The following is a 60199-nucleotide window of genomic DNA, read 5'->3' on the forward strand; positions in this document are numbered from 1 at the left end:
AAAAACTTTTGGTTGCCTTTGTTACGCAACTGTTGTTTCACCTAAGCAAAAATTTGATCCGCGTGCCCGACAATGCATCTTCATTGGTTATCCTCACAGTCAAAAAGCATATAAATTATTTGATATAGATGCAGACACTTTTTTTACAAGTCGGGATGTCATCTTCCATGAAAGTGTTTTCCCATTCTGCCAACCGTCACAGACACAATCCTCACCTCCATTACAAGGTATTTTGCCCACTATTGACATTGACTTACCCACTCCTGTCCAACATTCACTCGATCAACCTTCTTCTCTTACTCATCACAATGCACCTGAACCTCCATCAAACCAACCTTTTTCTCCTACTCGTCACAATACACCTGAACCTCCATCAAACCAACCCTCTTCTCCTACTCGTCACAATGCACCTAAACCTCCATCAAACCAACCTTCTTCTCCTACTCGTCATAATACACCTGAACCTCCAGTAGACCAACCTTCTTCTCCCATGCCAAGAAGTTTAGCACCCATTACCAAACCTTCTCCAACCGACCTTCATGTTCGACGATCCAGTCGCACATCAACCCAACCTTCCTGGCTTCAAGACTACGTAACGGGATCCCAAGCCAATCATTCGACCACTGCCCAAGACCGACCGAATGGAACCAGGTATCCTATGCATCATTTTCTTTCTAATTCACGATTTTCTTCTACACATAGTGCATATCTTGCTAACATCACAGCCACCAAAGAACCTCACACTTATGCTCAAGCTATCCTTGATCCAAATTGGCAAAAAGCAATGGACGAAGAGCTTTCCGCCTTGCAGCTAAATCAAACGTGGACCTTGACATCGTTACCCGCTGGACAGAAACCCATCGGATGCAAATGGGTCTATAAAATAAAGTACAACTCAGATGGTAGCGTTGACAGATATAAGGCGCGCCTTGTCACAAAGGGGTACACTCAGATTGAAGGTGTTGACTATTCGGAAACTTTTTCACCAACAGCAAAATTAACAACTTTGAGGTGTCTCCTCACCATTGTAGCAGCCAGAAATTGGTTTACTCACCAGCTAGATGTGCAAAATGCCTTCTTACATGGCACATTGCATGAAATTATTTACATGGACTTGCCACCCGGACATCATCGACAGGGGGAGAACATTGTATGTCGACTCAACAAATCCCTTTATGGTCTCAAACAAGCATCTCGAACATGGTTTTCAACATTTTCTCATGTGATTAAATCTGTAGGATTTCAACAGTCCAAGACAGATTACTCTCTATTCACAAGACAGAATAACTCATCATTTACTGCCCTTTTGATTTATGTGGATGATATTCTTCTGACAGGAAATGATTTGACAGAAATTCAGCGTGTTAAAGATTGTTTATTACAACAATTTCGCATTAAAGATCTTGGAGACCTAAAATATTTTCTAGGGATTGAATTTTCCCGTTCCAAAGCTGGTATTTACATGTCCCAAAGAAAATATGCGCTTGATATTTTGCAGGATACGGGACTCACAGGTGCTCGTCCAGACAAATTTCCAATGGAACAATACCTAAAACTCACACCTGGAGAGTTATTAAAGGATCCAGTCAAATACAGTGGGACGACTGATATACCTCACGGTTACTCGGCCTGACATAGCATTTTCGGTTCGGACCCTAAGTCAATATATACAGGATCCACGGAAACCTCATTGGATGCCGCAATTCGAGTCCTAAAGTACATCAAAGGATCACCAGGACAAGGATTGTTATTGCCATCCGAAAACAATCTGACATTGACAGCTTATTGCGACTCAGACTGGGGAGGTTGTCAGACAACTCGGAGATCAGTATCTGGATATTGCATTTTTCTTGGTTCATCTATTATCTCATGGAAGTCAAAAAAACAGACAAACGTATCAAGATCATCAGCGGAAGCAGAATACCGCGCAATGGCCAATACTTGTTTGGAGATAGTTTGGTTACGATATATGTTGCAGGATTTAAAGGTGCCATGTAACTTGTCAGCTCAACTTTTCTGTGACAATCAAGCGGCATTACATATAGCAGCAAACCCAGTATTTCATGAACGCACAAAACACATTGAGATAGACTGCCACATTGTGCGAGAAAAGTTACAAGCTGGGATAATCAGTCCTTCGTATGTACCGACAGAGTATCAGCTCGCAGATATTTTTACGAAGGCATTGGGCAAGGAACGATTTTTGACGCTACGACACAAGTTGGGGGTTCTTGATCTTCACCTACCAACTTGAGGGGAGTATTAAGGAAATAATAATTATAAAATTATATGCAATTATTGTATGCAATATTTAACGATATTGTACCCAATTATATGCAATTAATTTAATAATTATAGAATCTCATGATTAGTATCCTACCTAATTAGATTGTAATTTGGGAGAGAGAAATTCCCTATATATTTCCTATACATGACTGATGTAATATACACATAAGAGGATAAGAAACATCTTTTCTTCTTACCATTTTTTTATCGTTTTCTTATAGGTAGTTATTTTGTAATCTAAAATTGTTTATCGGATTTAAATAAATTAAAAGTAATTTTTCAAAAAAAAAATATTTCAGATTGTATAAACTATAAACTTATTCTGGATCCGATATTGATTTCAGTTTATGAAATTTAAAATATATTTTATTAAAAAATTAATTCCAAACCTAATATTAGTTTTGGATCATGTAATCTAAAATATACCTTATTTTACTGATTGACTATTTCAAAACATTTTTTCAAATAATCTAATGATGAGTTAGGATTGTTCAATCCAAAAGTTATCTCACTCTTTTAGTTAATTTCTGATTGTGTGATTGAGAGATTCACCGGATTATATAATCCACAACACATAAAAATTGAAATCTTCAAACATTTATATTATTTACAAAAAAAGTACTTTTGGAATTATAAAAATTATGTTGTACTGCAAGAACATGTGGAGTTGCAGGAGGAAGAAGAAGCAGCCTCGTCACCATCATTGCTAGTTTCCACCACTGCCGCTACTCATTTTCAAAACATTTATAATTCAAGATTTAAAACAAAAACAATGTATGATATGTGTTATAGACTCTGAGTCACGTAGCAAAAAGTCTTATTATTATATTTGAACTAAGAACACTGTTAATTTCAACATAAAAAAAACCTAACCTACCCATTGTTTTGGAAGTATGTTAAAAAAAAGTTTTTGTTAGTATTCCTGCTATCTTAACCAGTCATTTGAAGTGTTCTCTAGCATTTTCCAGGAATTCAAGAAGAGAGCATCCACTAGGAGGAACAGATTCTTTACCCACTTGGTTAATACCAACCTATTTTTTTCACTCTAAAACTAAAGTATGGTACAATTTTTTAGTTCAGACAAGAATTTGATTCTCTGGAAACAAATTAAACAACTATATATTTTTATACCATATTGTTTAAGTGAAATATTTCTTTATTTTATCTACAATTTTTTTTGTCCAAAAACTTAGTTACTTATTATTGGTGGAATATATTTTAATTATAATTTTTCTATTTACAAAACTTAAATCCCAGACTTTACTTTTAAAAAATCCTATATAATATTACATGATCAATCATTTTTTGCTATTAATAACATGATATATGATAAATGACGTTAGATAAACTAGATTATAATTACATTCATTTTCTAAGAGAAAAATAAAAATCAATGACAACTTATTATGATGGTGTAGTTTACTTATTATAAAGAATGGTGCAGTGACTTTTTATAATAATAATGAAGTTTATTATCACGATTAACACTAAAACTAATCTAGTAACTATATATTATGTCGGATCAGAATAGAACCGTCATAATAAATTTTTACTATGTCATTTTTTATTTAGTAAGTATTTAACCTATTTCATTTTCTCTTCAATTTTTTTTCTTTAACCATGCGGCTTTCTCACATAGCTTCTCCTTCAACACTATGACGCAAAAGCTTCTCCCGACGCTAATCCTACAACTTCCACGAGCAACTTCTCCTTCAACACTGTGACATTGAAGTTTCTCCCGACATTGAACCCTACGATTTTCGTGTGCAGTTTATCCCTCCACACTATGACGTTGAAGTTCTCCTTCCATACTACGATGTTGATCTTTTTCCACATTGAAGTTCTCATTCCATATTATATTATATATTATTGTTTTATTTTAAAATTTTGTTTATATTATTTTTTATTAAGAAAATATAATATTTAAATATTAAAAAGAATTGTAAAATGAAAGTGTGAACAAAAGTTTAATATCAAATAATTTTTTTTCATGTTTCCTGTCTAATAGTAATTGCTTTCCTCCACACGTTTTTGTAGTTAGTCCACCCCGTTCCTTGGACAACGAAGGCACAATCAAAAGCATCAAAAGTCAAAATGATACTGCATGGAAAATAATTTCACGTTATTGTTTCCTGTCAATTATACTAGTTATGCAGTAATTTTTACGGACACAAATGTAAACAATAACAAAACTAGTTTGCACACTGGTTAACATAATTTAGTTAACAAAATCTCTTTTAATTATAATTATTTTCTCAAATTGTTTTTAATTAGAACTTGACACGAAAATAAAATTATCGCTGGAATAAATTCAACGAGTATTATTTGACGATTATAAACCATTAAATAAAGTTAAAATAATTAATATTAGTGGACACGCGTTCATCTATTATTCGTGCGTTTTTTTTTTTTAATATGAGTATGGAAAGGAGTATTTATTATAGTGATCGATCTCTAAGAAATGTAATTTTATTAATGTCAAAATAGATATAAATTTTTTTAAGAGTATCAAATATAAAAAATGTACTAAAATTAGAAAAAAAAATATTTATATGTTAATTTATATATATGAAATGAAAATTTGGAAGAATCCAATACAGCTCTTTATTATTTATACATATTTCTTCTTATTTTCCTAAATATACTTTTATTATTTGATAAATATTATTATAACATGACTCTAACTCAATTTTAGAAAATTCATTAAAAAAAAATTTGAAGTATTTTATATTTATATTTTAATTTGACCTTATTATTGCTTTGACATTTTTAATACAAATCACATGAATTATTGTATTGGTAGACTCAATTCACTCTTTCATGAATGAATATTTTTTTTTTATCATAATTAGTTGTTATAATAACTAAATTAGAGACTATTTTAGAAACTAAAAAAAATATTGGTTTTTAAATTAGTTTTTATTATTATTAAATAGTTTCTAAATTGATATCTAATTAGCTATCAATGTTTTAACTATCAATTATTTAGATTCTAAATTTGGTAGCGTTGTTAATTAGATACCAATTTAGAAATCATTTAACAATAATATAACTAATTTAGAAACTTTTTTTTTTAATCTCTAAAATTGTCTCTAATTTATTCAGTATAACACCTAATTATTTTTGTATGTAAAATTGATTTTTATTTCATGATTTTCTTGTATTGCTACTTCTACCTAATAAAACATCATAAATAAATAATTCCTCAAACACACTCTACAAATATAATATTTCATAAAAAAATTCATGACATTTAAAACCTTTTGTATACCAAATAAAAAGTTAAAAAAAACAAAAAAAAAATCATAAAAAAAGTGAAATCACAAATAGATCTCAAACCTAAATGAATGTGTATCAGCATCATGTTAGAAGCTTCTCCAATGAATTTTTTTTTTCTCTTTTTTTTTGTCATTACGTTCACATACAATTTTCAACCATGCAAACGAGTCGTGATATTAATTTCATACGTTCCAGCTCCCTCTTTTCTTCATGTTTAGCTTTCATGAAAACTTCCTATGTCATTCAAAACAAGATTGGAATTTTTTTGGGTATGACATATTAACCAATTCAACATTTCGTTTCATATTAGTTTCTCTCTCACACACACATTCCAATTTAAGTGATTTACTATATAACATAATTACAAGTCTCATGCTTATGATGAGTTTACATGCTAATTTGATAATAAATGTTTAAATGCTAATTTAATAATAAATTATTTGATATTATATTAAAATATTAGTAGTTAATTAAATATCAATTTAGAAACTAGTTCATAAATATTTATTAATAAAAAAATTATTTTAAATATTAATAATTTTTAATCTATAAAATAGTATCTAATTTAGTTAGTATGGAAAAAAATTTAATTTTCACTTATTCTTACTTATGCTAAATTTTTTAGAGTTATAAACGGATTCTTAAGTAGATAAATTTAACAGCTCGATTTTGTATTTGATTTTTTCATTATATATCATAAGAGTCGTCTATTTTGCAAATGAAGGATTAAAAATAGGTCCAAAGCGTTGAAGTTGGATATTTTGTAAAATTGGTCTAATTAATAGGGGTTTAAAAAATTTCATTAAAAGGTTTAAAATTGTTAAAATATATAAATAAAATATATACAAAATATTTTAAAATTATTTGTTGTTTTCTTCTTCTGCAAAATCAGAAAAATATAAACCAATCAATCTAACCGAACACGGTAATTGATTTTTAAAAAATGTAATTATATATATCAAGAACCTGATTAGTATTCGAATTTTTTTATTAAATGAGCGGAGTAAATTCTCAAAAATTATTTCCACAGCAAAAACTAGAAAACATTATTTCATAAATGATTAATAATATAAGCTTTTTATACACACATATATGCTAGTAAAAAATTAATGTTGTGCAATTGAATGGTTATAGGTTCAATAGTTATTATTTTTTGTGTCTTTATTCTCATTATTTACCTCTCATCTCCTTCCTCATTGCAAGATTTATGAGAAGTTTGTCATTGAACAAAAAAAATACGAAAAGAACGGACAAATTGAATAAAGAATATTAAGAAGAAAAAAAATGGAAAAGTCAGTGTTAAAGTTAATTAGAAGGTGACAAAGCTTATGGGTCCCACTGAAAATAGCATTGTTTCCCATTTTGACCTAGAAAGACAAGAGTGGGTTTTTCCTTGACTAAAAATATTCCAATTTCAATTAGTTTCAAATTGACGAAATGCACGCATGTGCAAATAAATCACCTGTTTGGGTAATTTCCTGTCAAAAATGATGAATCAGTTTTCCGTATGTATCTAAAGTAACACTAGAATATTCCACGTTAATTTCTATTTTTCAGACATTTACAAACATATTATTAAAAATTAATTAAGTTGTTTATACCGTCGTAAGTATGCAGTGGTGTTGAATACTAAGTTATTGAATACTAATTTTATAATTAATTATATTAATCTTTAAATTAGTTGTTATTGAGTAATTTTTGTGTGGAATTTGAGAGAAATAATAATCCCTAAACCCTAAAAATCAAAACATACTAAGAACAATATAGAACCTATTCAATAAACCTTGCAGTGAAGTTGAAACATATTCTTACCCCTAAAATGCCCTTTAGATGAGATAATCCATAATATTTAGGTATCTCCATAATATAGTACCTAATACTCATCAACATTGAATGAGACATAAAAACCAATCTAAAAATAAATAATTACTTAAAAAATTTACTTTAAATCCAAATTAATAATTTTTATGATTTTTTTTTTTACATTGGTCGAAAACTAATGTACAGAGTCCATGTAAAAATTTATGATAATTATAAAAATATTACCGTGTTTTTAAGATGAAATAATCGATGTAAAATAATGCTATAATATAATTGTTTCATATGCGCACGTTTTATACACTGCCATGGATAAAATAATATGTATAATAGACCATAAAACTTATGGGTCAAGCAATGTCACATTCAACTTGAATTCGAATTCGACCAAGTTGAAAAATCTTTACAGCAGTTAATTGAAGCGTTTGATGGTTTTTATATGAACCATGAATCTTGAAATTACATTTCCAATGCATTGGAAGTTACAATATAAAGCATAAAATTTCAAAGAAAGCAAAAGTAAAACTTGAATTCCATTGGCAATTTCGTAGCGAACCCAACACGGTAACGAAGTCTTGATGATATATGATGATCAAACGCGTGGATTTTGACCATAGCTACGATTCCACTATTCCACTATATTCTAGAAATTCTTTGTAGTCTTATTCACTCCAATAGTCCAAAGGAATCAGAATGTGCATCCCCCATTTTATAAACAACGTACCCTCATTCTACTCTTCTTTCAATCTGCTCCAACTTTTTTCACTCCTTTCGTGTCTATTAATCGTGCCTTCTGCTGTTTTTTTCTCTTTTCTGCTCTTTATAGCGTGTGGTCACTCACTTCAGAAATAAAAAATGCTCACCCATAATTGGTTTATGCTCTTCTTTGCTTGCCTCCTAATAATTGCTCCCAACTTATCTCTCAACCCTAATACCGTGGAAGCTACTCGGGTTCTCACCATCAATAGAAACACCAACCACTTTAAAGGTGATTCTATCTCTATATATGTGCACGTGTTTGTTTTCTACTCTTTTCTTATTTCCTTTGGTTTTTTATGTTTCACTTCAGAATATATAGAAAGCATACGTACATATACATGTATATAAACCCTAAAATGCATGTTGATTATTTATACGTGTAGGGTACACAAAACGTGAAGTTTATTCGAGTCTGGGGTTGGTTTGCAAATGCTGTGATGGTAAAGGTGGCGAATGTACAACCACATGGGATGATGCTTGCTCCAATCTCCAGTGCCATCCATGGAAATATTAGGAATTAAGCTATATATACATATTAAGTTCATAAATAAAAATAACCAAATTCAATATGGCTTATAGTTCAAGTATCTGAAAATGTTAATTATATCAAAATTTAATCAATAATTGTTAATTGTTAATTGTTATTGATATTGTCTTTTTATAAAGTGACTGTTGGAATGGCTTTAATTCTTTAACAACTTATAAATTTTAAAGTCGTAGTTATGATTGAAATATAGCATAGTTACGATGTTTTCAGCATTAATTTATCCTGTATAATCATTAATTATATAGTTTTTTTTTAATTTTTAACTAATTTTTCTATTGGTTTGTTGTTAATTAACTTCGATGTAATATTTTATTATTAAAATGACGTTATTGAATGGTTTCTTCTAAAATGTTGATTCTCAAAACATAATTTTCCTGTATCATAAATGTTAGTTATGCTTTTAATGTCAGTCAAAGTTCTGAAGCTTCTATATAGTTTTTTCTTTCAGTAAAAAACAATTATATTTTTATATAATTAATAAGATAGATATGAAGGGTACCTAAAGACATATAAAAACAGATGATCTGTGAAGTTAACATGAGATCAAAGGACCTGTGGAGTAATATTAGAAAAAAAAAACATATATTTAATAATCAATTCCCTGAACTTAATAAATTGAAATAAATTAAATATGTTTTTCGTTATTATACTATAATATAAAATTACTTTTTGTTTTTAATCAGAATTTTATATTGTCTAAGTATTTGTAGTATAAAAATATTAAAATTGTAAAATTGATTAGTTTGAGATTCCACTTATCAACCCATTCAAAATAATTACAATCAATATCAACATGCAATAAAAAAAAATTAAAAAGAAAACGAATAATTATTGAAAAAAAAAATTAACAATTATTTTACATAACTATAGTGGATATCAAAATAAATAAATAAAATAATTTTTTAAAAAAGAAAACTAATAATCATTAAGAAAGAATTAACAATCATTTTACATTCAGAATAACATATTCTAATTAATTTCATACTACAATAATAATTAAAGCATATTTAACTCAAACTAAATATATCTATCTTCCTTTAAAATTAACATTGTTGATGTACATCAACTAAACCAAATTAAAGTAAACTGAATAAACTAATATGATTGTCTGACAGTCTGTTGACAGTAGTTAGTGTGATTTGTACCAAAAATTGTGGTATGTGGCTTCGTCAAAATGCATAAGTTTAATGGTTTTCGCCCATCGGAAAAATGCAATAGTAGAAAAAGATGGAACAAAAGTGAAAAAAAATGGAAATCATAACCGTGATTTTCGCCAAAACCTTGAATTCATTTTCCTTTTTTATGTTATTATCTCCTCTCAGACTAAGACGTGCAGCTTCATCGAACTATAATTCGTTCTTTCGGTTTAGCTTGCCAGCTCTCTTTCATGAGAAAATCTTAGTGTGAATGAAAGTAGATGAAAAATGATTTAGACATATATCTAAATTCGAAGTATATAATGATTCTCTTCCACAAGAAAAAAATGCTAAAAATACGAATTAAAATAGGTAAAATGTACGAAAGGCCTATAAATTTAATATTAAAGCTGCATTACCAGCCGTTTTCTTGATATATCCTTGAATTTCTTTTGATTTAAATTTAAGTATTTCACAACTCAGCATAAGACTTGTGTGTGTGTGTTTTTTATGAATCTAGAAGGTCTCGTGTCATTTATCATGCTACTATTTTTTCATTCATTTTGGGATGTAACGTTTTCTTATGGACATCTCAGATTCGGATAATAGGATGTATGGGTAAAAGGTTTTACGACGTTTAAATCAATTCTTTTTGGTAATTGATAGTAATGAATAATATTAAAAACGTATCATTTACTTGTCTTATGTTAATCTAATTATAAATTTGGGCATACGAAAGCATGGGTCTAGATAAATATAAATGAAGTAACTAATCTTGTATTAACTTAATAATAAGACAATTTAACGTGTTCTGTTAGTCATGTTCTTGTTTTTTTTTAACAATGAAAAAAAAAAAAGAGTTTGACATTGTGATGATTCTGAAACTTTGAAATGGGAGGTCTTGATTTTCTTATGATCATGAAGTGGGTGCAATGAGAAGGCAATTAAAAGTAGGTTTTAGTGATTAAAAATTGGCAAAAGAATATTTCTTATATTCTGTTATTTGAAGTGTTACAAAGTCGACTTTAAGCTCCAATCCCATAAAACTAGTTCATGAGATTGAGGTTTGCACCCAATTATATATAATGAAAAACTCTAATTTCTAGTTATGGATTTCGTAATAAAGTTTGTGTTTAAAATAAGTTTAAGTTTAAAATATTGGTTGAAGAGGTAGCTAAATATTTAAAATTGAGTGATAGATTATAATAGGAATAAGGCAGAAGAGAAGAGAAGGGTTTCATGTTAGTTTGTTTGAGGAGAACCTTCGAGGGCTTGGTGGCATATTCCAAAACTAACCCTTCCGACAATATTTGATGTGAAAAAGTACTTTAACTTTGTTCCAGAATATATTACCCTCCATGAAATTCTCTCATGCACTTCTTTATCCTTAGTTATCCAAAACGAACCTAAGAGAATGAAGGGAATTCTTTTAAGTACACCAATGTATATATATACTCTTCTTTAAATTCTCTTCACTTTACACCCTCTTTAAGACCAACCTTTATTTAACCCTATTAATTAACTTACTATACACTAATTAATACACTAATATCTTATCGTTAACTAAGGATAACCATGCCTATTTTGCTTTTTCTATACCTTTACAAGCTAACAATAATCTTCTAAACCAATAATGCATATCAACTTGATACATTTAAATAATTCCTTTACACTCAAGATTCTACCCTACAATTTCTATTCTCAACATTATTCACAAACTAGTGGTGTGTACTACATCCCATCATATTTCATCCATCATATTTTTTTATTGATAAAAAGCATATATATATTAAGAAGTGAATTTTAAGTTTAACTCAACTTCATAAAATCAAATCAGTTTATAAAGTGATGTCCTATTCTCTAATGGATTAGGATCTCTAACCATAACCAAAATTTGTGGGCCTAAGATCTGACTATTTTCACATAGAGAATGAAAAAAAAAATTGTTTTTCCATGTTGAGTGTATCTACTAATTTTGTTATAATATCTGGCCAAACCTTTTGTGAAGAATCTATCTTCATACCATGTTGAAGAATGCCAATTTGTGTTTAGGGTATAATAAAAATATACCAGTAACATTATGATGCATATATATGATTCTCGTGTCACTCAGGCCAACATTTAATAGACAATAGAAAATCTGTAACTGCATCCAACCAGAGAAATGGTATCTCTGGCCCAAAAATCACAAAGATTCTTTCAAAGATTTGATAGAACATAACTTAACCATGGGTTGGGGCTTCTTATTCAAAAGTAGGAGAATACACTTTATACAGAACAAATTAACAAGCGTTAATAATTTGGGTTAAAACATGTCGTTGACCAATAACAGTATCTCATAATTGTGATGTGTTAAGAATTTCATCTTTAGGTTTACCTATATGCCAAAATATCTATGTTACGAACTTAAAATTTAGTAAATTAAAGTTAAAATATTTTTTATTTGTTCTCTTTTATAATATCGTGTATTCTTAGTAGTCATTTACACTAATTAAAATTTATTTATACTTTATTTTTAATCAATATTACCGTTTTAGAGAATGTTTTTTTTAGGTTCAATTAATTATAATGAATCTGATAGAAAAGAGACTAAATGTAACTTTTCATTAAAATCTTATAAAATGAAGAGGATAAGATAATTTATAATTATTGATAAAAAAAAATAGTGGCAATATAAAGAAATAAAGAAATATGAATTTGATAATTAGGTCAACTGTGGTGGTATGTAAAAAGCCATGGAAACTGCCACGTGAAGACCTTATCCATTTATATCTCGTTGTGAGTGATTATCACTTCACCTTTTGCTTTCATGCAGAGCTGCAAAGTTATCAAATCCATAAATGTCAGACCTCAGAACCTCGATGTGTCTGCTTCGAAGTTAGCATTTTCAACCACATAAATATTTAAACATGTTATTTCATAATTCATGCTTATAAAAGGAATTTTTAAAAAATATAACATTTGACATATATCAATTTTGAAGTGTCAATTTCTAGAAAAGATAATATATTTCTTCTACATGAGTTAGATGTAATTAATATAGAAGGAAATGAGTTGAAATAAGCATAAAGAAGTTGTTTATTCTTGTGGTGGCATTGATATAAATGAAGGTGAACGTGCATGTGCATTGCAGACACACCAGATGGATGCAAACATCATCTGTTGAAACAGTAAAGATGCAGTTGCGTACTTCATTTTGAAGTTGCGTGGGCTATATGATTTCAGAGATATTAATGGAATTTCATTGACAGAACAGAAAGATGGATATATATCCTGTGCATGTGCATGTTACTGTATTAGACAATACAAACTGTATTGCAGCTACTGTAGGGCAACTAAGCTTTGTGAGTGACAACCAAGAGAATCATTCTCTATTTTTCATCGAGCCATTTCTTCTTTAGTAATTCTTTTTATTGTTCTTATCCGAAGTTCATTATTTTATTAGACTTGAATTTGGAACATTCACATTGTTTCTCATATAAACTCTTTAGTTTATCTTAATTATTGATTGAGATAACTTGTTTTGGTATTCTTAGTAGTGGGATATTATTTAAAAGTTGAAGTTAATGATATTTTAAATATTTTTTTTATCTTGATTTATTTTAATGATAAAATTGTGATGAAACTTCAAATTTCAAAATAAACAATACTAATGTTATCTCAATAAACTAAAGGTGAAATCATTCTTAATTACTTGATTTTTCAATTATTTATTTTTTAGGGAGTTTTTATATTTTTTTTAAGGTTTTTAGCATAATTTATCAATGAGACTCGTCATCTAACTATCCTTTCTATAAAAATGACTTTTCATATTATGGTAACTACTGTTGTTCATCCAGATACAATATTTGTAGTGAAATTCTTTTTTCTTCATAGACTTTCTTTTCCTAGATTAGATTCAATATTAGTTAACCAAGGAAAGTTTGTTAGGGAAGTAGTGGTTTGGCAAGCGTTAGGATAGGAGTGGAATTTGTAGTGCAGAAGGAATAGGTTGTGGTGCGAAAAAAACTCAAGAAGAAGTTTTGGTAGGATCTCTAAATATTGTGGTACTACATAAACTTATAAGTAAATTTGGAAGGGTGACGTAGAAGAAACCTATACAGTTTGGTCACCCTATTATTTACTTATGAATGGAACTAGAGATGTAGGCAACATATTTTTATGAAAAATATATATGGTCGATTAAAGTTGCACCAAACACCCATTTATTTGCTTGGAGGGTTATTTTAGACAGAATCCCAAGGTTAATTTAATTGGAAAGGGTTGTTTTACAAATTCATTTGTGCCCATAATGTTCACAATATAAGGAATCTACAAATCATTTGTTTCTAGGATGTGACGTGGTACTGGTTGTTTGGCACTCTTGTCTCAAATGGATTCGAATTAAGTTTGCTCAACATAATAATTTGTATAGTCACTTTGAACAGTTTTGTATTCCTCATTTAAACCATAGGTAAAACTTGTCTTGGAAGGTCATGTGGATTGTAGTTATTTGACATATATATGGATCCTTAGGAATGAGGTAACCTTTAGACAAGGGATAGTTGATGTAGAGGAAATATTATAAATGACTCAACTAAAGACCTGGTTATGGTTGAAGAGTAAATATGCAGTTTTCACCTTCTCTTGCTCATATTGGATACTTAACCCAATCATATGTCTAAAATATTTCTGATAAAGTGAAATGTGGTTTAGTTTTTATGGATTTTTCATACTCATATAACTGTTTGTGTGTGAGTTTATATGTTGGGAAAGGTATTTTGTTATTGTAGATTTTAAATAAGAGCGGTAAAGTTTGGACTTTAAAGTCATCTTAATGATCAAGAAACATGTGTTATGTGTTTTAGCAGTTTTATGTGACTAGTTATGTAGTTCGGAAGAATCATCTTAAAGAAAAGAAATAGTGAATCAACTTTATCTGTATTGAGAAATTATTTATATTTAACTACCAACTTTAGAATCTAACTAATTGATACTAAAGTTTTGGTAGTTAATTAGATATCAATTTAGAAACCATTTATTAATAATAGAAACTACTTTAGAAACCAATAATTTTTCTAGTCTCTAAAATAATATATAATTTAGTCAATATAGTAACTAATTATTTTTTATCTGTAAAATTTGTTTCTATTTATTGGTTTTCTAATAGTGTAAGCTAGGTTTTGAATATTTGTGTATAGATTTTAAATTAACGAAATTTGTTATAGGTATTGATATGATATGTATTTTGAGGACTCTTGTATAACTTTTGTTATTGACTTTTTAATGATGAGTTATGTACGTTAATATTTTTGTAAAGGGTTGAGATATCTTTAAATATTCTATTTATTATTTGATCATTAAAAATACTTAAAATGAGAAAAAAAAAGTGATAAAACTTTAGTTCTAAAAAGCACCTTCTAAAGAGTTATATTCTCGTCTAAAAAATGAGAGCATAAAGAGGGAAACGAAAGCTATTGGAAGAAGAAACGCAGATGAAGAATGATCGACAAAAACGATGGGTGAAGAAGAATAAGAAAATGTCTATAGATTTTATTCTCATCCATAAAACTTGAAAGAATAAAGAAGGAAGACGGACGGTGATACCGAAATAATGCAGACGAAGAATGATAAAAGATTAGAGAAGAAGAATAAGAAAATACAGCCAAAGAAAAGGAACAAATATGTCATGATTGTGCAAAAAATGAAAATAAGATTGAAAAACCCACTTTTATATTATAAATTAGAAAATGTTGAACTTACAAAACTTCTCACTTTCTCAATTAGATATTAATTATTTACATTATATTTTTTGCTCGCGTTGTTTTAAGGAAATTTCAGATACTCATGTAATTTAAAAATATCTTAAGCATTTTAAGTTTTTCTATTTTTTATATTTATGATTGTCTATTTCTTTCAATTGACTTTCATATATTTTTAATAAGAAATTATCCATATTTAAAAGTAATTCTATGTATTACAATTAGATGATTGTCTATATAACTTATATATATTATTATGAAACTTACTTATAAAAGAATTCATATATTAAAATATTTATTTATTATATCAACGTCAATTATATAAAACTAAAATATTTTTTCTGCGTAATACACAAGCTAAATGTTAATTAATATTAAATTACAAAAATAGTTTCAAATATATGAGCAGGAAATAATATACTCAAACTTTACTTAGGGTTTTTATATAAAGACGTTAAGATGGTAAATAGGTAAGTTGATATCTTAAAGATAAAGTCTATAATTGATAAAGACTGAATGCATGTTAAAAATCCAACAATTTTAATTGATCCTCGAAAAATATGTGAAGACTCTCCCACAATAACAAACAATTAACCTTGTAGTTACGAAAATACGAAATTAATATTTTTAATATATTATATGTGTTTTGAAAATAATACTTTTTTCTTCAAATAACTAAAAATAAATTTAATTTATATACACTACCAAATAACCTAAAAGTGAATAAATCCTTAGTGTTTTTCACCTTTTTCTAATGAATGGTTATTATATGAGACGTCTGTTATCCTAATTCCTAATTAAAAGATAAGAGGGTGCTTTTTGTATTGATGTTAAGGATCTGTTTATGCTACATCCTTCCACACGATAATAATATAAATATTGTATTTAAATAAATATATTAAATTTATATAAATATTAATTTGAAACTTACTAAAATAAGATATGATAATAAAAGATCGGACAGAGAATCATATGACATATATTTCTGGTAGTATTTATAATAAACGACTAATTTAGAAAGTGAGTAAATAGCATTCATTCAATCCAATCCGAAAACTATACAAATATAATAAAAGCAATAGATTAAAAATGTAAAGCAATTTCATTTCATCATTTCTATAAGTGATATCATGCATTTCTAAACAACTACTTAAATGGGTAATGTTGGTTCAACTCAAACCAGTAATTATTTGTTCGAATGGGAAAAAACACTATGGATAGTGCATATGAAAACACTACCTTCTACCTAAAATAACATAAAATCATATTAATTATTTTCTCCAAATCTCGCAATGGTTTTTAATTAAGCACCTGTATATTATCAAATAGATCAGGAACAACTACTACAAAGTATTGATTCGCAAAAGTTTGACTAAGAATCTCAAGTTTAAAAATATCAATTTTAAAACTTAAGAAAAAATGTTAACCTAGCAAAATTAAGTCAAATAAAAAAAAGCAAGATTTTATAATATTTTTTCAAATTTTATATTAATAGTATATTTGCATTGAAATTGATGAAAGTTATACGAGTGAATGGTTAGAAATCTCACATCAATTAAAAATTATGATATCTTTTTATGAGATTAAATTAGATTTAAAGTTCACTTCTTATTATGTATTAAAGCCATTACAAGTTTACTTTAATAATTATTTGTTAGATTTATGAGATCATCTGCTATCAAACCATTATCAAACTATCCATAATATATAGTGTCACTCGTAAATTAGTAGTTTCACTTTATTTATGAGATTAAATTATAGAAGAGAATTATCAATGAAATTCATAAAATGAATCCTTAATACCGATTGAAATTTAGATAGAATGAAATGAATTGTGAGAAAGATGAAGAAAATGAGAAGGGAAAGTCAAAGATGGAGGAGGCAGACATATGGCAAGAGGGGTTTGGATTTGGGTATGAAGTTGAGGTGGGGCCCAGGGGAAGACCCATGTGTCAAAGAAAGGGAAAGGGATGGAAATTGAATGAGGGGCACATGGGCGCAGCATACTTTTTGGGCTTATAAATACCCTTCTATACGTATCATCTTCTACACATCATCTGCTACCATCACGTGCTCTCCTATCTCTCTTTTCTCTCTTCTCTTCTTCAATCTTCTCTCTCTGCACCCTTTTTCCCATCCATCGTTATCCCTTTTTTCGCCTTCTTCCACACCTGCAAATCCTGTCCAATCTTTTGGTCGTTAAAGGATACATATATACTTATCAAACTAGCTACTAGTTTTGTCCGTTGGTTGACAAAGAAACAAACCTTTATATTATACCTCTCCAACACACATAAAGCTAGCTACCTTCCTTCCCTTCGTTAATCACTATTACTCACACTCTCTCACACACCAGACATGGAGAACAACAAAAAGAAAGTGGCAGGAGGTTCTTCCTCATCGCCACTCACCAACTTTGATCATCTTTTTGGTCCCAAGGACCCCTCCACCACTTCATCTTCATCCACCAGCATCTTTGGCTCCATTTTCCCACCTCCTTCCACTGTATGCATGTCCTACTCTCTTTTTTTACTTTTTATCTATATGCTCAATCTTACTTCCATACCATGACCCTGCATGTTTCTCTTTTCCTTTTCCCAAATTTTCTGTTTTGCCAATATGGCATAGTTATTGTTTCTGACTATACTTAACCAACACCTCTTTTCGGGAATATCATAGCTCTAATGTGTTCCTATAATAACTTCAATGGTTTATGGCTTTAAGCTTTCAGCACCTTGATTCGTTTGAGTCAGTGTGTATAAATAGCACACCTTTTTACAAGGTAGTTATTGAAAGCATTATGGTCAAACTCTCCTATCTAGGTAACTAACTATAACTACACGTCTACAAAAAAAAAAGAAAAAAAAAACTTTTCATTTTTGCTGATATAGTTTTTACCCTGATATATTCTTGCAGAAAATGGAGTATAGTAGTATTTGAGTTTAGCTAGCTGGCAAGCAAATTATTGAGTATGAACATGTAAATTCTTTTGGTCTAGCTTGACATAAAGTTTAGCTTATATGAGAACTTTAAGCGTGAATGAATATGTTCTTGTATGAGTAGTCTTGGACTAAAGTTAATATGAGCTTTGATCTCTGAGTGATATATATAGCATATACTGGTTTGTGAAAAATAATTGACATAACATAACCCTGTTACTATAGGTTGGAGGGAGAGATTCAAGAAAAGAAGAGATGGGATGCAAAAATTATGGAGCACCAGGTTCGTTACGAGACATATACCACTTTGACCTGAAGTACTAAATATGCCCTGTTTCAGTTCATCTCAAATCTTGTCTATAGACAGGGAACATGTGGCTTTTTCAATCCAATTTTAATGTCTGGGCTTATTTAGTAAAGCTTCAGTTGGATTCGTTTCAGGCAATTACGGTTACAAAGGTGAAAGCAGCGGTGTCTCCAACAAGAATACCAGTACCAATTATCAGAATGAGCCAGTGGAGCCCAGCAGTTACTACAGTTCATCAATCTTTTATGGTGCTCAAGAAAATTATTCCCCAAGAACCAGGACCACTGAATCCCACCACATTGTGAGTGCCTTAATTCCCATCCTTTATCATCATGGTCCATGGTGTTCATTCCCAAAGGGATCATTATTTAATATATATAATAATATTTCTAAGTACAACCTCCACTGTTTTTACATTTACTTACACCTATGCTTTTGCAGCACATATGCTTTATCTTTTATACATTTCCCTTAACCTTGCTTTCATATGAGATAACAGAAATTAAATCACACTTTCTCTTTCATAGCTTTCCCTTTAACCCCTGAAAGATAAGTGTAAACACCAAAGCCAAATTCTACTTAAATTGCTGACCATGATTGAATACATCATTTTTTTTTTGTATGGTAAATTTTGACAACAAATGGAGAGATTTAAAAAATAATATTTAGAAGTTTAATGAGAAACCATGTATGCATGGTTTATTTTTCATTCATGCTGCAAGGATCATTGGCTACATATAAATAAAACAGTAACCCTATAATGCAATGAAGCTGAACTGCTATATACTTTATAGTTGTAAAGATTTACATGCATATTTGGCATTTTTGCAGTTTAAGAAAGATAAGGATGATGATGACCCAAATGGTAATGATTCAAATAGTGCTTCAAGAGGGAACTGGTGGCAAGGTAGGACAATCTTGGTTCCACGTAGCAGAAGAAAAAGTAATAAACAAAAATTCTAAGTGAAGCAAAATTTTCTGACTTTATTATAATACCTACATTATTTTCTGTTTCTGCAGGTTCTCTTTATTATTAACATCTGCGAATGTATGCAAAGCTTCTCATCCTGTAGTAGACCAGGTGTTTGAAATTCAAATCTAACTCTGATAATTTTTTCCTTCTGTTTTTAACTGTGTATAGAGCTAAAATTCACGAGGTTGAACATCATATTTTCTCCTATGTAATATACACTTCTGTTTCTTTTTTCCTAAGAGGTTCATAGCACACACTGCTGGAAAATTCTATATACTTTTATTGATTCACATTCAGTATTTAAGAGATGAGGTTGAAACATGGAGAATTTGTTGATTTAGCAGGAGGATATATACGTTGGCAGTGCTCTAATTAAGTAGGGAAATAAGAGACGGTTGCGGACACTAGAACTCTTCGACATGTGTGGAGTCCTTTTTGTCACAGCTCGCACATATAAGTTTGTAGCACATGATAAGTCAACCCTTAGTAGTTAGTACGTAGTAGCTTCAACCCATAATTACTTGCTGTTGTGTTCTTGTTTCATGCAAAAAGTTTCCCACTGGTAACTCACTTTTAGTAGTGTTCTAGAATCATGTGACCTTGTTGCATGTACTTTAAGGTTTCCCTTTCTATCCGCTGCTGTTGCATGTAGCATTCTGTGACTTATAAATAAGAGTTGCATTTATAAGCTTGCCTTTTCTCTATCGTTTTTTTAATAAGGATAAACTCAAATCAACAAAGCCACCACCAAAGCTCAATACTAATTAAACAGATGTATAATATGAAAAATGAAATAAATAAATAAATAAAACTCCCAGTAACATTAGTGATAAGTCCACTTAAGAGTCAACAAATTGAAATGATCAAACTCAATTCTAAAAGCAATTTGACTGAATTAAATCAATGATGTAATATAAGTTTGAATTTTAGTTAAAAAGTTAAGTTAAATTTAAGTGGAGTTGAAAAAAACACCTCTAGAGAATTACAAGTTATGCTAAAGGATACATGCTTCTTTTGTTTTAAAATAAATACTTTTTTATAGTTTTAATATTTAATTTTAATAAATAGTTATCTATCTTATTTTATTTCAAATGTTTTTTTCATAAACAAAAAAATAATAATTCAATTGTTTCATATTAAAAATATCATAAGAACTTTATTGTTACTAAATTATAAAAAATATTTTAAAACAATATATTATTTTATTATGAAATAATAAATAGCTCTAAAATATATTTTTTTATTTAAATTTTGATAAATAATTTTTAAAATAAAATAAGGGGTATGAGTTCCCCTTTATTAAAAATATAAGTAAGGTAAATTAGAAACACACAAAAATATGTATACCCATTTAAAAAAACTAATTGAGGATCTAAGTATCATTTTATTAAAAGCATAATAAATATGTGTGTCCAGAGAAAATGAAATTTTTCTAAAAATGTAAGTTTTATACATTATGAAAAAAATTTGTTAATTATTTTTAATAAAATCTCTCTTTATAATTATTTTTAACCCTTAACATTAAACTTGACTTAAATATATACTAATTTCTAACTCTAATAAAACTAACGAGTGGTTGGTAAGGAAAGGCAACAATGCATCATGTTCACATTTATTCAACAATGTATTCCCACACAATCCTTGAAATGTACCATTACTGGGTTGTTGGACAACTTAAGGTAAACAAGAGAGTTATTATAATCATTTTCCATCCAAAACTTTATAAAAAATAATTAATATTTTTTTCTTATATATTGTTTTTCTTTAAAAAATTATTCAATACAAAATCCCAACTCACACTTAACTTTCATAACACTTACATATTTACATGGATTGAAATTTTTCGGTCAACTAATAAAAATTCCCAACAAGAAAATTATTTAATAAAAATCAATTTTAAAAATAAAAAAATAATTAGTTACTATAATAATTAAATTAGATATTATTTTAGAAACTAAAAAAATTATTAGTTTCTAAATTAGTATTTAATGAGTTACCAAGATTTTTGTTACCAAATTTAAAATCTAAATAATTGGTAGTTAAAATCTTGATAACTAATTAAATATCAATCTAATTTAATTACTATATTAACTAATTACTTTTAAATTTTAAAATTAATTTCTATTTAATAATTTTGTAGTATTTTATTAAAAAGATAAATCAACATAAAACTAGCATTTCTAGAATCAGAAGTTCGTCAAGATGTGATTCTCACTCCAAGAAATCTCACACAAACAGTTTCAAAGGAACTCAAGTTTGAAAAGAGAGTTTGGAATCTAATCAAGCTTGAAGATTGTTATCTCCGAGATCCATGTAAGCCAAATTAATCAGATTCATCACTCAATAAGATGGAATTTTTCCAGTTAAATTGCTATAATGTAAGGATAATATGGATAGTTAGGTAAGATTTGAAAAACAAAGCGGAATCTTGTCGGCAATATGATTGAAGTCTAGTTCCAAACCAATTATTCTTTATAACTCACAAATTCATGAGATGGAGTGCCATAAGTGAAATCATAGAACCAACTTTAAGGTTGTGCAAATTGGTTAGATTTACCAAGAATAAAGAAGATGACCCTTTAATATCTTGCATCCTGAGTTGCGAGTTTCCAAATGAAAAGGGATATACCATAAAAATTAAGGTTCTTTGAGTGGATATTCACTGTTTTTCCTGCACTTCCATATGTTCTTCTCTTATCTCCATAAATTTTTGTATTTTCAAAAATATCTCTCTGTAATATTTTGGATTACATAATTCAATTTTTTTTTAAATTCGTAATTAGCTTTCACATTACATAATCCATAAACCTTCTTTAAGATGCATGATTAGTTTTCGGATTACATAATCTGAAAGTCTTTTTTAGCTTCTGAATTATGTAATCTGGAAGTTTTTTTTCAAATGCGTGTCCGGATTAAATAATTTAGAAACTACTCTACGAGGATGACACAAGAAGGATAAAAATGTATTTTTACGTTTTGTATGGGGTGCCAGAAGAACATGCGAAGGTGCAGGAAGAAACAATCATGGATATTTTGAAGAAAGAATTTGCCAGGACTGATGGCAATTTCTTCCTGCACCCAATCCATTGTGATCGGCACTCGACGAACATTCTAAAATTCAATTGTACCCTTGTCATGTTTATTTTGAAAAGGCTTGTAGGGTGCGTTGATGCCCTCATACCTTCGCGCAACAATGGAGGACCTTCGCGCTCCTGACTTCATCTTTGTTCCTTCCAGTCAACACTACGCTGCTGCCGAAAAAATGTCAACCAAGATGCGGGGATGCGAACGCTCGTGCGAGAGATGGTGTTGGGTGCGAGAAGGGCAGAAACGAACTTGAGTGTGTGATTGAGTGCAGAAATCACTAATCTCTAATTTTATTTTTATTAAGAATAATTTGGTACTTTCACAAATGTAATTGGGTGCAGATCCAATTTGATTGAGTGTTGGAAGAATTAGTAAATGGCTGATGGAAAAGCCCATATGGTAAAGTAGGTCTTATTTACGGGGCAATCCAATGCCGCAAAACAAAATAAAAGTCGGTAAAGTCGTTTGCATGTAATAAAACAATCCTTTTGAGTCAATCCAACAGTTCAACTTTTTTCGCTAGTATTTATAAGCTAAAGAGAAAAATACATTTTAAATGCTTTTTTAATCAAGAAAATACTCTAGTCCTAATCAAGAATCAATAATGCGTGTAAAAGAACATTTAAAACTTTTATTCAAAGTTAATATTAACTATTTTTAGCTTGAATTCATTTTAATTCGAACTCGTTGTAATTCAAAATTTGTAGTGTTACATTTTTTTAAAATTTATTTCATACAAAATAAAATAAATATAAGTAAATTTTATAGAGATATATAATTTAATAATAAACTAAATTTTTACTAAAATTTAATTTAAATTTCAAATGAATTTGGAGTTGATTTTATTAATTACACACTCTGGCCAGTAGTCAGAAAGAAAAAAAAGGTAGTGGACCTTACAATTCACTGGCACTACTAAACCCTAAATTAACACTTAGATCATGACGAAGATGAAGAATGATTCTACTAATGAATCTTGGAACCAAAGGCTCCGCTCAAATTCCAATGAAACTGTACATTGTGTTTGAAAAATCGATTGAAACCCCTAATATCAGTATTGTTTGGTTGAACTAGAAGTATTCTCCGCTGGAGAGTAAAAAGCTAATTCCAGAAATAGCCAAAACTCGTTTATAATGCTAAATTTTTCATCAAAAGTTCTTTCATACACTCTAACATTGAGATCTACCTTATCATCAAGCATCTGCTTGTATTGACAGGGATGAATATCTCAAAGCTTGATTCAGAAGGACACTACCAAAGTAACACTTCCATTTCAGAGCATATCCGTATTAATTTACACTCACTCGGGGTCAAATCTCTGAAAATATCGCGAATCGGAGTTTAGAACTTCTCGTAAGGTCCAAAATTCACTAGAAATCTAAACCTCTGCAACTGCGACGAAGAAGCATAAAGTAGCCGCATCAAACATTTCATTCACAGAAAACCTAGCGAGTGAAAGCGTAGAGAACGAGCGAGGCGTAGATGAGGAGCGCAATGGGGACGAGGATGAGAAGCGGGACGACGGCGGCGTAGGTGTGCGAGCTTCCGCAGGCAAGCGTTCCAAGCTTGATCTGAGCGACATTGACGAGCGCGAGCATGAGGAAGGAGCAGCCGAAGACGGATCCAACGGCGGAGACGAGCATTCCGATGCGGAGGGCGGTGCGGTTGACGTGCACGACGAGGTGTTCGACGACGGCGGGGTAGTGGAAGGAGGTGGTGCGGGAGAGGCGGATGGCCTGCTTGAGCGCGAGGGCGACGAGACTGGAGAAGAGGAAGGAGCTGAAGGAGTAGACGTGGAAGGCGACGAGGTTCTCGGCGATGGCGGAGGTGGGAGCGCACGCCGGATCGGAGTTGAGACTGTTCTGCGGATCGTTAGGGTTCCATGTTAGGCCTATGAAGACAGCGAGAGTGAAAAGCGAGTTGACGTTCACTATCGCGTCTAACGCGGTGATGTGAAGACTCGTGAAGGAAGAAGACATCGCTATTGTTTTCCTCAGACAGAGAAAAGAGAAGAAAAAGAGAGAAGAAAACGAATATTGATGAAATGGACTCTCACGGGAAACGGTTCACTGGTCAGATATATGCCTGCAACCAAACACTTTTGCCGACCCGTTTCTTTAAATACAATAATTTATTAGTAGTCACTGTGGGTCTTCTTTGCGTTTTTAACAGTTTTTTTCTTTTTTTAACCATGATAATAAATAAATGTTTGTGGCGTTTATCTTGACCAAAATTTGTAGAAAACAGCGTGTGCAAATTCCAAACAACTGAAGTAGTAAGATAGGAAAAACTTTGAAATAATTGGACAAAGCTTTTTGAAATATTAAAATTGTGATGACCAATAAAGTCTCATAAAGTTGACATTTCATTATGTGATTGCAAATCTATTTTCAAAGAAAGTTGCAGAAGCAACCTGACAAAGAGGAAAAGCGTACACGTTTGGTACTGTAATGTTTAAATATGGAAATCATCTACAAATTTTAGGCTAAATTATTTTGAACTTTTATTTGCACAATACAATCAATCAGGGCATTTGGTCTAGTGGTATGATTCTCGCTTAGGGTGCGAGAGGTCCCGAGTTCAATTCTCGGAATGCCCCTTTATAAAACTTTTTTTCCCTTCACTTTTATCAGCTCTCCTTTGTCAGCGACCACGAGAATACATCCCCTTCAAGGAAGAGGTGGTTTCAATAAATTGACAAAATATCATTAAATGTCAACGTGATTCAGCATTTCTAAATTCAAAAACCAACTGCTTCTGATCTCACTGTGAATTTGAATTCTCAATACCAATAAATATATATTCCTCGTGAATGATACAAATGTAAAAGTTAAAAAATATATAATAAATGCTTCTTTATAAGTTTATGCTCCACTAAACTAAGTAAACTTTGTGCCACCGAATCTCAACAACCATAATTGGTGGCTCTAATGGATAAACTTTGGTAGTCATTTGGTTTTGTTTCTCTCACGTTGTTGTTCAGTTTTCTTGCTACTTGGGTTCGAACATTTCACCTCAGTTGAGTTGCTGCATATCTTAGTGGTCTTTGTCTCTACTCCAAGATAATTTGACAGCACTCTCCTCACCCCAAAGCCACGACGTTGAGGTTTGATGATGTTGTTGTTATGGAGGAAAGGAGTTCTCTCCCCTCTTGCAGGACTAATGAGTGGCACAGAAGCTGGTGAAAAGCTTGGCGTGCCAACTGCTGCTTTGTGCGGAGTAACAGTGCCTGAGACAGACACCGAGTGTGGACGTGTAACCTTCTTCTGCTGAGAAACCACGTTAGCTGTAGCAGTAGTAGGAACCAATGCAAACCTCTCTGAATGTTTGGTCAAGTCATCCACATATAGCAAATCATCTATACGAGCTACAATGTTAAATGCCATGCTCTCCAAAACTCTTGAGTAGCTCTCTAGCACGGATTTTCCAACATCCTGAAATGTTGGTGTAAAAATGTGTCAATCATATACAATTATGAAAGTTTCTAAAATGGAAAAATTAAAAACAAAGGGATAACTATTTTTATTAAAAAGGGATAGTTTTTCAAAAAGGAAGCAACCTTGTTGCACTGGATCTTGCTGGTATCAAGGGTGGTTTGAGTTAAGCCTGGGAACCGTTGCCTCAGGGAAACTAGAATGTTTTCAGCTCTATCTGCTAGCAATTCTCTCTTGTCTCCATCAAGCATGAAGTCCTTGACCATTTCCCATGATGATTTTGTGGTAGAACGGTTGGGCCTTGGTGATGGTGAGAACCGAGAGTGAACTCTTCGGCGCCACACATAAATTGCTGCTTCCACACGGTTTGCAATCTCTAATGCAACATGTTCAGACGATATGTCTAAGCAATCAAGAAGGTACTCTTGGGAGAACTGATCTGATGTTATGTAACGGTAAACAAAATCCCCCAAGCAAGTTCTTCCATTCTGCACAAACCCATATTCAAGACAACGTCATAATCTCATTGCAGGTATTTAAGTTTAAGGAGTTAATCTCTCTTCATAGATTATTTTGCACACAGAAACCTATGATCAAACCATTGACCACATTGCTTCAGTAACGTACATCCAAAAGAAAGATGTGTGATAGTCCCTTAACTTTTTATTAGTAGATAACCAAGGTGCGTGTAAATTTTGAAATAATCGATATTGTTTGTTTGGTCATTTTCTTAATCATGGAATGTCACAAGGGGCAAAAGTCTATCAATGATAGAATTTAGATTAGACCTTGGGAAGAACTTCCAAATATGACTCGGGAACTTCCATTTCAGCCAAAGCAATGTTGTTGATAGCCATGGCTGCTTTCAGTATTTGGTTTGCACATTCTCGAGAGTAATTCAAGTGTTTCCTTGAGTCTTCACTGAGTCCTGCAGGGGGGACACGAGGTACGGGAAGCCACCACTTCTCTTCTTGCCGCTGAATTGTTTTGCGAAAAGAGGCTGAACCATCTGCTTCTGCGGCTACAATTCCTTGGTCTACATACCAGAACTCTGTAGCAGTGAAACTGTCCAAAATTTCCTGTCATAAAAGAAAATGTACATTAAGGCCTCAAACATTCAATGATGTCACAGAAATTACCAGTGAGCCATGAAAGAACGAGATTAATCCTCACGAGAAGCATGTTGTCAAGTTTGCGAAGAGCTGGAAGGTTCATAAAAATATCTGTCCTAGGCCTGCAAGTCATTACCTGCACAATGCACCATATTAGAAATATCATAATTATTAATTCCCTTTTGAATGAAAATCAAACTTCAGCATTGACATCAAGAATCAATCCAATTTTTACCTCGAGTTTACTCCCATCGGGAAATGTTTGCCAAGAAGGCATCAATTCAACAATGTAATCGCTAACACTAACAAGCCACTCCACCTCTCTCTTCCACATTTCTTTCTTCTCAGAAGGTAGAGGTTCTAGTCTCCATAATTGCCCAAATACAGTTGCTACACGTTGCAAATAATCCAAATTTGAATAAGTTACATAGTTCAAATTTACACCAAAAGACAAAATTCAAAAATTTTGAACCGTTTGGCCAACAAAGACAAACCAAACAGTTTCTCAATTAACCGAGAGCCCATGTCTGTGTGCAAGAAAGAAAGCATACCACACAGATTAGTAATGGCATTAGAGATTGCCAAAGCAGTGCAAACCCCTTTTCCAGAACCTGACATATCTTCACCAAGCAACAATTTTGCAAACCTTTCCTTCATCATGTCAACTTCTGTTTTAAACAAATTAAAATAAATCTAATAATTAGCACTAATTACAGTTATTACACAAAATAACAAAAGGGAGATTAATTAATGACTAAAGAAGGGGTATAACTACTAACTCCAATCAATTCAACTGAAAAAAAAAAAGTCTCTATACAGTAAAATTCCCGTCCACAATCCTTTTCCAGTTTCCAAACACAGCCACGTCCATCTATCATGGTATTCTACAAAAGAAACAGAAAAGAAAAAAACTAACCCGACAGGTTCAAACCAATCCGAGTAAGCTTAGTGTCTTCCGAGCGTGATTTAAGCTTGTTTTCCTTTTCATGAGAGTTAGAGCGCTTGGAGACTGTAGCCTTGAGAATGGGCCAACCAAGAGGAGGGGGTGAAGAAGAGCCTTTTGCCTTTGCTTCTTCAACGGAAACTGAAGAAGTGGATCCACAGAAACTGGTTTCCCTGGAGTCTGCAGTGGAATCCGTGAGACAAGAGGAAACCCCATCTGTTTTGTTTTGAGAAGTTTGGTTCTTGTTGGAAAAAGCATCCATCTGGGAGAGAAAGAAAGCGGTTTGAGTCGAAAAAGGCAAATGGGGCAGTTAGCAGGGAGGCAGATAAGAAGATACTGAGAACGTGGGTTGAAACATAACGGTAAGACAAGTGTGAGGTGGGTTTGAGGATATATGAAGGGACCGCTAAGGATGTTTCATGGAAGAAAAGACGATGTAATGATGAAGACGTGTGGCTTTTTCCGAAAAGGATTCTTCCCTGCACTGCATACTGCACACAACACACAACACACACACACTCTCACACCAACAAATTTGATTTCAAGTTTGAAGGTGTTACTTACCAAAATGCCAACGTCTCTCTTCTGGCTTTCGCTCTCAGAGTTTGAAGCTACGTTCAAAAAATATCAATAAAAAATTTGAACCTGGTAGCTCTGGAAGTAAGTAAGCAGAGCTACACTACACTACAACAACAACACGCTCACCAATCATAATTACTTTTTTGGCCTTTTCATTTGCTCCATAACCAGTAAGTTTTTTGAATGCCATTTGCCTTATCAGTCTTCAGTCTAAAAGAGTTTTCAAATAAATAAAAAAATTCAAAAATTTTACGTACAAATCAATATATACTTAATAATTTTCTTCGTCCCAATAAAATAACTGACATCTCGTATTTTATCATTTTCTTCGGTTTAACTCACAAAAATGCAAATTAGTTAAGAAGTTAACTAAAATAAGTGAGTGCTGATTGGTAAACGATACTTTAATTTTGAAAAATGTAAATGAGTATAAATAACAAATTTTCAAAAGCTTTAAAATAAAATATGGGAGTATACTATTTCAAAATAAAATAAGAGCGTTATGAAAAATATTTGTTAACACGACTTTTTTAGCCAATATTGTTTTTCAATGGAAGTTTAATGAAAGTTGCAAAATCCCCTAAATATTATGATTTCGAATAAATATTAACTAATAAAAAGGTATTCTAAAGAATATGTGTCATGTTTCTGGTATTTGTGTCAAGGAAAAAAATACAGCTTATTTGTATGTAAATAAATTATTAAATTTAGAGAAACAGTCGAAAATCTACTTTCACGGAAATGGTAACAATTTCATGTGTCTTTGAACGTTTAGTACCCTCCTATGATTTCTTACTTATTAGGACAAAAAATAGATAGTATTTTAATTCAAATATAATGCCATTTTTGAAAAGATTTTTCATGGTTGAGTTAGGGTTTGATAGTGTGGGGCTTGGTGAAGTTTGTAGCACTAATTAAAGGAAAAATGGATGTATAATAACATAATCATTTATGTGTATGGATAGAGTGTTGGTATTTTGAAATTTGAATAGCTTGATGGCATGAAATATTTAGGAGCTTCTATTGCAAATGACACCATAATAAGAACACAATTGGTCCCTCTTCTCTTTATCTTCCAACTCCTACTACCAAAGTTCTTGATGGCATTTATTAATATTCAAGTTGTTTGATTCCGTAACAGACAAAAAAAAAAATCCTTAATATCTCATTGCAAATTTAAAAGGTATAATTCATCAACTACTCCACTGAGAAATTTTGCCATGCATTTTTCTTTTTACAGCTACTCCACTTGATTTGGATTATTTTTGTTTTTTATAATGTATTTTTGGATTACCTATAAAAAGTAGGTATAGATTGGTAGATTAGGGTCTCGATATACAACGATGTTTTCCACACCTAAATTCTTGAAAGGAACAAGAAAAACTATCTATTTAACATTTTATTAATATTTTTTTCCAACCAAAATCGTCCTTTTAGAACAAAGTATTAATTTCCATAATATCTGAAAGTCAAATATATTAAATTTTAATTAAAGAAACCAATATCAAATCACATATACTGTGTAAGCAACTCCTTCTCGTATTCAGTTTCTTAAATTGGAAACTGGTCTTAAAAATGTAACATCCAATCACTTTAATTCCCAAAAATAAAATAATTAAAAAATGTCTACAAAAATACTGTCACATTCATCTATAAACTTAATTTCTTTTTATAGTCCTATAATTCAAAAAGCGGGTTAAATTATTGCTAAAACTATAGAAGTTTTTTTTTAATTGTGACTAAAATAGGTAAACAAACTGCAATTTTATTAAACTTATTTTCAGTTTGTTTACCTTCAGAAATTAAACGGCAACATATTACTTTTTTATAAGGACTATTTTTGGTATTTATTCTTTTTAAATATGTTAAATATTCGGTCAGCTGGAGCCAGATGGCAACGTTACATACAGTCTTAGATTTTTTTTTAACTTATCTAAAATTAAAGTTATCATATAATTATTTTGGTGATTCCTTTTCCTGTTTTAACATATATTTGCAAGGAACTATTAAGTTATTATAAAATAATTTTAACTGAGTTATGTTCTCACTTGTTAATTTTTTATAACTATAAAAAATTATAAATATGAAAAAAAAATTGTATGTCGTTTTTCTGATGATAAATATTTTTCGGTATCGGTAATTAAGAGGTTCTAATTCTCGTTATATGATGGGATGAGGATATAGGTAAAAGGTCATCTAATATTTAAATTAGTATATGTTATTTGGTAATTAAAAATAATAAATGTTATAAATTGCATATATTTTTTCAAGTGAGATCAACCAATTCATAGATCAAGCTGGTTTTACGAATTATTGAATTAAATAAATAAAATTTTTACTATTAATTAATCGTGTTAGTTTGACATGATGAAATTCTCATATTTAGTATAAGAAGAACGTAAATATATTGTTAACATTTAGTGTAAGAAAAACTTAAATATATACTGAACCGAAAGATATTTAATAACATGAATAATATATCAAACACAACACTAATAATAATCCAACTATTAAATTATAATTATATATTATCTTGATTGATTGAGCTATACTCTAAAAAAAGAAACAGTGAAATAATGATTAAATAATGTTATTAATATATAATTTAAAAATACTAAATCAAATTTGATGCATTTAAAGGTATCAAATAATTATTTATTAATATAAATGTTTTTATTAATTTTGACGAAAATTATACTTAAAACATATTAAACTTAATTTATAAATAATTAAAATTTTAAAAAAATCACTAGTAATATATATTGATTAAACTCTTAAAATCATTCCAAGCATACACTGTTTAATTACAAAAATTGTACTTTAACAAAAACAAAACGTGATAGTATTAAAGTGCTAATAACAACACCAAGCTTTTTTGACTCGTGACCATTTTTCACGACTTCCGAATTACTATTAGTCAAGGGTTATCCAGTCATTTTGGTGGCAAATTCATGGGCAAAACCGTATTTTACATCAGTTGATAAAGGGCTATCTGGTAATTTGCGTTCGATAAGTCTGTTTTTAAATTTTTAATTAAACCTGGAACCAAGATATGGCCGTTAAGTAGCAGCTAGGCCTTCGTAGAAAGAAAGTTCTCTCACAGCATTAAGATAATCTTCTTTCTTTCATTATCCAATCTAACAGTCTTTTCCAAAATTCATCAATTACTATTAATTGATTAAATTAAGATACGAGTTATTATCAAACTAAATTGGATTCTCTATAACCTATGATATTGTCGATGAGAAAATACCTAAATATGACTTATTCATTTTACAATTATCAAACTAATTCCATACTGCGTATACCAAGGAAATCACTTTCTCGTAAATAAATGCATATAGTCAACTATCATATATTAATTAAAGTTTCGATACTTGGGAAAAATTACCACTAAATTTAAAATAAAGTAGTCTAAATTTAATTATATTTACATAAATGGGATTTTTATTTTAAATGAGAATGATTGTATTGCTTTTTATAAAAAAAAAATTCAAAAGTGATTTTATAATAACTATTATGTGTTTAAAAATAATACATACCTCCAAATGAGTTTACAATAATTAATTTTACTTAAATGATATTTGGAATACAGAAAAGTCCATATTTTTTCATTTTTTTTATGAACCTCGTACCCAGCAAAATTACTTTTAAGAACACGTTCATGATATGTGACAAAAATCCACAACTACTTTTGAATGCATAACCATAAAATTTGCCTAACAATAAGGAAGTGTAGTAAAATTGGATTAAAAGCATGTGTTTTTAATGTGTAAAAAAGTTCCAGTAGGGCATAGGACTGCCGAAAGTGAAAAATTGCAAACTCGAAGAGGAAAGTTGGGAGAAAAATTTGTATGAAACTGCATTTGTTGTGTTCCTGCATTATTGTTTCCCAAACTAGATACAATTCACTTTACATTGCTCTAATTTTAAATAAAAGGCACACCATTACTAATTTTGTATGTGAATCTATATTTTAAAGGTAAAGATAGAAATTATTTAAAATATTTTCAATTTAAAATGTAAATAATTCACATTTAATTTGATCTGACTTCAACCTTATACATGTTTCATTTTGAAAATCATGTACCTGTTTCTGTTCCAAGTTCCAACCCACAAAACAATGATGAAAAACTAAAGGCCAAAAATGGCTGTTGCACGTTGTTTTTGAAAATGGATTGGTTGAAAGTAAAGTGAAAAAAAGGTAAGTAACTGTTATTATATCCGTTTACTAAAGCACATGAACCGTTTAGCTTTCACCTTTTCAGTTCATTGCGGCTTACTTTTTCAAAACTCTTTTTTCTGCCAACCTTTTTAAATTTACTTTCGGCTTTTTCCTCCAGAGTCCTCAAAATAATTGTATTATTTGTTAATTTAATCAAACCCAGTTTGAATTAAAGTCAAGTTATGGATTTAATGAATTTTTTATTAAGTATAAATAACCGAGTAGATTCGATTCATTTATAATATAAATTTTAGTTTTTTCTTTGTAAAATTGTCTTCCAATTATGCATTTACTCTTCCAGTTCCAAATTAATTGCAGGTTTGAAAAGGTTGTGATTGTTCTTCGAATATGAACACTAAGTTAGAGTCCGCATCTATACGTTATGTCTCTTTCACGTGCAGTGTCCACACAATATACTAACTAAACAAAAACTATTGGAAACTTCATTTCACGGTTTTTTCACTAGCAATTTTTTTTTCATATTTACGTAAATAATAAAAAAAATATATATAGAAATTGATCATTCTGTAAACAACATCAATTAAATTTTTTAATTAAAATTTTTAATTAAATTGATAATTTTTGTTTAAATAAAATTAATACTGGATTGTCGATTTTATTTTATTGAAATTGTTAATTCGGTTGACGAGTTTAGTTGATTTTTTTCTAAAAGAAATGATAATTAATATATTTGGAAATAAAAATATATAGTTTTAATTTTTATTTTAATTATAATGTCAAATTATAATATATTGATGAACTTTATAACATATTACCTATATATTTTCAGTTAATATTGGATTTCGACACGTACTGATACCAGAGATATTTATCACCTTCTTTCTATTACTCCTTTTACTTTATCTCTTAAAAAAATAAAAAAGAATCATAAAATTTTATTTTATTAAGCCTTGGAAATACAATTCATTCCAAATACCCTCCTTCATTTTGTTGTTGTTGACATTTTCTTTTATAAGCATTGTTGTTGGCACGTTCTTGAAACTAACAACATCATTAATCTTGGATTCTGTTGGAGAAGGAGTGTTTCTTGCGGTTCTTTAAACAATGCATGTTGACTTTGTATATCAAGAAAAACATTTTTGACAATTTACAATTGAGTTTAAGAAAGAAATAAGTGCAAAAGTTAGATAAATAAATGATGGATTAGGTTAATATGGTGTGAAGAAAATGTCTTTAACTTTGTGACAAAATAATAATACACATTTTAGTACTGATATTTCTAATTCCTACATAAACAAGACTGTAAAGAAAAAATGCTACTATATATTTAAATAAATTTAATACAAACTACTTAATATTCGTGACTATTTTAAATAATTTTACTGTAAAGGTAAGTTATACTAGCTGTCATAATCCCCCCTAACATACTGTTAACAGTCAATCATAACTAAGATATTATTCTATTAAATGGTACACATGATGTTACATTTGTATATTAAATTATTATTTTTCTATCTTCTACAAAAATCCACCGTGATGTTTGCTGATATATCTTTTATTACCCATGTTTGTCTGGATAAAATTTGATATAAATATTTATAAGAAACAAAATTAAAATAAGATTTTTTATAAATCAAAACTACTTTATACATTGTTTAGAAAAATAATAAAGAATACTATATATATGATTAAAAAATACTATATATAAAAAAATACTTTATACATTGATTAAAAAAATAATATAATTTTCCAAATTCTTGAAATAGTATGATTACAATCAATAATCACATTCAAAATATTTGCGAGTGTTTTATTATAATTTTATCTTTAAAACATCTTGATAAAATAATAAAAAAATTATTCTTAAATTCAATTTTTAAATTATATGAAATTATTAAATATATTAATAAAAAGGCAACTATTTTCAATTTTATGAAATTGTTTTTGATTTGGATATTTTTTTTGGTAGCGTTTGATTTAGTTTATTTTCTTAAATTCTTCTCTTTAAGAGGCTCGGTCAAACACTTATATATATATATATATATATTAATTTCTTATTGCCTTGATTTTCTTAAAGTTAAGAAAATATCAACAATGTTTAATATTTTTTTACTTGTACTAACTGTTTTCGATGAAAATTTCTTATGAATAAAAATATCATTTTAATATGCATTATTTAAATAGAAAATAATTTTTATATAAACCATTTTCTCTAATTTTAAAAAATTATATTACGTGATTCATATTAAAATAACATTTTTATTAATGAATTTTTTAATAAGAAATTATCTTAGATACTGATTTTTTTTTTCACGTGTTTTTTCCGAGCAATTATTTGTTATCTTTTTGTACCAAGATATCCTTGAAAGAAAGTACTGGATAAAGCTTAACAAATGCTTCATGAATTTTGACACAGAATTACGAATTTCCAAATCAAAATAAATAAAATTAAAAAAAAACTTTTATGTCTTCTCAATTAAAAACTTAATAAATTATTTAACGTTTTTCCAGCAAAATCTTCTTTATTTTACATAATTAAAAAGCTGGAGTATGAACACGATAATTTAAAAAAATAATACAGACCTTCACACAATATTTTTTTTATAATTATATTATTAATATAAAATATTTACTAGTTTTATTAATAGACGCAATAAAAAAAAGGTTTGAGAAATTGGACAGTAATTTAGTGTGGCTTATTTTGTTTGATCGAGAATTAAAAGTTGGCAATGTTGTTGTGTGAAGATTTGAAGCTAAATAAAATGCTTGAGAACACGAAACGATTAAGAGGAAGAGGAAGAGGAAGAGGAAGAAGAAGAAGAAGAAGGAGAAGAAAAAGCGCATGGGGGAAACACACGACAAGAACTGAAAAGGAGGAAATCAAGAACAAAGGCACCCACCTGACCTAACCTAACTTCTCAATCCAATTCGCGCTTTCTCTTCTCTCCTCTCTGTACCTTCCTTTTCCTTCCAATTCCATTCTCTTTCTATCACTCTCCCTCCATTTTACATTTCATTTCATGCTCTCTTCATCTTTCTTTTCATCAATGTCCTTCATTATTCATTCCTTTATTTGCTTTTAACTTTGCCTATCCAATAATAATTTACTTCTTCAATTATACGTTATCGTTGGTTGGAGTGAAGCTACCTACCTACCGTTCATTTTTTATTGCCTCTGCTCTTCTTTTTTTATCAACAAAATTTCATTGAAGGCGTTTTTTATGTTTGAATTTTCAGGATTTCCATCTGAGTTCACCTTCTCCAAATCGGCTTTCGCCTTCTTCATTTACCCGCGAAATTCGTTGTAGCGGATCTGACTTGGTTTTTGGGCGGCTTGCAGACACTGCATGCGTATGGGGTACGTTTCCTGAATGCGACCGAAGATATTTATCTTCCTTTTAAACTTCTCTTCCATTTTTGTCCCTTTTATCACTGTCTGGGTATTCAGAGTGAATTATATGACTCGGCCGATTGTTTACTCTGTGGTGAAATCTGACAATATTCTCTTCATTTTTTTCTGAGTCATTATTGATATGGTTGTCTTGAAAGTTTGTGTAAGGGACTACGCTTAGCTATGGAATTAAATAATTAGTGAATCTGTTGATATGTCCTTTTTCTCTCCTTTGACGTGGAAACAGAAGTGAAATAAAACCATGCTTATTTACCACTAGTCTTAATTTTCTGAATATAAGTGGTTGGAATGGTCGCATTAAGTGGTGGAGCAAAGACAGGGTATTTCTCTGTTTGCTGAAAAAACCAGAGTGCACGTAGTGTTTGGAAGTTTGTCAAAATTCTTTACTTCTCAACGTTTTAAAAGACCATTCTGTTCAGATAATAATTCACTGATGTGTCTCTAATGATTTGAAGTCATGGTTAAGGACCAAATTATGCAGTATATACTTGAAGAAGAATGCTGCGGTGCTGTATATAATTTTCATTTAGCCTTTGTCAGTGCCTTTCAGAAGAAACTTTACCATTGATTTGAATGTTGTTTGTCATTTCTTTTCACTATATGTCTCTTTCAATCTTCTGGTATGCACATATTGTTAAGTACTGGCATGATTCGCTTTTCAATATGATGGCATATATGAATATGCGTTAATTCACACATAATGTAGTCATCGTGTTCACAACATTCCTGAAAATAAATTTCTGGCAAAGCTGCTAATGTCATTGCATTATGTGGTTGCATCCAATTATATTATTCCACACTACAGGGTGCTGTTGTCGATCATGCATACAACCTGTATAATATATATTACATGTATATAATAATACATAGTGAATATTGTACACGCATACAGAAAATACACTTGTGGTATATATGTGTTAGGCCACAATAAAATACCAAAAATATTTTCTAGGGCATATTCTCTCTATAGCTAGCTATGTTGTTACGTTCTGCATATATGAAAAGAATTTATCAAGTGAGAATAATTATTATTTTAAAAGTACTAAAGTTTTAAATTTAATATTTATAATTAACGTTTTCACAATAAAAAATGTCCTCATCTGAGACTCTCTTTTATGTGTATATATACACAAATCTTATCCAGCTAGATATAAGTTCTGCCAGCAAAGCAAAGGAGACATGGAACTAAACCAATAAACTCTAATTTGATGTTTTGTAAGACAAGCCATGTATACATGTAAAAGTAACTCAGATGAGAATACCAGCAGAGAACTGTACCTTGGAATAGAGAAACTGGGCATTTCGAAGTTTGAACAAAGGAGAGATCATGCCCTAACTATAAAAGAATTGAAAACTTGACTTCTAATATTTTTTCTTGTTAAACCTGTTGCAGGAAGCAATTCTACCCACTTGGTTGAGACTCCACATACATGACTGGGACACCCTATTTCCTGCCCTGGATCTCTGTTTGAAATTAAACTTATCACACTCACTTTGGTCATTGATGTGGCCCATATACTTGCTATTCAACAAGATTCTCAAGACAGGAGATGAAAGAGAGCTAGGAGGGGATAATTTGAATGCGATAGATCCATACCTCTTTCAGCAACCATCAAGTAACATAGATTCTCATCCTCCCCCCGTGCTCTGTTCACACTTCCCTGAAGTAAGAGCATGTGATTTGTCGCTTAAAACTTATTCTTTATTTTAATACTAGAAAAACATTCTTTACTTAAAGTTTATCTAATTATGCCACAGGTACCGCATGTAAACCAAATATACACATGGGATTGTGGCCTTGCTTGTGTCTTGATGGTTTTGAAAACTATTGGTGTAAACAACTACGATATTCAAGCACTGGCAGAACTATGCTGCACGAATAGGTATTTTCCTTTATAAAAGCTTAAATCGTAGTTACTCTGTCATATGAAATTCTTGAAGTTCCTAGACTATATATGCATAGCTATTTAGAACTCAACTAAGAAGGAAGCATAGTTTGCAGTGAGTTAGACTTAGATGTGGATTTTAAAGTCCTATGATGACAGGTATGGACAAATTAAGGGCTTTATAATTTGAGAGATCCATAGGTCTAATGTTTAATGGTCTATGTGGTGTTTGGTCCATTGTGTGATTCCTTGCTTAGTTCATTGAATGTGGAGTTCCCTAGTGTTTTGGGCTTGCAGAACCAAGAGGTTTTATGAAACATGGGAAGTACATATTTTCTCCTAATGTGATAGTGTGTTTAGATTAAAATCTTTTAGTTTCTAGTGAACATACTAAACCAGATTCATTAGAACAAAATCATTGAAGTCTTGGTAAACAACTTATATCAATAAATTGTTTACTCCATGTGCTATTTGGAATTCAAAAGTCAGATCTAAAGTTTGCTTCAGAATTCATGCTATCATAAATAAATCATGAAATGGCAAATATTCCTTACCATATCAGGTAGAATTTCTGAAAGCAACTTGAAAGATGGTCATCGAGTATTGATAGATTTTCAACAAAATATGAATATGGTAGTTCAATATGAAAATTTATGAACTTCTGATTAGTCTCATTGTTTACTTCTGTTTTGCAGCATTTGGACTGTTGATTTGGCATATTTATTACAGAGATTTTCTGTTGCTTTTTCGTACTTCACAGTGACCTTTGGTGCAAACCCAAACTATTGCGTTGAATCATTTTACAAGGTTATTATCATACTAAAATAGTTGCAATCACTTTATTTTTCTTTAGTATTAGTAAAACACTAAATGCAGTAATCAGGAGAATTTTGAAACATCAATTTGCTCATGAAATCATGATTTTTGGTTGTCAAATCAGTAACTTCGGTTTTTGATGCTGCAAAACTATCATTTGAAGTCTGAAGAGTAGGTAGATGTAATAATTTTAAGAAGAGAAAATTCAGATTTAAAAAATGTTGAGGACTAAAATGGGGATTTATTTTTACTCCTATGTCTCTGCTCACCTGTCTAATTGAAGAAATGAAAGATATATTCTTTTTGTTTGATGTTTGATAAGCAAGTTGGGGATATATAACTTCTATGAGACTGGTCAAGATATGGGTTTCAGATATATTGCTATCAGAATATTATTCAAGAAGACATTTTAAATAGCATGGGGTTAGGTGATTCACGTTCACCAGTGTTAACAGGAAAGTTTTGGCCAAAATTTACCAAAGCTGGCTCCATGCTTTATTGATAATTATGAATTCATGATAGGTGGGATGGGTGCCATTTTATAGGTTATGGCTTGTCTTATGATTGTCGATTTTGATGCTGGTTTATTGGAGATTTTGAAGGAACCATGTTATATTGATCATTTTTTCTGTCCGCAATCAATACTTTGTCTGCCAATTACATAAAGTTGATAGGATTTTGTTGTAAACATTCTGAAGGAGGAACTGACTAATGATCTAGTGAGAGTGGATTTACTATTTCAAAAAGCAATGGAAGCTGGGATTGATATACAGGTATATGCCTGCACCTTTTTTATTGGATCCCCCAAGTATCAATCTGATAGAAGTTACGAGATTGTCTCCTATTGGAGAGAAAAAGGAAAATGTCACAGCATTTCTTTCCATTAGTTTTATTATTGTTATGTTTATCTTGGTATGAAATAATTGAAGGTGTAAACTCAGTTCACTCGGTTGTAATTTTACTGTATACATTGAGCACTGATTATTAGGAAATCAGCTTTTTATTAGGCTTTGTAAAATGATCTTTGTGGTCGATATGTTGGAATTGGAGGAAAATGACATGTATAACTTTTTGGTTATTATCTTAATAGTTTTTACCTCTATGTGGAGATTTTATTTGCTTATGGTTTGGTTTCTTTACAAGTAGTCAACAAACCTTTTGTTAGGAATCACACAAGAATAGAAACAGGGAAACAAAAGAAATTTTTTATTGAGTTAAGTGGAAAGAACAGAAAATAGGAGAGAGAGATGCTTCTCTTCCAAGGGTTCACAAAGGATTTCTCATTTCACAGAGCAAAAGCTCAATCTCCAAATGATTTAAGATAGGTTGCCTCCCTTTACATTCTCCTGCTACTTATTTACCTTTGAAACCCCCTCTAACTGACTAACTTAATAACAAACTACAATAACTTTCCCAACTTCTGAAAAATTTCCCATCTTCTTACAGTGCAGGTCAATTACTGCAGAAGAGATTTCCATTCTCCTATTGTCTGGGAAATATATTGCTATTGCATTAGTTGACCACAACAAATTGAGGTACTTTTTTTTTTTACAAATATATTTATATAATAAGCCAATTACTCACATCAACTTTAGACAGCACCTGAGGTAAACCAAGTTCACTCATGGAAAAACTCTTATTTAGAAAACTAGCTACCCAAGGTGTAATGTAAATTCTTTACTATTTTCATTTTCTTTTCCCCAATAATGTCGTTTTCCTTGGTGATGGGCAATTCTGGCTGCTTCTGAAAAGGTTCTGTTTCAGTCATGTTTGGCAAGAAGGTGTTCCTATGCCTGGGGTCTTCGCCAGCAACCCTGGCTATACAGGTGAACATCTATATTTTAGCTTTAGCTTAATTTGCATCTGTTTTGGATGTTTCTTTCCAAGTGGAAATTGGTATCTACTATGGCAGTATACATGTGAGCAACATTCCTCTTTGATTTACACCAGTTGTGTGATGTTCAAGATAACTTCATATATAAGTTTAGTCAAATAAACATATTTTAATTTTTTTATTAGGGTAATGGGAACCAAACATTTTCATGGATTTTCCTTCAAGAAGACATTAAATCTGATTTTTTTTTTACTTTGTATATCTGACAGTGATGTGCTACTACTTAAAATACACAATTCTCTACTCCAGTAAACCCTTGTGCCAAATTTATGTTGAAGATCATATATTTCAATTTAACTCATAATGTTATATACCCGTTGATGTATTTTTATTTTGTAAACAAAATTGTTATTTCAAATTGGAGAAAAAAACTTTGGACATTGCATCAACATTGTTAAGTTTTCTGGTTGGAGATCTGCAGCAATCTGCAAGGTTTTTTCTACACTTGTAACTGTAGTAGGAGATCAAATCCACAATCCTCTTATAGATGCTTATCCATTTGAAACATAGTTATTAAACCAAACTGGACTCCCGTGTACCCTTCAAACCTGGTAAGCTTATTGGTTTAGGAGAAACCTGCTTGACTTAAAGAGCTGGTGCAACCTGAGCTGTTTGTTTTGTTACAAAGTCTATAAAAAAAACTAAGAATTACCTCTCCATTCATTAATATGCTGCATGAACTTGAAGTCCTGGCTCCATCATATTTAGTCAGCTCATAAGTTTGTGAGCCCAATGTTGTTTCTTTTCTCAATATTTGATATTTTCATTTTCTTTCAAATCCTTCTCAAAAAAATAAGTTATTTGTGTTTTTATGAGGAAGAAAGCTAATGTAAATTTTATATATCACACTGTTTTGTTACTAAGTTAAGTGCTTTGGCTGAAAAATTATTTCAAAGATCGATAGCTGTCGGTATCCTAAAGTTCTAATTCTTAAACGCCAAGGTTATACTTGTTTGCAACTGCGAATAAGAGCTGATATTTGTCTAACGTGTGAGAAACTAGTCAATATCCTTGCAACAGAGTGATACTTCTATTAGTATTTATCCTAACAGTATAAATTAATCAATTTATTAAATTAGTTAATTGGAAAATTCCATTGACAGGTCATTATGTGTTGATATGTGGCTATGATGCTGGAGCGGGTATGTTTGAGATTAGAGATCCTGCCAGCTCTAAGTATACTCGTTTCCCTCTTTCTACTTCTGGTTTTATATTGAAATTTTCTGTATGATACTATGTTTTTTCTCATCAATATATTTGCCATTATATGTGAATCCAAAACTCATTAATGATTGAATTATTCACCTTTTTAATTTATTTTCAAGAAAAATTTCTTAGAACATATTATGGTCATATAAAGTTAGGTTAACAATATAAGATATAATTGTTTATCTGGATGTCATTGTTGGGAAGCCTTCTTAGTTGTGGTCACCCTTACCCCATCTTACTTGTTGTCTCCTTGAAGGTTGCCATAGTTGCAGCCTCAAAATTGGTGGTGGTTTGGTTCCACATCCATTAAAGATATGGTTTAAATGGAGCTCATAAAGCTCGGATAGTCCTCACCTTACTGATTTGATAAAGTTGAGTTATATTATAAAACAATTCTAAGACAATACCAAAAGTCTACCCTAAATCTATTCTTGGGTCACCTGCATTTGTCACATTTCAGGCCGGTTGCCTTGGACATAGGTGGGAGTGTTGGGAAGCCACCTTAGCTGTGGCATCTTTGGGGGGCTACCTTAGTTGTCACCTTAAGGGTGGTGGTTAGTAACACATTGACTAGAGATGTGACTTAAATAGATTTGGTAAAGCTTGGGCAATCTTCACCTCTCACGTTACTTTTGTGGGGTTGAGTCAAGTCCTAAGAACAAATTATAAGAGTCATCATTTTTTTCCATTTTTGCATTTTTTTTCCATGTTATTGTCACAAATCCACTGAGCATTGCATTTTGCTTGCAATTGTGTTAGCGTCTAGGAATAATTTAATGCATGTTCAAAGTGCCATGTTTAGTTTTTGATCCTTGGGGGTGGGGGGATTCAACTGCATGGGTATGTTCAAAGGTATATGACTACGTAAGTTCAATTACATAGATATTGTGTACTGTCATTTGAAGACAACGTACACAAGTTCTGCAGTCTTGTAGGGTATTCTATGAATCAAATTTTTATTATGAAAAAATGTGTTAAACTAGAGTTGTTGCAAGTCATGGACACTAATTTTTCAAGGCAAACCATTAATTCTAGATGTAATTTATGCCACTTGACTCTTTGAATACTCACTTATTCATTGTTCAATATGGGCTACATTTGCTCTGTTGAGCATTCATATTTGTGTGCTTTTTGAGATATCTTTTCTGATATCCGCTTTCGATTTTACTACAGCATATGCATATAATTTGAGTGGATAAATAGTTGCCTAATTCTTTTTTGTGATTTGATCCTAAATTAAGAGTTGACTAGTCATTTTTATAAATTTACAAATTCAAAATTCTGTGAATTATGTGCAGGAAACACAAGAGGATTTCTTTAAAGTCTTTAGAAGAAGCTCGCAAAGCCTTTGGCACTGATGAGGATCTTCTTTTGGTAAGCATCGTATACGTCAAATCATCTTTCACGAAGCTATTTGATAACTAATATTGACAAATTATATGCATATGTTTGACAGTTTGCTGAAAAATAATTTTAAGATAATTAATTTCATTTGGCTACAAAAAAAAAATATCAGTTTTTGCTTTGGAAAAAAAGGCATTTATGAAGTTGAAAGGAAAAAAAATTGTTGAAAAATAATCATAGTTATAATTTTTTTTTTATAAAAGTTTTCATGTTAGTTATAAATTTTCAAATTCATAAATTCAGGTTATTGTTTAGGAAATCTTTTTTTTCTGCAAATTTCTGTTGTTGTCACAAACATTTAGTTTAAATTACTAACAGCTTTTTTTTCCGAAAATTGTTGAAATCTTTAAAATTAATATTTGTGAAACATGTTTTTATATACTTTTGGTTAACTTATCAAAGTATGGAGAAGTGCAAGGAGCGGTCCTAGGTGGTACGAATCGTGCAATTTTCCTTTGATCAAATCTAAGGCTCTAAGCACTTGTTTCACATTGAATTAATAATACAATAATCCATTTCAAGATAGGTCAATTTTAAAGAAATCCCAGTTGTTCAAAACTCTACGACTTGATTCCTTCTGCACATGCACAAGGGACTAATTTTATTCTGCGTTGCAGTATTTGGTAAGTCTGGGGAATCAGAGCAAGAAGTGAGAATTTTCCGAATTAACTTGAAGATGGAGGAGGGTTTTCCCTGTATTCTAGCCTTGAATTAAATCTCTGTAGTCATTAAAAGACAGTAACATTTGTTTACAAATTAAGTGTTTTGGGTTCATCACACCAAAGAACAGAAAAATAAATTAAAATTTTATTCAAACACCTATTATAATTTTTTCAAACTGATTCTTTTTCAGGAGTAAAATGATTAATAGACCCATGTAGGGATTATATGTTTTGTAGGTAAGATCTTAATGTGATGTCAGTGCAACCATCATCATCATCTTCACCTTGGACTTTGAATGGACGTTTTGACCATCATTTTTTTTATATATAAGTTTTTTATATCAAATTTAATTGTAGATAATGTTAGAAACTCATTCTTTATTGTTAGATGAATTTCATGTGTTTATATAGGTTTCACTCTATTTTTTGGAACCTGCGTATTCAGTATGTTGAAAAAAGTTTGTAAAAAGAGCATATTTGTAGCATTTCAATTAGTCATGTATTCCTACTTGCTCTACTCAATTAAAAACGTGATATTATGGTGAAGTAATGATTTTTTTTTCCTTGCATGGCCAAGCAGATATGTTTGGAGAAGAGCAATATAAGTCACCAACCTTCTCTGCAACTGTCCATCGATGTCAATAGTGATTCTTGATGTTCTTGATATGTTTTGCAATAATTTGGCAGTTATGTTGCTGTTATATTATTTTTTTTGCACATATGACATACTCCTTGTGTATTTTAGTAGCTACATCTTATTATTTATTTCTATTCCCAGTATAAACCTCTTAATAGGTTTCTTCTGGGCTGTATGTATTGTGTATGTTTACTCCAAATTGTATAGTAACCATAAATTCATTTTAATTGAATGTAAATCATATCTCCTTTCTCGGAAACTTATGTAACTCAATCGCATTGCTCTTTATCTGCACCAAAATTTAAATGATTTGACCTGAAATAATTAAAACAGTTAATTTCTTATTACATGTCTTATTTTACATTTGTCTGCTTCTGGTACTATGGGATCATGTGAAATTTGTTTTTACTTAGTTGATCATTCTTCGTTAGGCATATTGTTGTTCAAATTCGTCATTCATAAATCATAGTTGCAGATTTTCATGATTATAGTAATGTCATTCCTGTACAAAGAAGACAAGATTGCTCCAGATAATGTATTTCTTATATGCAATGCATCAGATGCGATGCCATCTTTTCAGTGAACTTCGCATTCATTCATGACAAACCATTACATTGAATGCATCCTTTCTCATTAAGAGTGTTCGGAAAACACACGATGATTGATTCTATCTTAATCAAATCGCAAAAATACAAAACAATGATTTGTTTTTTCACATTCATTTTGAAAAGTTGTTTGATTTTTCTCTCCATAAATCAAAGTACATGAATGCGTCTATTTTTTATTTTTTTTATATTACAGTGTATTACTCTTACGTAGACTACCACGTGCAACATATAAGTGGAACGCCGTCCTGGTTTTGGGGCTTGTCACCATTTGGCACGCCTTTTCATATTATTATTTCCAAAACAATGGATCTACGATCTAGTTGGGTTGTGATGCTTTTTCAAAACAAAACCTAAAAGACAATTTTATGAGCAGGCATGTTTAAGATTCAATAATTATATTGTTGTTGGTTCTGTCATTGCCGTGTTTTTCTCAAACAATTTTTGTCATTACTATGATTAAAATTTGTGCAAATGACGGTGGTGGAGTGGAGGCATGGTGAATTAGTGATGGAAGAAATTAAGTGAGTTGGTCAAAAACGGTGATAGATTCTGAGATGGAAGTGGAACTCCCTTTTCCCAGAATCTTCTAAAAAGAGTTCCCCGACACAACAACACCACATGTTCCTCTAAATAAATACTACTGGAGTACTATAAATATTTTAGTTTTACTAATCACTCTTCAACTAAGTACTTCATCCTACTTCCTAATTTGATTTAATTATTTGCAAAATTAACTTTTTTATACTGATTAAGAATAACTGTTAAGTTTATTAAATAGTTTTACATATAATAAAGAAATAATTTTTCTGATAATCAACCAAAAAAAAAGAAGGAAAAAGCATTTTGTTAGCAGTAATGGTTGACATCTGGTGGTGGGATCAGATATCACTCTTGCATGTTCTTAGTTTCGTTCCTGCTGTTGTCGGTGTCAGAATATATCCTTCTGTATGTGATATGGTAAATTCCTGCTTCTTTTTTTAGTATATCTTCCCTTTATTAGTTATACCTATTTCCTTCTCTTCTAACATCTTCATCAAGATTTACTTAATCAATATTATGCATAACTTTCTTTTAGTAATCCGTTAGCTTCTTTGTAAAAATATCATCCATAAAACCATATAATATGTCTGAATTATCGTTTCTAAATCATTATTTGATTAATAATAACCTTTTTCTCATATTATGATTCTGAACACATATGTGTAATCCAATCATGATTTCCTTAACTCAACATTATATTGTATGCTTTATACCCTAAAAATACAATAAGAATTAAGCTTATTATAGTTTGACTCATTTTAATAGTAATATATAGATATATAAAGAAGCAATAAAATAAAAGTTTGCAGTGAGTGTTGTATACACATAATCATTTTATATGAGTATTTGGTGATGGTAAAAGGGTTAGACACTTGTTCAGTTATTGTTAGTTACCAAATGTATTGCTCTGAAGAAAAATAAAGAGATTGCATACAAATTTATGTTTAGGATGAATTCTGAAATTATGATTTAGATAAAAGTAAAAGGAGATGAAGAGACAAAGTTTTATTGAAACCATGATTTTTCAGACGAAAAGTGAGACATGCACAAGTGTTAAGAAACGACATCATCGTGATCCAATCCATTACAATTTCAAAAATTTGTCAACGATAAAAGTGAATCACTCTTCAAGGGTGCCAATGGAGGGACTGAGATTATGCAATTCATACAGCCTACAAAAATATTAGAAATCTTCTAATAAAAGGAAATACTAGACCAGTGATCATTTATGAATTGTTACCAAAGTACCATTCTAAAGTGTTTCATGCAAAATGTACTTTCCTCCCAGACATTCGAAAAAGTATACTTCATTTTAATGTAAATGGTTGAATTTCAAATTCAATATATAACATCGTTAAGATTAGTCACCACGTCTAACATATATTATTTATATTAAAAATAGTAATTTGTTTTGATTTTATTTTTAAAAAACATCTTGATAAATTAAAAAATATATATATATAAATTGTTATTGATCTCGATTTTCTATATGAGACTATATTATTGAAAAACAGATAAAAGAACAAATGGTATGAACATGAGAATAAAATTTAGGAAAAATATTTGTATATTGTATTTAATAGTGATTAAATTAGTGAGTGAATTAGAGACGGTGTAATAAAAAAAAAGAGTGAAGTGGAGAGATGTGCAGGCTTAGGTGGTGGCCATGACTGTGCCCCAAAGAGAGGACTAAATTTTCAATGAAAAAGAAAAAGGAAGATGAGAGTAGCCCATGTTCCTAACACCAATCATTGTCCTCTTCTGGAATTGCTCACCCATTTTTTATTAACACCATACAATAATCTTCAATCTTTACAATATACATGCTGCTGCTCCAAACTCAAAACAAAAAAACAAATATTATGTTATAATAATAGACAAGATCCAATTGTTGATATTCGTAAGTCACAACTGCTTCTGATCTGTTTGGCTGTTTCTTTCTACTGTTTTATTTTTTTGCCGAGTTGTGTGTGCGTGCAATGTGTATGCCTTAAACTGGAACTAAAAATTTGTGAGTGTGTCCATAAATAAAGCCAAATTGAGTGCACCCATTATATGATACTGCTCGCCATGTTCTGCTCTATCTGTATCCTAATCGTTGCTGCCACAGCCAAATTGGAATGAAAACGATGCTCCAAACACGTCTATTTTTTTTTTTCTGTCTGTTATTAATTATCTGAAGACAGTGGTTATGATGTTAATAATTGATTTGCACCAAAAATTATAACAAAATCAACACAGATTTTGATAATAGTTAGATAGTTGGGTTGTTTACACTATGTTACAAATTCAAATGTTTAGTGTCAAGGCTATGTTTGCAGAGGATAACACACAAATCTATGCATCTAGAAGAAACTGTTCTTAGATTGGTTAGGAGTATATTTTATATTATAATTCGTGTTTTAAGCTATAGTAGATGGATTTTTTTATTTAATTTAAATGTTTTAATAATATAATTTGTTTCTTTCAAAAAAATCAATATGAAATTGAATCACACCAACTTGTCTGAATTTTTAATATGATTAGATAAAAAATAGTTTACTGAAGTTGAAGTCGAATTTTATATGAATTAATTATTTTGTTAGTTCAAGTTTAACTTAATTTTAAATTCTTTTACAAATATCAAGAATTAATTGTTGCTAACTCTTGTATCAACATATACAATTCTTAATCAATGAGAATTTACTTCCATTTTTTCTTTTCCTTTTCTTTTTTATTTTTCCTTGATTACCGAACTCTCACAAACCTCTTTTTTTCTTTTCATTCTGAATATAATACAATTCTGCACCATTCAGAATACACGTGATTCTGCATGTAAATATAACCTGTTCTAGAGTTTAATATTATGTTTTAATTTCAAAATCAAAATCGTTAGTCAAACTAAAATAAGTGCAAGCTGGTTAATCATGCAACTCAAGTTATTTGGTTCGACTTTTGAAGTTACAAGTTTTAGTTCATACACTGTGTCTGAATAAAATTTTCACAACTACCTCTAGCAGAAGAAACTAAAGGTACGTTGAGGAATAAACACTTGTGATATAATAAAATAAAATAAATATATTAAAAAACTAATATATTGTGCATTGCTTAAACTATTTTAAAAAATGTTAATATAAAAAGTACAAATTAATTTTCATATAAGAAAATTTAGTTTATTTCATATCATTTTTTTCTTATTGTTTTCATTTAGAAATATTTATAGGAATTATTATATAATAGGATCTTAAAAAATATTTTTTTTTCTAAAACTAGTTCATACATTAATAAAAAAAAATATGTGATAAAGCTTTTATGAAAAATAAAATAAGTTTTTTTATAAAATTAATTTATAAACAAATACATTTTGGAAGGTCAATAAGGTGCATTAATTTTGGAACTATATGATAAAGATGATTCTCATATACACTAAAATTACATAGATAAAGGTCTATTAAGTGCTGTGAAAAAAATTTGTATCAAATAAATTATAAAAAATTTACACATATTGAAATTTGGTTGTGGAGACAACTTAGTGATATAATAGGCTTAGATATTTAAGTTGAATTTTAAAAATATAATTAAATAATTATTGTTGTATATTGATAAATTTATAATATTTTTATTGGATGTTATAAAAGAATTAAAAATAGACACGTTGATTAATATCTTTTAGTGTGTAATGTGAGATATGTGGTGATGATGACTGAAGATTGTATTATAGTTAGAAGTGATACATCTCAACAATAAAGAAGAGAGGAATTAGTATAAATTTTTTTGAAAACCTTTATCTTATGATTATATTTGAAAACTCTTATAAAATATATTATTTTATAATATTCAATTTTATTTGTTTTATTTTCATTGTATTTATAACTCTTCTCAAATCTTGACTAGACATAAATGTATAATCTATAAATCATATTTTTGTCATTCAAACATTAGCACGACATAATCTATCACGTCTTAAACAAAACGTGTTTTAATCAAATAAATCATAAAAACAACTGTCCAAAGACACCTTAGTGTCATCAATAAATTAAAATTATAAAGTACAAAGAGGAAGTGATGCAATATTTAAATTTTTATTTCAATATTTTTCACTTCATAATTTATAAAGTACTTTGTTTTATTTATTTTTTAATATAAATAATTAAATTTACCTTGTTTTCATATTTTTATTTTTAAATGAAGATATTTTACACTGGTTCTGTGATTATAATCATAACTATAAATAAAAGTGACACTTGACTTAAGTAACACGTAACTTAGTGTACCCTATACATGTCAACATCATATATACAGGGAATATTATGTTAGCTATCCGTTACCACCAATAAATAAACAAATCACTATTCTACCACTTCGCTTTTAATTAAAGCATCTAATTGTACGTGTGTTCTGTTTGATTAAGATTATTCTGTAAATCATTAGGCTTCACAAACTATTTAAACTATAATTTTGAGATATTAAATATAATTACCATACAAATATATAAATTAATCATAATAAATATTGTATTAATACATGTCACATAAAATTATATAATTTAAATATTTCATTTAGATTATAAATATAATTTATATAATATTTTAGATTTTTAGTTATAATTATTTTTTTAGTTGTTATAACCACTACAAGAAAACCAATTTCTAGAGACCAAAATAATTAGTTGCAATAGTAACTAAATTAGAGATCATTTTAGAAACTATAACAAAAATTGATTTCTAAATTAGTTTCTATTATTGTTAAATAGTTTCTAAATTGGTATCTAATTAGCAACCTAGAGACCAAATTTAGAAACTAAATAATTGGTAGTTAAAACTTTGGTGGTTAATTATATATCAATTTAAAAACTATTTAACGATAATAAAAATTAATTTAAAAAATAATTTTTGTTTTAAGTTTTAGAATACTCTCTAATTTAGTTACCATTATAACTAATTATTTTGATTTGTAAAAATTATTTTAATTTCATAATTTTTTTTTATTCAACTCTAGTTAAAGTTTATTTTTTCATATAATACTAGTATCCTATTAAATGTATAGATTTTTATAGTGTTAATCATTATGAATTTAAATAAAATATATTAAAAAAATAAAATATTATCTTTATATTAATATCCTATGAATTTAAATATTGATTCTGAACATGATAATATATTTAAATAAGAATTATTCATGATACATAATTACACGTATATTGATGGATGTGGCTCAGGAACGTACACTCCAACTTGATAGTGAAATGATGGCATCTCTATCCTTTTTAGGCGGCAAACCCTAAATAGCTTTTGGCTCCAATTCTTGTTCAATTTTTGAAAACCTAACATTACATTTTATATTTTTTGACACACATAACTTTTAATAATTTAAAAACGATTTGACAAGTGAGACACAACAAGTATGAAGAGTTGATGGGTGCAGGTACTAAAAAGGTGATATGATGGAAGATTAATACAACTTATGTAAAGGACTATAGTTTTAAATTTATTATACAAATTAAATTATTATTATCAGTCATAATTAATAAAATAAAGAAGAGTGAGTAAGAAAATGAAGTAACCGAATGTTATCCTTTTACGCGGTTCATTTATTATTTTATTCTACTTCCCGCCATTATTAACAGTGCTTCTCTTTGTTCCTGGATTTGGCGGGAAATTAACTTCGTGGGATAATCAAATCTATTTAATAAGTAAATTTTGAAGATGTAGTTAAAATATTTAAATTATTTTTAATAAAAATAATAAAATATAGTTAATATAATAAATAGAAACTGATACGTTGTAACAATACAAAAAAATGAAAACATAAAAGAAGAAACAGGGGGAAAGAACATACTAAGTTTTGCAATTAAAAAGCTATATATGTTGTGGTTAGTAATTGTTAATTATTAGTGTATAATATTTTGTGAGAGTAAACAAGAGGAGAAATTTTGTTGTTGTGTTAAATTTATGGTTAGTGTTTTTGGGTGAAAGAAAGGGTGAAGAGCATTTAATAAGTGCAATGAATAATGCATATGTTCCTGAATTACAGCTGATGCATCTTTACCCACTCACGGGATTTCTGGGGATTTTTCGACACATACAATTTGCTGCAATAAATGCAACATCCTTCTCTTTCTTCTTCCCATCAATTCATTCTTCATTTTTAAATATACTCATCTTATTCATCAATAACACAGATTCATGGGCATGTAAAAGATTCTCCTCAATAACATAATTTTGTATTCTTTTATAATAATAAAAAATAAATAAAAAGAAATACTTCAAAACTAATAGATTATAACTCATTCATTTTACATTAAATATGTGTTTGGATTGGGAAGAGGATTTGAGGGAGTGAATTTAAAGTGATTTGAGAAGAAAATGTAAAGAAAGTGAGATTGTTTAGATTCAGGTATATTATAGTGGATTTGTGAGGAAAGTTTATTGAAGTTTGTGGGTGATATGATGGTTGTAAGAAAATTTTTATTTTTTTTAAATGTGTAAAATATAAGTTTACAAATTTAACATTTTTAAAAAAAAATATTTAAATAATAAAATATGAGATATAAATTTTTTATGTTAATTTTAGTTAATTAAAATTTTATAAATACATATAAAAAATATTTTCATAAAATCAAATCAAATCAAAATTAAAAATAATTTTTATTATTGTTAATATTATTATTTAATAAATTTTTTTTAATTATTATTAAATATTAATTTTTTATTTTTATTTTTATTTATTATTATTATTATTTTATTTACTATTATTATTATTTTATATATTATTTCTATTTAAAATTTTTAAAATTAAGGGTAATTTAGAATTTTGATATGATGTGATGTATTTTTTTTTTTAATGTTTTCTTGTTTTTCTTCGCATGATAAAGAAGATGACTTTTATCATTCTTCCGCAAATCTGTGCAATTGAATGGAAGCAAATAAAATAAATCCGTCCATTTCAATTCGAGTGAACAATGTATTTGGAGTGTTTCAAAATGCACATGCTTGTTTTATTTCCAAAAAATAGCCACGTACACATAATATATATATATATATATATATATATATATATATATTCAAATCACTGTAAATAAATTAAATAAAAATTAATTTTAAAAATATAAATAAATAATTGTTATAATAACTAAATTAGACCACATACTTAAAAAATTATTAGTTTTTAATATTGATGAATTAATATTTAATAACTAACAAAGTGAAAAAATAATATTTAAATATTATTTTAAAAATAAAAAATTATTAATTTTTAAATTAATTTCTCACATTTATAAATTATTTATGAATTAATATCTAATAACTACCAAATAAAAAATTCTAACAAATTTATAATTAAAAAAATCCATTATTACGTATGTTTGCAACAAAGAATATAAGCAGATATCGTGATAGTAAATTACGTGTTTGTCCAAAAAAAATCATGATCAATGGAGATAAATATTAACAAGTTGTTTAAAATTTGGTTAAATATTAGTAGGAAAAAGTTATTTGACAAAACAGGTACTCTCTTAATTAACTTGGGTAATCAATATTCATTCGACAAAGATTAAGATTTAATTATATTTTTATTCTATATATTAATTTGATATACTTTAAATGAGAAATAGTATGAAAGTTTGTAGTATACACAATTAATGTGAATGATAGAACATGTTTAAAAAGTATATTAAAAAAATGACATAAATGCCCATGTGTTATTTTTATTAAGAATAAATAGTGAATACATACATGAGAATAGATGTAAGAATTGCGAAAGAATATTTAGAAACATTTATTATAATTATGGAATTAAATAGATGTGTATATATGCATAATTAGAAACGAGGATACAATTTAATTATCCAAACGAATATAATTATTTTAAAAGTATAAAAAAAGTTATAATTATTAAATTTTTATTTAGAAATAAATTGTAAAATCCGAACCTATGAAACTCGTACCTCCTCTTAAATGGCGTGTTGGTGTCCGATACTCTTGTTGAATACCGACACTCGTATGACACCTGTAAGACACGTATCCGTAAAATGTCCAATTCAAAAAGTATTTGTTAGATTTCTGATAATTCTAATACAGTTCTAACACAATTTTAAAAAAAAAAATACATTAATTTTCTCAAAATTCAAATTTTATTGTATAAATTGTTATTATGATTATAAAACTAAAAAATGAATCATTGTGAATCAGTCATGAAAAACATTTTTCTGCTCAAAAAAATCATTTTGAACATATTTATACACATAAGTCTTTATTGTCAATTTATATAATTCATAATTATATAATATATAGATTTATGTCCCCGTGTCTTACATTTTAGAGATTTTACATATCTTTGTATCACTGTCTGTGTCGTATCAATGTCTGTGATACATAGATCCGAACTCAATTAGTGTTGTAGCAAAAATAAAATATCGATATGCATAAAAAAAAAAACTAATGTTCATTCAACGATTGCCTAAAAGATACATTGAAAATAGTTTATGGTTGTTGATGTGTAAATAGTTTATATTTTCATTACTTACCTTGTTTATATCCCATTATGTACATAAAACCCAATGTCTATACCTTTTTTTTTTCATCAGTGCACCACCAATATAAGGGACCCTTCAATTTTATGCCTACCAATATTAATTTGTCTTTGTTATCATTATTTACGTAGAGAATTAAAAAAAAAAATTCAAACTAAGAAATTACTGTCAATAATTAAATTTTCCACTCACAATACTGAACTTTAACATCATGATTTTTTTTTCTCATAATTTCAAGGATAAAGATGTAATTCAAATCACAAATTGAAGGACAAATTTGTAATTAAACTCAAACTATCTGCACCTCTAATTTGTTCACAAAGAGTATTCAACTTGATACAAACACATTGTAAATATCTTTTTTTATATTGAATTCATGAAGCTGAGATAATATATTAAAGTACTAGAAAAGAATACATTTTTCATATATCTAACTTTTACATATTTTTTGGAAGGACTAAACAAATAGATTGTTTCAAACTTTAGGACTAAAAACAAAACTACGTTCATATCTATAAAAGAAATATATTTGTATTCTAATAATGTTTGATAAACTTGAAATGAAATAATGGTAAAAGCTATAGGGTTTCAGATTGTTTTTTTGTGATGTTAGGGTTCTACTTCTTGGAGAATAAGAAATAGTGGGTGATTGTGTTAAATGGTGAAAGTACAAGTGTAGTTATTGGAACTACGATAAAGATCGGAGAAAGAATAACTAACGTGAAAGAATTTAGAGATCTTATATTAGTTAGATATAAAATTAATTTATAATATATAAATTTAATTTTGTAAATAACAAAAATTATTGAACCTATCATATTATTTGTTATCACACAGTTATTAAATTATCTAAAAATATGTAATTGAATGCGAAGATTGTGGGTTGATACAGCGGGTGAACGAAGATGATGGTAATTCCTCTTACGCGTCAGTTTTCCAGTTGAAGAATGTTCTACGCATTATGTACGTTCCATTATCACATTTTTTCTAAAATAAATTATATTTGTACTTTCTAATTTATTTTTTAACTATTATATATTTTTACACTTTTTATTTGGATAGGATTTGGTAGAAAACAAAATCCATATTAAAGATACCAATATAGTTAATAACATTTCCTCTTTTTATTTCTCAAACACGAATCAGAATACAAAAATCCATGATAATCAATACAAATTGAAAACCTTTATGAGTCGAATGAAATACTTATTATTTTTTTATATATAACATTAACATTACAAAAAAATTAATAAATAAAAATTAATTTTATAAAAAAAATAATTAATTACTATAGTGATTAAATTAGATACTATTTTACATATTAAAAAAAATTAGTTTCTAAATTAGTTTTTAATACTGTTAAATGATTTTTAAATTGTTATCTAATTAGTTATCAAATTTTTAACTACCAATTATTTAGATTATAAATTTGGTAACAAAAATCTTTGTAGTTAATTAGATACTAATTTAACAATAATATAAACTAATTTAAAAATATTTTTTTTAATTTTTAAAATATTTTTAATTTAGTCACTATAACAACTAATTATTTTTTTTCTAAAATTGGTTTGTATTTCATAATTTTCTTGTATTATATATATATATATATATATATATATTAACCTGTTCTGATTTTAATAAAAAATAAAATATTTTTTTCATATCTTTTTTGTATTTTCTCTTTTATTTCTTACTATAATTTTTTATCATAGTATTTGTAAAAGGTAAAATAGTATTATTAAATATTTCATATTGATAGTGGAGAATTAGAGTAAAATCTCTTTGTTGACATCCTAATGAATTTGCCAAAAACTTTTATACATAATTAGTAAAAATCATAAATTATCAATATTCATTTATGTTTACCGAGTCAAACTATTATTAAGTATACATATTTAGAAAGTGTTTATCTTAATCTTAAGTGGTGTTTGAGAAAAAAATTATACACTCAAACACTATTTCTGCTTAAACTAAATTAAAATTATTTTATATAAATCGTCATTAGAAGTAAAATTTTAATATTTTTACTTTTTTTAATAAAAATATTGCATAATGACACTGTTTTTTTTTTTTTTTAATAAATTGATCGAAAGTTGTAGATGAAGGAACAACTTCTTTGTTCTTAAAAACAACTATTAACAAATACCTTGTAAAGTCTTTAACAAAAAAAGATAAAGAGAAATGTTTCCTTTGTTAAGTTCAAGATATGTCTCTAATCAACATTGTATGCACTATTTGCAAATTGACATGCCTTTTAGTGGCTCCAATTTTATAGGAAACACAATTGCGACGCTAAGAGGACCATAAGCACTATTGTTTCTGGGACATCTTATTAAAATGAAGAAGTAGTACCTTCATACACAATTTTTATTTAATTTATTTTAAAAAAATAAAATAATCGTATCATTATACACAACTACAATAGTAAAATTGTGTTCTCCCTGACAATTTATGTAAAGGAAATTATAATATAATTTAAGTAGAAGTCGTATTTGATTACACAATTATTTCATTTCAAAGTTATCACCTTAAACTTAACTTATCAATTTTCATAAAAAATAATAAATTTACCCGTTTAATAAATTTTTAAAAAATTATTCCGAATGAATAGAAAAACCAGCCAGAAATGGGATACTTTAAAATCCTTTTGACCATATTTTTATGGATTAGCAGGGAGTAGACAGAAAGAAAGAAAAGGAAGAGAAGAAGGGTAATAAGGAGTAATAATAGAACGTTCTGGGTCAAATGCCCTAATCATGCTGTTCTTTGCTTTTATTAGTGACGGATATTATACTGATTAAAGCAACAATTAAAGATCCCAATTCATGGGGTCACCAACACAAACCCAACACCCAACAACATCATATTCACATGTGGGTTCCATTTCTCATTTATGTCCCAAAACTAAAATAAAAAAATAAAAAAATAATATAAATATCACTTACAGAAAAAAAATATCCTCATACGAGAAACTTATAGATAATTAATCTTGTTTATGTCAGTGTCAACTGTTTATTCAATTTTTTAAAACATATAATACTTATATATATTATTGTTCTAAAAAATTTTAACAATCACTTAATAGTTCTCAGAGGCAAAATTCAATAAATTTGTTACATCTAATTATATGTTTGCCGTAAAAAAACATATAATGAAATTTCACGCTATGATACACTACAAGAAACTCATGAAATAGAAACTAATTTTTAGAGATCAAAATAATTAGTTACAATAGTAACTAAATTAGAGACCATTTTAGAAATTAAAACAAAATTTGCTTTCTAAATTAGTTTCTATAATTATTAAATAGTTTCTAAATTGGTATCTAATTAGCAACCAAGATTTTATAGACCAAATTTAGAAACTAAATAATTGGTAGTTAAAACCTTGATTGCTAATTAGATACAAATTTAGAAACTATTTAACAATAATAAAAACTAATTTAGAAACCAATTTTTCTTTTAGTTTCTAAATTAGTTACTATTCCAACTAATTATTTTGGTCTCTAAAAATTTGTTTCTATTTCATGATTTTCTTGTAGTGATAAAACAACACCAGAATCTAACTAATAGTTAAGATACTTGGTAACACTGAATACAAAAATTAAGAAAATAAACAATTAAAACGAAATAAAATCATAAACATATTAATATACAAATAAAAAAAAATCTAAAGTTTAAAAATTGTAAATACTAAATTTATCATGATTTCTTTTGTATAGATAAAGGTGAAACTTATTTCAAGAAACTAAGTAGCATAAGGTGTGTCCAAGTTTAGAAACAAATAGAAAAGAATGTGCATCCCATAATGCTCACACCAATTCGTGTATGATGGCAAAAACATTATTACCCTTCACTTTAACCCATTCTCCAAGTTATTCTTTCCAATTTTACATATTCTCTAATGTATCACCAATTGTCATAATCAGATTAGAATGTATGATCAATTGTATATTTTCTAAGAAAAAAAAACTTACTTATCATGTGAAATTTAATTTTGATTAAAGAAAAGCACCAATAATACTATTCCCTACCCTTTTCATCTCCACCAACCATAGCTGTTCATTAATTAAAAAATTGTTTGATTCAAATTTGAAATAAAAGAACCAGTTAATATTTAAATTGGTTTGACTTATGTAATTTATTGGATCAAACGTCTCCCATAAATTCATCTATTATTTCATTTAATTTTTTCTGTTTTTTCGGTGAAACATTAATAATTATGCATAATTTTATGGCGTTATGATTGGGCCGCATTACTTATTGTTTTATTCGTTGATTTAATTACTTAGTGTGTCTAAAAAAAGGTATGATTATAACCAAACAATAAACTTCAACTTTACGGGATTGTTTTAAAATAAAGTACCTTTTCTATGATTTCTATGAGATTTTTTTAAAAAAAACCTTTAACATAAAATATAAGTATTTACAATACATTTCTCGTGATTATAACTCTTAGGTAGATTATAAGGATGGTACGCTTATAGGTTTAGTTCGCTTAGGTCAAAGTATGAAAATAAATGAGTGAAATTAGGTTGACTAATTAAAGAAACATACCCAAACAATAAGTGTTGTATGTCCTTTTAATATTAGTGTATAGGTATAATGTTTCATAAAGCGAACAAATATATTTTGATGTATTTTTTTTTATGCTGTTTTTAGTTTTTTTAATTATCTAAAACATGACATGTTCTATAGTATATGATGCAAATATGGAATATTCAAATGGAGGGAAGAAAATAGCAAGAAAACAAAATCAAGAGGATGTAATAAATTTATAGAACGTGGATGTCTTTAGGAGACTCACATATTACGAAGCGAACTTCAAGTCTAACTCAACCTCATAAAATCATATCAATGAGGTGAGGTTTGAACTCACTTATATATTATGAAAGACTATAATCTCTAGTCGATGTGAGATCTCTAACACCACAAGAACACGGTTATAGTAAGAATGGAAGAAAAATTATGTGAATATAAGGAATAAGAGAAAACAAGTTGAATGTGAGTAATAATCTATTCGTTTGTCTATTTCTTTATTCTCTTCTTCTATATGTTAATTTCTATGATTCCAAATCTCAAGTGATGAGATACCTTTCTTACGATACCTCTATTTCTTATGATACTTGCCAACTTTTTAAGGTTAAAGGTTTACAAAGCACCCTGTTTAAGGTGGTAGTGGAGAATAATTAATAGTTGGAATGTGAAGATAAAGTCCAACACCTCCTAGCTCACATTCAAGGTCATTGTCTAACAGTTTCAACATATTTGTTTCCAATTGTTGCAACAAAACTTGTTATTGATACTCAATGGTTAACAACATTGAAGACACACCTAGTTAACTATAACAAATGTTTTATCACATTTTATTTGAATGGAGGCATTAATCACGTGACAAGAAGATACAGTAAGTCACCATACTCAAGCACAATTTCATCAATTCAAGCGTTTACATGTCACTGGTGCCATCAAAGACTTGTATACATTATAACTTAGT

General features: G+C 29.1%; 4 protein-coding genes and 1 non-coding gene across 16 annotated transcripts; 3 read left to right on the top strand and 2 right to left on the bottom strand.

The window, feature by feature from the left end:
* The first annotated feature begins 17614 nt into the window (after window positions 1-17614).
* On the top strand, window positions 17615-20473 carry LOC137815028 (uncharacterized). 2 transcript variants are annotated; one of them, XM_068618044.1, is made up of 6 exons: window positions 17615-18071; window positions 18731-18788; window positions 18947-19113; window positions 19644-19719; window positions 19833-19893; window positions 20127-20473. In XM_068618044.1, the coding sequence occupies exons 1-5, from the start codon at window positions 17925-17927 to the stop codon at window positions 19847-19849; spliced, it is 465 nt and encodes a 154-aa protein (XP_068474145.1). In that variant the 5' UTR covers window positions 17615-17924; the 3' UTR covers window positions 19850-19893; window positions 20127-20473. The 2 variants fall into 2 exon arrangements, with proteins under 2 accessions (XP_068474145.1, XP_068474144.1); XM_068618043.1 differs by having other exon boundaries at window positions 20130-20473.
* Window positions 20474-23815: 3342 nt separating this feature from the next.
* Window positions 23816-24977, bottom strand: MEE60 (maternal effect embryo arrest 60). The gene has a single exon (XM_068618046.2). It carries the CDS (start codon window positions 24849-24851, stop codon window positions 24318-24320), a length of 534 nt encoding a protein of 177 aa, XP_068474147.1. The 5' UTR covers window positions 24852-24977; the 3' UTR covers window positions 23816-24317.
* A 422-nt stretch (window positions 24978-25399) lies between these two features.
* Window positions 25400-25471, top strand: TRNAP-AGG (transfer RNA proline (anticodon AGG)). Its single transcript has one exon. It is a non-coding gene; the product is annotated as a tRNA-Pro (tRNA).
* Window positions 25472-25641: 170 nt separating this feature from the next.
* ROPGEF5 (ROP guanine nucleotide exchange factor 5) lies at window positions 25642-29047 on the bottom strand. 2 transcript variants are annotated; one of them, XM_068618048.2, is made up of 8 exons: window positions 28926-29047; window positions 28335-28623; window positions 27970-28086; window positions 27654-27808; window positions 27480-27554; window positions 27095-27385; window positions 26432-26794; window positions 25642-26306 (listed from the first exon to the last, which is right to left on the bottom strand). In XM_068618048.2, exons 2-8 carry the CDS (start codon window positions 28621-28623, stop codon window positions 25821-25823), a joined length of 1776 nt encoding a protein of 591 aa, XP_068474149.1. In that variant the 5' UTR covers window positions 28926-29047; the 3' UTR covers window positions 25642-25820. The 2 variants fall into 2 exon arrangements, with proteins under 2 accessions (XP_068474149.1, XP_068474148.1); XM_068618047.2 differs by lacking the exon at window positions 28926-29047 and having other exon boundaries at window positions 28335-28904.
* Window positions 29048-35799: 6752 nt separating this feature from the next.
* On the top strand, window positions 35800-45305 carry LOC137815031 (guanylyl cyclase 1). 10 transcript variants are annotated; one of them, XR_016515033.1, is made up of 11 exons: window positions 35800-36079; window positions 36364-36484; window positions 37932-38204; window positions 38297-38421; window positions 39120-39231; window positions 39939-40013; window positions 40692-40775; window positions 40993-41066; window positions 42238-42310; window positions 43642-43717; window positions 44990-45305. XR_016515033.1 is itself a non-coding variant. In XM_068618049.2 (11 exons), exons 3-11 carry the CDS (start codon window positions 38043-38045, stop codon window positions 45062-45064), a joined length of 861 nt encoding a protein of 286 aa, XP_068474150.2. In that variant the 5' UTR covers window positions 35800-36079; window positions 36364-36484; window positions 37932-38042; the 3' UTR covers window positions 45065-45305. The 10 variants fall into 10 exon arrangements, 5 of the variants coding, with proteins under 5 accessions (XP_068474150.2, XP_068474152.2, XP_090150445.1 ...); XR_016515031.1 differs by having other exon boundaries at window positions 41005-41066; XM_068618049.2 differs by having other exon boundaries at window positions 40687-40775.
* The last annotated feature ends 14894 nt before the right edge of the window (window positions 45306-60199 follow it).

This window comes from Phaseolus vulgaris, chromosome 1 (assembly GCF_051622355.1).
Source record: "Phaseolus vulgaris cultivar YP4 chromosome 1, ASM5162235v1, whole genome shotgun sequence".
NCBI lineage: Eukaryota > Viridiplantae > Streptophyta > Magnoliopsida > Fabales > Fabaceae > Phaseolus > Phaseolus vulgaris.

Bases quoted from the DNA above. Each gene is read 5' to 3' on its own strand.
- LOC137815031 (XM_068618049.2), top strand. From the start codon at position 38,043: ATGTGGCCCATATACTTGCTATTCAACAAGATTCTCAAGACAGGAGAT. The intron at 41,067-42,237 runs GTGAACATCTAT...TTCCATTGACAG, and splicing joins CAGCAACCCTGGCTATACAG to GTCATTATGTGTTGATATGT. The intron at 43,718-44,989 runs GTAAGCATCGTA...ATGGCCAAGCAG, and splicing joins CTGATGAGGATCTTCTTTTG to ATATGTTTGGAGAAGAGCAA.
- ROPGEF5 (XM_068618048.2), bottom strand. From the start codon at position 28,623: ATGGATGCTTTTTCCAACAAGAACCAAACTTCTCAAAACAAAACAGAT. The intron at 27,555-27,653 runs GTAAAAATTGGA...TGCATTGTGCAG, and splicing joins CCGATGGGAGTAAACTCGAG to GTAATGACTTGCAGGCCTAG. The intron at 26,307-26,431 runs GTTGCTTCCTTT...CCAACATTTCAG, and splicing joins GCAAGATCCAGTGCAACAAG to GATGTTGGAAAATCCGTGCT.
- MEE60 (XM_068618046.2), bottom strand. From the start codon at position 24,851: ATGTCTTCTTCCTTCACGAGTCTTCACATCACCGCGTTAGACGCGATA.
- LOC137815028 (XM_068618044.1), top strand. From the start codon at position 17,925: ATGGAGAACAACAAAAAGAAAGTGGCAGGAGGTTCTTCCTCATCGCCA. The intron at 18,072-18,730 runs GTATGCATGTCC...CTGTTACTATAG, and splicing joins TTTTCCCACCTCCTTCCACT to GTTGGAGGGAGAGATTCAAG. The intron at 19,114-19,643 runs GTGAGTGCCTTA...GCATTTTTGCAG, and splicing joins CCACTGAATCCCACCACATT to TTTAAGAAAGATAAGGATGA.